The sequence below is a fragment of the Opisthocomus hoazin genome, chromosome W (genome assembly GCF_030867145.1).
Source record: "Opisthocomus hoazin isolate bOpiHoa1 chromosome W, bOpiHoa1.hap1, whole genome shotgun sequence".
NCBI lineage: Eukaryota > Metazoa > Chordata > Aves > Opisthocomiformes > Opisthocomidae > Opisthocomus > Opisthocomus hoazin.
The window spans coordinates 36,711,536-36,781,693 of NC_134453.1; the positions used below are offsets into that span (position 1 = coordinate 36,711,536).

At 51.0% G+C, this 70,158-nt stretch overlaps 1 protein-coding gene and 5 long non-coding RNA genes across 7 annotated transcripts in view; all 6 read right to left on the reverse strand.

The window, feature by feature from the left end:
- Window positions 1-7,443: 7,443 nt before the first annotated feature.
- On the reverse strand, window positions 7,444-10,449 carry LOC142365687 (uncharacterized). Of its 2 annotated transcripts, none has more exons than XR_012766555.1 (2): window positions 9,903-10,449; window positions 7,444-8,342 (listed from the first exon to the last, which is right to left on the reverse strand). It is a non-coding gene; the product is annotated as an uncharacterized LOC142365687 (long non-coding RNA). The 2 variants fall into 2 exon arrangements; XR_012766556.1 differs by having other exon boundaries at window positions 9,706-10,449.
- Window positions 10,450-19,701: 9,252 nt separating this feature from the next.
- On the reverse strand, window positions 19,702-22,160 carry LOC142365694 (uncharacterized). Its single transcript, XR_012766564.1, has 2 exons — window positions 21,976-22,160; window positions 19,702-20,600 (listed from the first exon to the last, which is right to left on the reverse strand). It is a non-coding gene; the product is annotated as an uncharacterized LOC142365694 (long non-coding RNA).
- Window positions 22,161-31,989: 9,829 nt separating this feature from the next.
- On the reverse strand, window positions 31,990-42,049 carry LOC142365504 (uncharacterized). The gene is made up of 3 exons (XM_075446326.1): window positions 41,997-42,049; window positions 34,586-34,954; window positions 31,990-33,341 (listed from the first exon to the last, which is right to left on the reverse strand). The coding sequence occupies exons 1-3, from the start codon at window positions 42,047-42,049 to the stop codon at window positions 33,143-33,145; spliced, it is 621 nt and encodes a 206-aa protein (XP_075302441.1). The 3' UTR covers window positions 31,990-33,142.
- Window positions 42,050-44,398: 2,349 nt separating this feature from the next.
- Window positions 44,399-47,469, reverse strand: LOC142365614 (uncharacterized). The gene is made up of 2 exons (XR_012766505.1): window positions 46,923-47,469; window positions 44,399-45,297 (listed from the first exon to the last, which is right to left on the reverse strand). It is a non-coding gene; the product is annotated as an uncharacterized LOC142365614 (long non-coding RNA).
- A 9,272-nt stretch (window positions 47,470-56,741) lies between these two features.
- Window positions 56,742-59,783, reverse strand: LOC142365696 (uncharacterized). The gene is made up of 2 exons (XR_012766566.1): window positions 59,237-59,783; window positions 56,742-57,640 (listed from the first exon to the last, which is right to left on the reverse strand). It is a non-coding gene; the product is annotated as an uncharacterized LOC142365696 (long non-coding RNA).
- A 9,255-nt stretch (window positions 59,784-69,038) lies between these two features.
- LOC142365660 (uncharacterized) overlaps window positions 69,039-70,158 on the reverse strand; it is a 2,995-nt gene continuing 1,875 nt past the window's right edge. The window contains exon 2 of the long non-coding RNA XR_012766531.1: window positions 69,039-69,937. This is a non-coding gene — a long non-coding RNA (uncharacterized LOC142365660). The remainder of the gene's footprint in view (window positions 69,938-70,158) is intronic.

The following is a 70,158-nucleotide window of genomic DNA, read 5'->3' on the forward strand; positions in this document are numbered from 1 at the left end:
ATCCTGTCTGTTATGTAGGGACACTTCAGGAGAGGGGGGAGGGTTCTTCCTTCTAGCCCAAGCACAGACAAGCGTCCAGCCTCCTTCATCTCGTGAGTTACTTGCGTCAGTCAGCTCGAGGTTGGATTCAGGCTCACCTTCCTCTTGCGCAGCCTTAAGGCTCGTTGCGACGGACCGCTCTTGAGCTCGGAGGAAGTGACCCTCTAATATTAACCAGCCTCCTTGGGCCCCTCTTCCCTCCAGGGCCCTATCCCACAGGACGCCTCCAAGCAGATCCCTGAAGAGGCCAGAGTCGGCTCTCCTCAAGTCCAGGGTTGCGAGCTTGCTTTTTACCCTCCTCTCGGGATCCTGAACTCCGCCATCTCACGGCCGCTGCAGCCAAGGCTGCCTTTGGCCTTCGCATCCCCAACGAGCCCCTCCTTGTTGTTCAGCAGGAGGTCCAGCAGAGCACCTCTCCTCGTGCTTTTTCCCCATACTGCGCGCGTTAGCGTGCAGGCACTTCAGAGAGGCACCCCAGCACGTTGACTCCCTAGAAGGGGCTCTGGGGATTTCTCCATTGATGCCGTGAAAAGCCGGAATTGAAGACTCAATAGTTGGCAGACTGTTAAGCAGGTATTCTTTATTGCGACGCCGGGCACACGGGGGATCTCTCCTCCAAACGTGCGCGCCAAACACCCTGTCATTTCAGGTTAGATACAATCACAATATACAGATTCATTATATTTCCGAGAAATGCTTAGCATATTCATGACTTTTCCAAAAACTAATTAGCATATGTTAATGCCTTTAACGCATGTCTGTTAGCGTCCTCGGGTGGTCTTTGAGGGTCTCAAGGTGAAGGCTTATACTCCTCATCACAGTGTCTGCTGGTTGACCTTTGTTTCTGCGCAAACTCAGGTCTAAGATTACGTATACCGTGTCCTTCCAGGTTGTTTTGCTCCGGTCTTGTCGCCCTCTTGGTGCCTCTTTACCTCTGTAGCTTGGTGCATCTGCCCTCCCAAGGCTGAGCTGTCCAAATAACATTATTTAGGAGTCTCTCTATCTTAGAGCTTTCCTATCCCTCCCCAAAACAGCAAGTCAAGTTTGTCCAAGTAGTGTCGTTTAGGAGCCTCTTTATCTTAGCGCTTTCCTGTCTTCTCAAATCAGCAAGGATCTACTTCAGTTTCATTACAATCACTCTGGTAAGTGGAAATTTTACATTTACAGGTATCACCATGATGGTGCCTTGTAGGCACTTCCTTGCTTACATGCAAGTGCTGGAGGTGACCCCGCTTAAGCCCCCTTTTGTTGATTTTGTGATCCCTTCCCGTCACATCACCCCCTGCCCTTTGCTCATTGACCCTGTCCCTCACTCCCTCGCAGGGCTGCTGGTTACTCTCTCCCTCCCCCTCGTTCTTAGTTTAAAGCCCTCCTAATGAGGTCAGCTAGCCTACTGGCAAAAATACCTTTGCCCCGCTTAGTGAGGTGAATCCCCTCTCCCCCAAGCAGACGCTGATCCGCAGACAGGGTCCCACGGTCATAAGAACCCAAACCCCTGTCGCCAGCACCGGCTCCGCAGCCAATTATTGACCTGCATTATCAGTGCCCTCCTCCTCCTCCTCCTCCTCCTCCTCCTCCTCCCACCCTTTCCCCTCACTGGCAGGACTGAGGAGAACACCACCTGGGCCCCCATGCCCTTGACTACCGCCCTCAGAGCTCTGGGGTCATTGCTAGGGGAAGCCTGCTGTGACGGATGCGCTCCTCCTGTCCAAACTAACTGAACTTTGGTCCAGGCAGATGCTCAACAAGCAGGCCTAACCCAAGTTAGTCCTGTTGTGTGAGGCTGTAGAAAATGTTGTATTTACTCGAAAAAGTTAAGAATTTAGGTTAGAATAAGTTAACTATAGTATAAGGCTAAATGCAACCAGAATGCCACTCGAAAGGCCTGAGATGTTGTTCTCAGCCTTGTCCCTTGTACAGACCCACCCGAGACTGGCTTAAAACCCAGTCAAGCTAATCACACAAAGACAATATTAACAAAAGATGATTAATTATCTGAAACAGGTGTATCGCAGTATAGAAGGAAACTTTTTGTATGAGAAAATTGCTCGCTTTAACTAAACTTTTAATAGAACATCTTGAAGCCTCTCGAAGTCTTTCTCAGAATTGTACCAAACAGAATTCACAGAAGAAGATAAAGGACAGGCGACGACCCCGAGCCGACCCTGAAACCAAACGGGACCTGCAACCAGCGAGGGGGAATTCTGCTAAGAGAGAAGAACAGAGAGAATTGAATAAATGATGTATTTAAGGAACTGGACGGTTGCTTAGAAACTTATGAAGATTCTAGACTTGATGCAATCGGTTTAAGAAATGTATATAAACTGGTCTAAGCGAGTTGAGCTTTGCCACTCACTCAGGTGATGGCCCAACTCCGAGTTGTCAATAAAGCAAACCTAGAGGTACTCACGTCTGGTTTTTCCCTTGTAGAGATGGCACCCCAGATGGGACTCTAGGACACAAGAGGAAGGAGAGCCAGGAAATCCTCCGGACAAGCCCCTTACCAACGCTCACTTGCCGGCAACAATAGGTGAGTTCACCTACGAGACTTGGGCACGGGTGATTCCAGACAAAACTGGGAGTACTCTTGTGTTTAAACTTGCTAAGAGCTTAGCTAAGTCCATTAGAATTTTTGTGAAAATGGGAACTGTACCCAGCGTTGGAAGGGGGACGCCCCTTGCTGAGGTCTTAGAGAATTGGAAGCAAATAACTTTGGCACAAACTTTACAGGAGCGAAGGTTAATTTTGCTGTGCCAGGAGGAATGGCCGTTCCTGACTCGGACTAGAGGAGGAGGACGACCTATGGATATTTGGCCTCCTACAGGAACAACCTTTAAACTCCATAAATTAAAATTTTTAAGGATAATATTGGAAGATTCTGGCAGCCAGGATATTGATTATTGGCATATATGGTATAATTGGGCTTATCGAAGGCGTAAACCACCTAAGACAAAAGTGAGCTCACCTCCCTCCGCCCCAGAGGCCGAGGAGGTTAATTATGAGAGATTTAATTATGTGGCAAAGTAAAATGCCAAGACTGAGAGATGATGCCGAAAAACGTGCACAAATGTCGTCTGGAATAGTTACTGACTATACTCCTAATCGGAATGATGTGAAAACTCTGTTGAGAGAATTATTCCAGATGGATGAAAGAGAAAAGATTTTCCAAAAGGACAGAGAAATTGCTCAAAGAGGGCAAGGGGTAAACCCCTGGCCCACTGAAAATCCTCTTTGCAACCTAACTACTCCAGATGGCATGCAAGCCTACCAGGTTGCTGTCCGGCAATTATTAGATGCCGTGCGGCAGTGTGGTGAAAAGACTGCAAATTGGACAAAAGTTTTAGAGTGCAGACAAAAACCTGATGAACATCCAAGCAATTACTGGACACAGCTAAAAGCAACTTTATTAAAGTATGGGGGGATGACAAGGGAAAATTTTCAGGAACCACTAGCCATTAGTGTTTTTGTGGAACAATCATCCCCAGACATTAATAAATATTTTAAAAAGCACATGCCAGGATGGCAAGGGGAAACCTTAACTGAAATACTTAGTATTGCTACCTTTGTTTGTGACGGAAGAGACGAAGAAAAACAGAAGAGAGAGAGAGTGAGCAACAGAAACAGGAAAGAAAGCGAGAACGACAGGGAAAGGAGAGGGAAATCAGTCTATTGGCGGCTGCTATAACACAAACTTACAACCCCAGGGGAAGAGGTAGGGGTCTCTCAAGAGGAAACCCGAGCGGCAGAGGACGTGGGGGAAAAGCCCCATTTCCCCCATTTCAAAACCAGTCAACTTCTAATACTCTAGAATGTTTTTATTGTGGAAATTCAGGACATCTTCAACAGGAATGTCCGCTTCGCCCAAGAAGTCCTGGACGAGGAGCCACCCCTGCATATCCACCGCGTCCTCATTCGCAGTGAAATATTAGAGACTCCACACTTGCCAGAGAAACGCGAAAATGTCCCTCGAAGGAGTAGAGGTAAATGAGTACGGACGAGTTCCTGCAAAGGTAAATGGGATTTCTGTTCAGTTTTTAGTAGATACGGGAACAACGTTGTCTCTATTAAGCTATGCCATTCCACAAGTTTCAGAAGAAAAGGTAATTCTACGGGGAGTTGTAGGAGAAGAAGTAAAATACCTCTCTACACCCCTTCCTATTATTTTGGCCGGAAAATTGGCGTGGGGGGAAGGTTTGTGATCTCCCCAAATTCACCCGTATCGTTGCTGGGATGTGACCTTTTGCAGGAATTTGGCACTCAGATACTTCTTGCTCCTAGCGGAATCCAATTGGTAATAACGGGATCTGAAATTATACACATCCCCAAGGACGAAGTTTTATCTTCTAGAATTCCTCAAGGACTCGAAGCGGTTCCCCGGGAACTATGGAGTAACTCTAGCGAAGACTCTTTTCAGTGGTGCCCAGCGACAGGACAAGGGGCAATGGGCACAAAATGAAGCACAGGAAGTTTCGTCTGAACATGAGGAAGAACTTCTTCCCTCTGAGGGTGACGGAGCAGTGGAACAGGCTGCCCAGGGAGGTTGTGGAGTCTCCTTCTCTGGAGATATTCAAGACCCGCCTGGACAAGGTCCTATGCAGCCTGCTCTAGGTGACCCTGCTTCGGCAGGGGGGTTGGACTAGATGACCCACAGAGGTCCCTTCCAACCCCTACCATTCTGTGATTCTGTGAAGACGCAGGATTGCTCTTATCTGCAGAACCGGTAATTATTAAAACAAAAGGAGGCTCGCCCCCTTCGATACCACAGTACCCCATTGTTGATGAAGCTATACCGAGTATACATAAACAAACCGAGTCTTTCTTGAGAAAGGGCACACTTAGAGAATGTCAAAGTCCTTATAATACTCCTATTCTACCCGTAAGCAAACATCGATTATTAGATAAAGATGGGGACCCAGAGTATAGATTTGTTCGAGATCTCCGTGCTGTAAATGAACATGTTATTTCCCCACATCCTGTAGTCCCTGACCCCAGTTTAATTCTTACTCGGATACCTGCGTGCGCTCAATATTATACTGTTTTAGATTTAACTGGAGCATTTTTTAGTATTCCTGTTGCTGAAGAGAGTCAATTAATATCTTTGCCTTTACCTGGCAAGGGAAACAACTGACATGGACCCGATTGCCACAAGGGTTCACTAGCTCACCTACAATCTTTCCTCAAATTTTGAGAAATGACTTCAGGGATTTAAAGTTCCCAGGAGGTTCTGTTAACCGAAGTTAGTCCTGTTGTGTGAGGCTATCGGTGAGAACCCAGCACCAAACCCAACAAACCGGTTTGGCTGGAGACTGGGCTGATAAGCGGCCAAAACTGCGTGAACACGGCAGAAAATCTGACTACGACTCAACCACTTTACGCTAGAAATATGTGCGGCCATCAGGGTCCGTCGAGCTCTCCCTCCATAGCAGCTGGCTGCGCGGCGGCGATCTCCCCTTGAGTAGGGACGCCCCCCAAAGGTTACCCCTCGAGGCCGAGAGATCCCTTACCTGACACCAGGCATCGATGGGTTGGTAAGTGACCTTTTTTTGCATGCATCTAACATTTAAGATACGTACAAGTAAGCTTACGCGATCATCTTTGTATCCCATACTAACTTTAAGCGGATGTTTTCACAGGGGCACCACCAGCTTCGCCGAGTTGCTCAGCTTTGGCCTGCGGCGAGTCCAGTGCCTAGCTGGCTGGAACCAGCTGTGTCCAGCCCAGGGCAGACCCTGGCCTCTTCTCACAGAGGTCACCCCTGCAGGCTGCACCTGCAGCGCTGTGTCCAGTTCTGGTCCCCACAATTCAAAAAAAACCCAGAAAAACAACAAACCGAAAAAAGACACAGACAGACTGGAGAGGGTCCCGAGGAGGGCCACAAAGACGATCAAAGGGCTGGAGAACCCGCCCTGTGAGGAAAGGCTGAAGGAGTTGGGTCTTTTCTCCCTTGGAGAAGAGAAGGCTCAGGGGGGACCTCGTCACAGCATGCCAGTACCAGTACTTAAAGGGTGGCTACAAAGAGGCCGGAGGTGCTCTCTTCGCGAGGAGCCACATGGAGAAGACAAGGGGCAACGGGTACAAGTTGCACCAGGAGAGAGGTTTCATCTCGATACAAGAGACATTTTGTCTCAACGCTGGAGGTTTTCAAGATGCGATTGGACAGGGTGCTAGATAATCTCATCTAGGCTCCCTTTGCCACAAAAGGCTGGGCCAGACGATCTTTCGAGGTCCCTGCCCACCTGGGCTGCTCTAGGATGCTACGATTCTTCAGCGGATCACCGTTTAATAACCCTTTGCTCTCTCTGGTTTGGAACAAAGTATCGGCAACGTTGCCAGCGAGGCGAGACATAGATTCCACCAGGCGCCAGAGACCTCCTAAACCTATGACAATCACCCGGTCTCTCTGAATGTATGAGCCATGCCTAGCTGCTTCAGAATTCCCCCGCCCCCAGAAGCGGGAACACCTTCGGGATACCTTAGGGAGTTTACACAGCCAGAACTTCTCCCTGGGAAGATTAAATAAAGGTGAAGGCCTCGCGTTACTTACGCGCCCGCATCACCAAACTTCACCCCATTGCTTGGGGATACAGAAGAGATGAAGACGCCTTCCAGTGGGCGTCTCTGGTGCCTCAGTAACACGGTGTTTCAAGGGCAACGAAGGATCGCCCTGCTTTCCCGTGCCCATCTCCCTTTTTTAAAAGCCATTAAAGAAAGATGAAGTTTGCCGTCTCCCCGCGATGTAGTTTTGGTTTGGCCCTGGCTGGGATGGAGGCGACTTTCCCCATAGCAGCCCTCACAGTGCTGTGCTTTGCAGTTGTAACACACCAATGTTTTGACTAACTGCTGAGCAGTGCTCCCACAGCATGGAGGCTCTCTCTCCAACCACCCCCAAACTCCAGAAAGCTGGGGGTGGGCAAGAGGTTGGGAGGGGACAGAGCCAGGACAGCTGACCCAAACCGACAAAAGAGAGATTCCACTGTGCTATGGAAGCCCCACAGCTGCCATTCAGACCGAGTGTTTTCCCCTACCATATCCCTCCTCACCAGAAAAGGGATAAAGTGCTCCAACAGGAGTTGGATGCTTCTCCAACACACTGCACTGTGCCAAAACCACCCTCGTATGGCACGCCTGTAGCGTCACGTACAGCGTTTTCTAAAGTGTTAGCAGCGGCCTACACTGGCTTTATGTACATTTGTGTACCACTTCCAAAAAGCTAAGCGTTTGCTTCCCACAAGACGCAGGAGACTGCCAAGCGGTTCCAGCGTCACGCTTCAAATGACTGGCCAAATCACTGCCTAGCTACAAAACGCTGTTAACAGACTGAAACATTCCACATACTTACGCTCCGGGGAGACACCATTTTAACTTGCAGAACTATTTCCCTCAGTAAGACGCTCAAGACAGAGGTGATATCCCCATGCTAAATCTTTATTGTGCAACTGCTGCTCAAAAGCCTTTGTTACCTTCCACAGACACACGTCACAAAAAATGAGACATCGACAGTGGCTAGACTGACGGGCAACAGACGAAATCCATTCAGTGGCGGTTCGTACACGTGGGGCAACTCTTGCGGTGCAAAAATCTTAGCCAGGCGGCCAGCCCAACTGACGGCCACCCAGAATACGTAGATGTACGCGACAGACAGGCTGCCCACCCTCGGGCCCTTCATCCACAACCATCCGGAATCCATGTGTCAGGCCCAGGTGAGCAGCACGCTTCTTCCCAGCGGGCATTAAATGCCCAAGAAGCTGGAGAAAGGAAGTACAAAACCGTAAACAAATAAAATAAAAAGCCACACACAAAGAGGGGAGAGGGCAGGAAGGGAAGGAAGGAGAGCAGAGAACCACCCAGAGAAACCAGTTAGCCAATTCCTAGCAATTCAGCCACTGCGCTTCAAACTACCGTCTGTCCGCCTGCAACCGACATTTTCCTCTCTCTCTCAACCATGACAACAGGCATCAGACTGCGCTCCAAAGCGACACCGCATTTTGCACCAGAAGTACATACCCAGGGATGAGCAGTGCTTTATATCCCTACTTTCAGTCAAAAAGCTCAGTTCCGTTACAAGCTAGAGGCAAAAGGTTACAGCGCCAGAAAACCCAAAATAGCCTACCGCGCCCTATCAAGAGGGAAAGAGTCTAGTAAATTAGGAACTAATTACAGGTACAGTTTAGCATACAGAAAGCTTCCCCAGTACTTACAGATTCACCAGAACCTTCTGCTTCAGATAACCTGATAATTGGCTCCTTAGGCATGACTAGGAAAAGCGTCGGAGCTTGGGGTGAAAGATCGCGGAACGCAAGGCACTGGAGGAAGAGCAAACAGTTAAAACGTGATTGGCTTCAGAGAAAGGCAATAGCTTAAGCAAATCAATATGCCCCACTGAACTCGTGCAGAAGCAGGTTACCGGATACCCCAAACGCAAGCCGAAACGTTGACTTTTCTTACGTGATATCAATACTTTCTATACACAAAATACAACGTATTTACAGAGCCCCCTCCAGAAGCGGGATTCAGCATGCAAGATGATGGGGGCAAGGAGACGGGCCAGGACTTCACATTAGCGACCTCCAGTATGTTTTGATTTGGGTTGACCATTTCCTAAGCACTTTTTCCATTCGATGTGGTCCACGCAGAGGCAGGAGACAAAGGGCTTAACTGAATCAGCAAAGAATTCGGCGAAGTGGAAGATCAGCGGCCATTCGATTTCCATGCTACAGGGAACTCCAGTACTGAGCAAAAGCATAATCACAGGAAGCCTGCAAGTGCAGCGTACCAGTCTGTCTTCTACATTGCACATAAACCCTACCTTCAAGAGCAGAAGACATCCCTAACTGTTAACTGTCAGCAGTTTAATAACAAAATGATACGGGATACTAACTTAAAGTTACCATCGTGTAGGTAAGGGCTGCTTCCCCCCCCCCCCAAGTCTGAGCAGCTCGCTCGAGTTCCTAGCACGTCGTGGTGCACCAGCATCAGTGAACCTTGCAAGCATGCTGTTATCACGGCCCCACCTCACCACAGCAACGAGATCTGGGAAGCTTTTGCAGCCTGCAGGATGACCAGTTTCTAGATTTGTTTTTTTTTGTTTTGTTTTTTACGAAAAATAAGAAAAGCTGTAATTCTTTGCTTTAATAATCCAGTTTGGGGCTTCAGAACCAAAGCCTTGCACAGCAGAGCTGTGAAATCTCTATAACGCTATTACGAGGCACATCAGGACATGCATTTCTCCTATGCAGAACTAACTCCTTACGGTCGCTACTCAGACGTCCACTGTTTACACACCCCCCACATCCCCACCCCCCCCCAGCCGAATCCCCGAGGACACTGACTGCGTGTGCTTAATCTACGGTTTCAAGACTATCATCCTACACGAGGCAGGACCGCTCCCATCCCTCGGCAGCAAACTTTGCGCGACTTGCAGTGCCAAAGGGATATCACGCGGCAAACGTCTGCGGCTGCCACCAAGAGCGTTACCGTCAGAGGCCCTCCTCTGCGCACGCGCCACGGTGGGGCTGGGAACCGAGGCGAGCCGGACAGCACCAGCAACCCAGTACGCGCCGCGGCAGCCGGGGGGGGGCACCGAAGAAGCGCGATGTTTTAGGGATGGTGCAGTAGAGAGCGCCACAACCCAGAGAGGCCCCGCCCGTCCCCCGTCCCTCCACCCACCCTGCCGCGCTCCCGGGCACCGCGCAACGGGCCCTCGGCTCAGGGTGCCTGCGAGCGCGGGGGAGGGAAGGGAAGGGAAGGGAAGGGAAGGGAAGGGAAGGGAAGGGAAGGGAAGGGAAGGGAAGGGAAGGGAAGGGAAGGGAAGGGAAGGGAAGGGAAGGGAAGGGGGACCGCGCACAGAGCAAAGCCGCGGCGACCTCCTCGTCCTCGCAGATGACGTTGGCGAGGAAGCGCCTTCCCGAAGACAGTGGCGGCGCCCCAATAATCTCGTCAGCCACGACAACGCCCCTTGTCGCCCCCGCGCTTCCTCCACTCGGCCAGGCCCTCCGCGGCGCCCATTGGGCCGCCAGATCGCCGCCGGCCGATCCCGCGTCTCGATGGGCTGTCTCGTCTGTCGTTTTCGCTTGTCCCCGCCCCCCTGGCGGGGCCGCCCTCGTCGACCTGGTGCTTGCCGGGGCTCAGGGAGTTTGCGTGCTCTCGGGGCGCGGAGGGATCCGACCCGGGGGCGGAGGGAGAAGACGTTGGCCGAGTCCGCGGAGGGATCTGCGCCGTGTAGTGCTGCGACCCTGTGGGCGGGCAACGAGGTCTCACAAGAGGCTGGTGTAGCTAGAAGTACTGCTTACTGTTATTTATTACCGCAGCAAGTCCACCCCAAACGTGCTTGTGGCTTTTTGGCGCTGCTCCCTCCAGTCACATGACTGCTTTTGCCAGGGCAGGGCAGGCCTTAACTTTTCAGAACATTTCGCAGAGCCAACAGAAGGTGCTCTAAATTGTTCCCTGAAAGCCCCACTTCAATTGCAGCCGTTTCTAAGCTGCACGCCTCCCGGGAGAAAATAAAATACAAAGCGTGTGTTCAGCACTGGTGGCTTGAGGGCTGGAGGGCAGATCAAGATAGGACTTGCGCTAAGCTGGGTAGGAGGCTTTTAGAAAAATAGGCAGAGCCCCCAAAGCTGCCCGAGGGTGGTCTGTGGTGCCCTGCACCCCCGGGGAGAGCGAGCAATTCGATTGCTCTACACAACTGTAGTGTAACATACATAAACCCTGCTTTCCTCTATATCGGGCTAAGGATAGCCTTAGCCGCCTTTGCGGCAAGGGCACGTTGTCGGCTCGCGTTCAACTTGGTGTCCACCAGGAGCCCCCCACGTCCTTTTCTGCAAAGCTGCTTTCCAGCCAGTCGGCCTCCAGCATATACTGGTGCATGGGGTTGTTCCTCCCCAGGCGCGGGACTTTGCACTTCCCCTTGCTGAACTGCACGAGGCTCCTGCCTGCCCATTTCTCCAGCCCGTCGAGGTCCCTCTGGATGGCAGCACAACCCCCCGGGGTATCAGCCACTCCTCCCAGTTCTGTATCATCAGCAAACTCGCTGAGGGTACGGTCTGTCTACCCATCATCCAGATCATGGATGTGGGAACAGTGATTGCCAGTGAAAACGGAGGAAAAAAATCGTCTGTCTGTAGATCTCCTGTCTTATTTATCGGAGGGGGGGGGGGGTGTGGTGTGGTGTGTGTGCGTAGTGTGGTGTGTGTCTTTAGTCTTCCTTTTCTGACCAACGCCCCAGTAGAAGCCCTTCCTACGATTCTTCACACCCCTTGCCAAATTCAGCTCCGGCTGTGCCTTAGCTTTCCTCATCCCATCCCCACGCACCCGGGCAGCATCCTTACATTCTTCCCAGGCTGCCTGTCCCCGCTTCCACTGCCTACGCGTTTCCTTCTCGCGCTTCAGCTCGACCAGAAGGTCCTCACTCAGCCACGTTTGTTACCCGTGCTGCGCGCGTTGGCGTTGAGACGCTTCAGTTGGGCTGTCGACCGCATCACCTTTTTGGAGGATCGCGCCCCAGTTCCTTTGCGGCATTTCTCAGGTGTTCCCCTGTTGGTTCCTAACGCATCAGCAGCCCCTGGCTCTTCTCTGTTGCTCAAAACTCCATCCCCTTCCCCCGCCGAGTCTAGTTTAAAGCCCTCCTTGTGAGTCTGGCCAGCTCGTTGGCGAAGCCCCTCTTGCCCCGCTTGGTCAGGTGAATCCCATCAGCTGCCAACAGACCCGGCTTCTCAAAGGTAGATCCATGATCACAGAAGGCAAAACCTTGAGCATGGCACCAGCTACGCGGCCAGGCATTCACCTGTTCAATTCGCCTCCTCCTTCCTGGACCCATTCCTCTGACTGGGAGGATAGAGGAGACCACCACCTCTGCTCCTGATTCTTTTAACGTTGCTCCGAGGGACATATAGTCTCTTTGGAGGGTTCCAAGTTGCCTCGTCACACCCTACACGGAACAGTAGGAGCGGATGATAATCTGTAGGGTTCACCAGGCTCGGCAGCCTCTCAGTGACGCCACGGATGCGAGCTCCTGGTAGGCAGCAGACTTCTCTAGAGAAACTGTCTGGACGGCAAATGGGTGCTTCGGTGCCTCTCAGTAGGGAATCTCCAATTACTAATACCTTACGTGCTTTTCCGGTGGCACTGGTTCGAATGCGGGTCGGTGGTTGGGTCAGCTTTGCATGGCTGGCTTGTCCTGGATCCTGTCCGTTACTCGCGTGCTCTTCAGTCCCCAAGCCCAGAGCATCCTGTCTGTTATGTAGGGACACTTCAGGAGAGGGGGGAGGGTTCTTCCTTCTAGCCCAAGCACAGACAAGCGTCCAGCCTCCTTCATCTCGTGAGTTACTTGCGTCAGCTCGAGGTTGGATTCAGGCTCACCTTCCTCTTGCGCAGCCTTAAGGCTCGTTGCGACGGACCGCTCTTGAGCTCGGAGGAAGTGACCCTCTAATATTAACCAGCTTCCTTGGGCCCCTCTTCCCTCCAGGGCCCTATCCCACAGGACGCCTCCAAGCAGATCCCTGAAGAGGCCAGAGTCGGCTCTCCTCAAGTCCAGGGTTGCGAGCTTGCTTTTTACCCTCCTCTCGGGATCCTGAACTCCGCCATCTCACGGCCGCTGCAGCCAAGGCTGCCTTTGGCCTTTGCATCCCCAACGAGCCCCTCCTTGTTGTTCAGCAGGAGGTCCAGCAGAGCACCTCTCCTCGTGCTTTTTCCCCATACTGCGCGCGTTAGCGTGCAGGCACTTCAGAGAGGCACCCCAGCACGTTGACTCCCTAGAAGGGGCTCTGGGGATTTCTCCATTGATGCCGTGAAAAGCCGGAATTGAAGACTCAATAGTTGGCAGACTGTTAAGCAGGTATTCTTTATTGCAGCGCTGGGCACACGGGGGATCTCTCCTCCAAACGTGCACGCCAAACACCCTGTCATTTCAGGTTAGATACAATCACAATATACAGATTCATTATATTTCCGAGAAATGCTTAGCATATTCATGACTTTTCCAAAAACTAATTAGCATATGTTAATGTCTTTAACGCATGTCTGTTAGCGTCCTCGGGTGGTCTTTGAGGGTCTCAAGATGAAGGCTTATACTCCTCATCACAGTGTCTGCTGGTCGACCTTTGTTTCTGCGCAAACTCAGGTCTAAGATTACGTATACCATGTCCTTCCAGGTTGTTTTGCTCCGGTCTTGTCACCCTCTTGGTGCCTCTTTACCTCTGTAGCTTGGTGCATCTGCCCTCCCAAGGCTGAGCTGTCCAAATAACATTATTTAGGAGTCTCTCTATCTTAGAGCTTTCCTATCCCTCCCCAAAACAGCAAGTCAAGTTTGTCCAAGTAGTGTCGTTTAGGAGCCTCTTTATCTTAGCGCTTTCCTGTCTTCTCAAATCAGCAAGGATCTACTTCAGTTTCATTACAATCACTCTGGTAAGTGGAAATTTTACATTTACAGGTATCACCATGATGGTGCCTTGTAGGCACTTCCTTGCTTACATGCAAGTGCTGGAGGTGACCCCGCTTAAGCCCCCTTTTGTTGATTTTGTGATCCCTTCCCGTCACATCACCCCCTGCCCTTTGCTCATTGACCCTGTCCCTCACTCCCTCGCAGGGCTGCTGGTTACTCTCTCCCTCCCCCTCGTTCTTAGTTTAAAGCCCTCCTAATGAGGTCAGCTAGCCTACTGGCAAAAATACCTTTGCCCCGCTTAGTGAGGTGGATCCCCTCTCCCCCAAGCAGACGCTGATCCGCAGACAGGGTCCCACGGTCATAAGAACCCAAACCCCTGTCGCCAGCACCGGCTCCGCAGCCAATTATTGACCCGCATTATCAGTGCCCTCCTCCTCCTCCTCCTCCTCCTCCTCCTCCCACCCTTTCCCCTCACTGGCAGGACTGAGGAGAACACCACCTGGGCCCCCATGCCCTTGACTACCGCCCTCAGAGCTCTGGGGTCATTGCTAGGGGAAGCCTGCTGTGACGGATGCGCTCCTCCTGTCCAAACTAACTGGACTTTGGTCCAGGCAGATGCTCAACAAGCAGGCCTAACCCAAGTTAGTCCTGTTGTGTGAGGCTGTAGAAAATGTTGTATTTACTCGAAAAAGTTAAGAATTTAGGTTAGAATAAGTTAACTATAGTATAAGGCTAAATGCAACCAGAATGCCACTCGAAAGGCCTGAGATGTTGTTCTCAGCCTTGTCCCTTGTACAGACCCACCCGAGACTGGCTTAAAACCCAGTCAAGCTAATCACACAAAGACAATATTAACAAAAGATGATTAATTATCTGAAACAGGTGTATCGCAGTATAGAAGGAAACTTTTTGTATGAGAAAATTGCTCGCTTTAACTAAACTTTTAATAGAACATCTTGAAGCCTCTCGAAGTCTTTCTCAGAATTGTACCAAACAGAATTCACAGAAGAAGATAAAGGACAGGCGACGACCCCGAGCCGACCCTGAAACCAAACGGGACCTGCAACCAGCGAGGGGGAATTCTGCTAAGAGAGAAGAACAGAGAGAATTGAATAAATGATGTATTTAAGGAACTGGACGGTTGCTTAGAAACTTATGAAGATTCTAGACTTGATGCAATCGGTTTAAGAAATGTATATAAACTGGTCTAAGCGAGTTGAGCTTTGCCACTCACTCAGGTGATGGCCCAACTCCGAGTTGTCAATAGAGCAAACCTAGAGGTACTCACGTCTGGTTTTTCCCTTGTAGAGATGGCACCCCAGATGGGACTCTAGGACACAAGAGGAAGGAGAGCCAGGAAATCCTCCGGACAAGCCCCTTACCAACGCTCACTTGCCGGCAACAATAGGTGAGTTCACCTACGAGACTTGGGCACGGGTGATTCCAGACAAAACTGGGAGTACTCTTGTGTTTAAACTTGCTAAGAGCTTAGCTAAGTCCATTAGAATTTTTGTGAAAATGGGAACTGTACCCAGCGTTGGAAGGGGGACGCCCCTTGCTGAGGTCTTAGAGAATTGGAAGCAAATAACTTTGGCACAAACTTTACAGGAGCGAAGGTTAATTTTGCTGTGCCAGGAGGAATGGCCGTTCCTGACTCGGACTAGAGGAGGAGGACGACCTATGGATATTTGGCCTCCTACAGGAACAACCTTTAAACTCCATAAATTAAAATTTTTAAGGATAATATTGGAAGATTCTGGCAGCCAGGATATTGATTATTGGCATATATGGTATAATTGGGCTTATCGAAGGCGTAAACCACCTAAGACAAAAGTGAGCTCACCTCCCTCCGCCCCAGAGGCCGAGGAGGTTAATTATGAGAGATTTAATTATGTGGCAAAGTAAAATGCCAAGACTGAGAGATGATGCCGAAAAACGTGCACAAATGTCGTCTGGAATAGTTACTGACTATACTCCTAATCGGAATGATGTGAAAACTCTGTTGAGAGAATTATTCCAGATGGATGAAAGAGAAAAGATTTTCCAAAAGGACAGAGAAATTGCTCAAAGAGGGCAAGGGGTAAACCCCTGGCCCACTGAAAATCCTCTTTGCAACCTAACTACTCCAGATGGCATGCAAGCCTACCAGGTTGCTGTCCGGCAATTATTAGATGCCGTGCGGCAGTGTGGTGAAAAGACTGCAAATTGGACAAAAGTTTTAGAGTGCAGACAAAAACCTGATGAACATCCAAGCAATTACTGGACACAGCTAAAAGCAACTTTATTAAAGTATGGGGGGATGACAAGGGAAAATTTTCAGGAACCACTAGCCATTAGTGTTTTTGTGGAACAATCATCCCCAGACATTAATAAATATTTTAAAAAGCACATGCCAGGATGGCAAGGGGAAACCTTAACTGAAATACTTAGTATTGCTACCTTTGTTTGTGACGGAAGAGACGAAGAAAAACAGAAGAGAGAGAGAGTGAGCAACAGAAACAGGAAAGAAAGCGAGAACGACAGGGAAAGGAGAGGGAAATCAGTCTATTGGCGGCTGCTATAACACAAACTTACAACCCCAGGGGAAGAGGTAGGGGTCTGTCAAGAGGAAACCCGAGCGGCAGAGGACGTGGGGGAAAAGCCCCATTTCCCCCATTTCAAAACCAGTCAACTTCTAATACTCTAGAATGTTTTTATTGTGGAAATTCAGGACATCTTCAACAGGAATGTCCGCTTCGCCCAAGAAGTCCTGGACGAGGAGCCACCCCTGCATATCCACCGCGTCCTCATTCGCAGTGAAATATTAGAGACTCCACACTTGCCGGAGAAACGCGAAAATGTCCCTCGAAGGAGTAGAGGTAAATGAGTACGGACGAGTTCCTGCAAAGGTAAATGGGATTTCTGTTCAGTTTTTAGTAGATACGGGAGCAACGTTGTCTCTATTAAGCTATGCCATTCCACAAGTTTCAGAAGAAAAGGTAATTCTACGGGGAGTTGTAGGAGAAGAAGTAAAATACCTCTCTACACCCCTTCCTATTATTTTGGCCGGAAAATTGGCGTGGGGGGAAGGTTTGTGATCTCCCCAAATTCACCCGTATCGTTGCTGGGATGTGACCTTTTGCAGGAATTTGGCACTCAGATACTTCTTGCTCCTAGCGGAATCCAATTGGTAATAACGGGATCTGAAATTATACACATCCCCAAGGACGAAGTTTTATCTTCTAGAATTCCTCAAGGACTCGAAGCGGTTCCCCGGGAACTATGGAGTAACTCTAGCGAAGACTCTTTTCAGTGGTGCCCAGCGACAGGACAAGGGGCAATGGGCACAAAATGAAGCACAGGAAGTTTCGTCTGAACATGAGGAAGAACTTCTTCCCTCTGAGGGTGACGGAGCAGTGGAACAGGCTGCCCAGGGAGGTTGTGGAGTCTCCTTCTCTGGAGATATTCAAGACCCGCCTGGACAAGGTCCTATGCAGCCTGCTCTAGGTGACCCTGCTTCGGCAGGGGGGTTGGACTAGATGACCCACAGAGGTCCCTTCCAACCCCTACCATTCTGTGATTCTGTGAAGACGCAGGATTGCTCTTATCTGCAGAACCGGTAATTATTAAAACAAAAGGAGGCTCGCCCCCTTCGATACCACAGTACCCCATTGTTGATGAAGCTATACCGAGTATACATAAACAAACCGAGTCTTTCTTGAGAAAGGGCACACTTAGAGAATGTCAAAGTCCTTATAATACTCCTATTCTACCCGTAAGCAAACATCGATTATTAGATAAAGATGGGGACCCAGAGTATAGATTTGTTCGAGATCTCCGTGCTGTAAATGAACATGTTATTTCCCCACATCCTGTAGTCCCTGACCCCAGTTTAATTCTTACTCGGATACCTGCGTGCGCTCAATATTATACTGTTTTAGATTTAACTGGAGCATTTTTTAGTATTCCTGTTGCTGAAGAGAGTCAATTAATATCTTTGCCTTTACCTGGCAAGGGAAACAACTGACATGGACCCGATTGCCACAAGGGTTCACTAGCTCACCTACAATCTTTCCTCAAATTTTGAGAAATGACTTCAGGGATTTAAAGTTCCCAGGAGGTTCTGTTAACCGAAGTTAGTCCTGTTGTGTGAGGCTATCGGTGAGAACCCAGCACCAAACCCAACAAACCGGTTTGGCTGGAGACTGGGCTGATAAGCGGCCAAAACTGCGTGAACACGGCAGAAAATCTGACTACGACTCAACCACTTTACGCTAGAAATATGTGCGGCCATCAGGGTCCGTCGAGCTCTCCCTCCATAGCAGCTGGCTGCGCGGCGGCGATCTCCCCTTGAGTAGGGACGCCCCCCAAAGGTTACCCCTCGAGGCCGAGAGATCCCTTACCTGACACCAGGCATCGATGGGTTGGTAAGTGACCTTTTTTTGCATGCATCTAACATTTAAGATACGTACAAGTAAGCTTACGCGATCATCTTTGTATCCCATACTAACTTTAAGCGGATGTTTTCACAGGGGCACCACCAGCTTCGCCGAGTTGCTCAGCTTTGGCCTGCGGCGAGTCCAGTGCCTAGCTGGCTGGAACCAGCTGTGTCCAGCCCAGGGCAGACCCTGGCCTCTTCTCACAGAGGTCACCCCTGCAGGCTGCACCTGCAGCGCTGTGTCCAGTTCTGGTCCCCACAATTCAAAAAAAACCCAGAAAAACAACAAACCGAAAAAAGACACAGACAGACTGGAGAGGGTCCCGAGGAGGGCCACAAAGACGATCAAAGGGCTGGAGAACCCGCCCTGTGAGGAAAGGCTGAAGGAGTTGGGTCTTTTCTCCCTTGGAGAAGAGAAGGCTCAGGGGGGACCTCGTCACAGCATGCCAGTACCAGTACTTAAAGGGTGGCTACAAAGAGGCCGGAGGTGCTCTCTTCGCGAGGAGCCACATGGAGAAGACAAGGGGCAACGGGTACAAGTTGCACCAGGAGAGAGGTTTCATCTCGATACAAGACAGACATTTTGTCTCAACGCTGGAGGTTTTCAAGATGCGATTGGACAGGGTGCTAGATAATCTCATCTAGGCTCCCTTTGCCACAAAAGGCTGGGCCAGACGATCTTTCGAGGTCCCTGCCCACCTGGGCTGCTCCAGGATGCTACGATTCTTCAGCGGATCACCGTTTAATAACCCTTTGCTCTCTCTGGTTTGGAACAAAGTATCGGCAACATTGCCAGCGAGGCGAGACATAGATTCCACCAGGCGCCAGAGACCTCCTAAACCTATGGCAATCACCCGGTCTCTCTGAATGTATGAGCCATGCCTAGCTGCTTCAGAATTCCCCCGCCCCCAGAAGCGGGAACACCTTCGGGATACCTTAGGGAGTTTACACAGCCAGAACTTCTCCCCGGGAAGATTAAATAAAGGTGAAGGCCTCGCGTTACTTACGCGCCCGCATCACCAAACTTCACCCCATTGCTTGGGGATACAGAAGAGATGAAGACGCCTTCCAGTGGGCGTCTCTGGTGCCTCAGTAACACGGTGTTTCAAGGGCAACGAAGGATCGCCCTGCTTTCCCGTGCCCATCTCCCTTTTTTAAAAGCCATTAAAGAAAGATGAAGTTTGCCGTCTCCCCGCGATGTAGTTTTGGTTTGGCCCTGGCTGGGATGGAGGCGACTTTCCCCATAGCAGCCCTCACAGTGCTGTGCTTTGCAGTTGTAACACACCAATGTTTTGACTAACTGCTGAGCAGTGCTCCCACAGCATGGAGGCTCTCTCTCCAACCACCCCCAAACTCCAGAAAGCTGGGGGTGGGCAAGAGGTTGGGAGGGGACAGAGCCAGGACAGCTGACCCAAACCGACAAAAGAGAGATTCCACTGTGCTATGGAAGCCCCACAGCTGCCATTCAGACCGAGTGTTTTCCCCTACCATATCCCTCCTCACCAGAAAAGGGATAAAGTGCTCCAACAGGAGTTGGATGCTTCTCCAACACACTGCACTGTGCCAAAACCACCCTCGTATGGCACGCCTGTAGCGTCACGTACAGCGTTTTCTAAAGTGTTAGCAGCGGCCTACACTGGCTTTATGTACATTTGTGTACCACTTCCAAAAAGCTAAGCGTTTGCTTCCCACAAGACGCAGGAGACTGCCAAGCGGTTCCAGCGTCACGCTTCAAATGACTGGCCAAATCACTGCCTATCTACAGAACGCTGTTAACAGACTGAAACATTCCACATACTTACGCTCCGGGGAGACACCATTTTAACTTGCAGAACTATTTCCCTCAGTAAGACGCTCAAGACAGAGGTGATATCCCCATGCTAAATCTTTATTGTGCAACTGCTGCTCAAAAGCCTTTGTTACCTTCCACAGACACACGTCACAAAAAATGAGACATCGACAGTAGCTAGATTGACGGGCAACAGACGAAATCCATTCAGTGGCGGTTCGTACACGTGGGGCAACTCTTGCGGTGCAAAAATCTTAGCCAGGCGGCCAGCCCAACTGACGGCCACCCAGAATACGTAGATGTACGCGACAGACAGGCTGCCCACCCTCGGGCCCTTCATCCACAACCATCCGGAATCCATGTGTCAGGCCCAGGTGAGCAGCACGCTTCTTCCCAGCGGGCATTAAATGCCCAAGAAGCTGGAGAAAGGAAGTACAAAACCGTAAACAAATAAAATAAAAAGCCACACACAAAGAGGGGAGAGGGCAGGAAGGGAAGGAAGGAGAGCAGAGAACCACCCAGAGAAACCAGTTAGCCAATTCCTAGCAATTCAGCCACTGCGCTTCAAACTACCGTCTGTCCGCCTGCAACCGACATTTTCCTCTCTCTCTCAACCATGACAACAGGCATCAGACTGCGCTCCAAAGCGACACCGCATTTTGCACCAGAAGTACATACCCAGGGATGAGCAGTGCTTTATATCCCTACTTTCAGTCAAAAAGCTCAGTTCCGTTACAAGCTAGAGGCAAAAGGTTACAGCGCCAGAAAACCCAAAATAGCCTACCGCGCCCTATCAAGAGGGAAAGAGTCTAGTAAATTAGGAACTAATTACAGGTACAGTTTAGCATACAGAAAGCTTCCCCAGTACTTACAGATTCACCAGAACCTTCTGCTTCAGATAACCTGATAATTGGCTCCTTAGGCATGACTAGGAAAAGCGTCGGAGCTTGGGGTGAAAGATCGCGGAACGCAAGGCACTGGAGGAAGAGCAAACAGTTAAAACGTGATTGGCTTCAGAGAAAGGCAATAGCTTAAGCAAATCAATATGCCCCACTGAACTCGTGCAGAAGCAGGTTACCGGATACCCCAAACGCAAGCCGAAACGTTGACTTTTCTTACGTGATATCAATACTTTCTATACACAAAATACAACGTATTTACAGAGCCCCCTCCAGAAGCGGGATTCAGCATGCAAGATGATGGGGGCAAGGAGACGGGCCAGGACTTCACATTAGCGACCTCCAGTATGTTTTGATTTGGGTTGACCATTTCCTAAGCACTTTTTCCATTCGATGTGGTCCACGCAGAGGCAGGAGACAAAGGGCTTAACTGAATCAGCAAAGAATTCGGCGAAGTGGAAGATCAGCAGCCATTTGTTTTCCATGCTACAGAGAACTCCAGTACTGAGCAAAAGCATAATCACAGGAAGCCTGCAAGTGCAGCGTACCAGTCTGTCTTCTACATTGCACATAAACCCTACCTTCAAGAGCAGAAGACATCCCTAACTGTTAACTGTCAGCAGTTTAATAACAAAATGATACGGGATACTAACTTAAAGTTACCATCGTGTAGGTAAGGGCTGCTTTCCCCCCCCCCCCCCCCAAGTCTGAGCAGCTCGCTCGAGTTCCTAGCACGTCGTGGTGCACCAGCATCCGTGAACCTTGCAAGCATGCTGTTATCACGGCCCCACCTCACCACAGCAACGAGATCTGGGAAGCTTTTGCAGCCTGCAGGATGACCGGTTTCTAGATTTGTTTTTTGTTTTGTTTTTCACGAAAAATAAGAAAAGCTGTAATTCTTTGCTTTAATAATCCAGTTCGGGGCTTCAGAACCAAAGCCTTGCACAGCAGAGCTGTGAAATCTCTATAACGCTATTACGAGGCACATCAGGACATGCATTTCTCCTATGCAGAACTAACTCCTTACGGTCGCTACTCAGACGTCCACTGTTTACACACACCCCACATCCCCACCCCCCCCCCCCAGCCGAATCCCCGAGGACACTGACTGCGTGTGCTTAATCTACGGTTTCAAGACTATCATCCTACACGAGGCAGGACCGCTCCCATCCCTCGGCAGCAAACTTTGCACGACTTGCAGTGCCAAAGGGATATCACGCGGCAAACGTCTGCGGCTGCCACCAAGAGCGTTACCGTCAGAGGCCCTCCTCTGCGCACGCGCGCACGCGCCACGGTGGGGCTGGGAACCGAGGCGAGCCGGACAGCACCAGCAACCCAGTACGCGCCGCGGCAGCCGGGGGGGGCACCGAAGAAGCGCGATGTTTTAGGGATGGTGCAGTAGAGAGCGCCACAACCCAGAGAGGCCCCGCCCGTCCCCCGTCCCTCCACCCACCCTGCCGCGCTCCCGGGCACCGCGCAACGGGCCCTCGGCTCAGGGTGCCTGCGAGCGCGGGGGAGAGAAGGGAAGGGAAGGGAAGGGAAGGGAAGGGAAGGGAAGGGAAGGGAAGGGAAGGGAAGGGAAGGGAAGGGAAGGGAAGGGAAGGGAAGGGAAGGGAAGGGAAGGGAAGGGAAGGGGGACCGCGCACAGAGCAAAGCCGCGGCAACCTCCTCGTCCTCGCAGATGACGTTGGCGGGGAAGCGCCTTCCCGAAGACAGTGGCGGCGCCCCAATAATCTCGTCAGCCACGACAACGCCCCTTGTCGCCCCCGCGCTTCCTCCACTCGGCCAGGCCCTCCGCGGCGCCCATTGGGCCGCCAGATCGCCGCCGGCCGATCCCGCGTCTCGATGGGCTGTCTCGTCTGTCGTTTTCGCTTGTCCCCGCCCCCCTGGCGGGGCCGCCCTCGTCGACCTGGTGCTTGCCGGGGCTCAGGGAGTTTGCGTGCTCTCGGGGCGCGGAGGGATCCGACCCGGGGGCGGAGGGAGAAGACGTTGGCCGAGTCCGCGGAGGGATCTGCGCCGTGTAGTGCTGCGACCCTGTGGGCGGGCAACGAGGTCTCACAAGAGGCTGGTGTAGCTAGAAGTACTGCTTACTGTTATTTATTACCGCAGCAAGTCCACCCCAAACGTGCTTGTGGCTTTTTGGCGCTGCTCCCTCCAGTCACATGACTGCTTTTGCCAGGGCAGGGCAGGCCTTAACTTTTCAGAACATTTCGCAGAGCCAACAGAAGGTGCTCTAAATTGTTCCCTGAAAGCCCCACTTCAATTGCAGCCGTTTCTAAGCTGCACGCCTCCCGGGAGAAAATAAAATACAAAGCGTGTGTTCAGCACTGGTGGCTTGAGGGCTGGAGGGCAGATCAAGATAGGACTTGCGCTAAGCTGGGTAGGAGGCTTTTAGAAAAATAGGCAGAGCCCCCAAAGCTGCCCGAGGGTGGTCTGTGGTGCCCTGCACCCCCGGGGAGAGCGAGCAATTCGATTGCTCTACACAACTGTAGTGTAACATACATAAACCCTGCTTTCCTCTATATCGGGCTAAGGATAGCCTTAGCCGCCTTTGCGGCAAGGGCACGTTGTCGGCTCGCGTTCAACTTGGTGTCCACCAGGAGCCCCCCACGTCCTTTTCTGCAAAGCTGCTTTCCAGCCAGTCGGCCTCCAGCATATACTGGTGCATGGGGTTGTTCCTCCCCAGGCGCGGGACTTTGCACTTCCCCTTGTTGAACTGCACGAGGCTCCTGCCTGCCCATTTCTCCAGCCCGTCGAGGTCCCTCTGGATGGCAGCACAACCCCCCGGGGTATCAGCCACTCCTCCCAGTTCTGTATCATCAGCAAACTCGCTGAGGGTACGGTCTGTCTACCCATCATCCAGATCATGGATGTGGGAACAGTGATTGCCAGTGAAAACGGAGGAAAAAAATCGTCTGTCTGTAGATCTCCTGTCTTATTTATCGGAGGGGGGGGGTGTGGTGTGGTGTGGTGTGTGTGCGTAGTGTGGTGTGTGTCTTTAGTCTTCCTTTTCTGACCAACGCCCCAGTAGAAGCCCTTCCTACGATTCTTCACACCCCTTGCCAAATTCAGCTCCGGCTGTGCCTTAGCTTTCCTGATCCCATCCCCACGCACCCGGGCAGCATCCTTATATTCTTCCCAGGCTGCCTGTCCCCGCTTCCACTGCCTACGCGTTTCCTTCTCGCGCTTCAGCTCGACCAGAAGGTCCTCACTCAGCCACGTTTGTTACCCGTGCTGCGCGCGTTGGCGTTGAGACGCTTCAGTTGGGCTGTCGACCGCATCACCTTTTTGGAGGATCGCGCCCCAGTTCCTTTGCGGCATTTCTCAGGTGTTCCCCTGTTGGTTCCTAACGCATCAGCAGCCCCTGGCTCTTCTCTGTTGCTCAAAACTCCATCCCCTTCCCCCGCCGAGTCTAGTTTAAAGCCCTCCTTGTGAGTCTGGCCAGCTCGTTGGCGAAGCCCCTCTTGCCCCGCTTGGTCAGGTGAATCCCATCAGCTGCCAACAGACCCGGCTTCTCAAAGGTAGATCCATGATCACAGAAGGCAAAACCTTGAGCATGGCACCAGCTACGCGGCCAGGCATTCACCTGTTCAATTCGCCTCCTCCTTCCTGGACCCATTCCTCTGACTGGGAGGATAGAGGAGACCACCACCTCTGCTCCTGATTCTTTTAACGTTGCTCCGAGGGACATATAGTCTCTTTGGAGGGTTCCAAGTTGCCTCGTCACACCCTACACGGAACAGTAGGAGCGGATGATAATCTGTAGGGTTCACCAGGCTCGGCAGCCTCTCAGTGACGCCACGGATGCGAGCTCCTGGTAGGCAGCAGACTTCTCCAGAGAAACCGTCTGGACGGCAAATGGGTGCTTCGGTGCCTCTCAGTAGGGAATCTCCAATTACTAATACCTTACGTGCTTTTCCGGTGGCACTGGTTCGAATGCGGGTCGGTGGTTGGGTCAGCTTTGCATGGCTGGCTTGTCCTGGATCCTGTCCGTTACTCGCGTGCTCTTCAGTCCCCAAGCCCAGAGCATCCTGTCTGTTATGTAGGGACACTTCAGGAGAGGGGGGAGGGTTCTTCCTTCTAGCCCAAGCACAGACAAGCGTCCAGCCTCCTTCATCTCGTGAGTTACTTGCGTCAGTCAGCTCGAGGTTGGATTCAGGCTCACCTTCCTCTTGCGCAGCCTTAAGGCTCGTTGCGACGGACCGCTCTTGAGCTCGGAGGAAGTGACCCTCTAATATTAACCAGCCTCCTTGGGCCCCTCTTCCCTCCAGGGCCCTATCCCACAGGACGCCTCCAAGCAGATCCCTGAAGAGGCCAGAGTCGGCTCTCCTCAAGTCCAGGGTTGCGAGCTTGCTTTTTACCCTCCTCTCGGGATCCTGAACTCCGCCATCTCACGGCCGCTGCAGCCAAGGCTGCCTTTGGCCTTCGCATCCCCAACGAGCCCCTCCTTGTTGTTCAGCAGGAGGTCCAGCAGAGCACCTCTCCTCGTGCTTTTTCCCCATACTGCGCGCGTTAGCGTGCAGGCACTTCAGAGAGGCACCCCAGCACGTTGACTCCCTAGAAGGGGCTCTGGGGATTTCTCCATTGATGCCGTGAAAAGCCGGAATTGAAGACTCAATAGTTGGCAGACTGTTAAGCAGGTATTCTTTATTGCGACGCCGGGCACACGGGGGATCTCTCCTCCAAACGTGCGCGCCAAACACCCTGTCATTTCAGGTTAGATACAATCACAATATACAGATTCATTATATTTCCGAGAAATGCTTAGCATATTCATGACTTTTCCAAAAACTAATTAGCATATGTTAATGTCTTTAACGCATGTCTGTTAGCGTCCTCGGGTGGTCTTTGAGGGTCTCAAGGTGAAGGCTTATACTCCTCATCACAGTGTCTGCTGGTTGACCTTTGTTTCTGCGCAAACTCAGGTCTAAGATTACGTATACCGTGTCCTTCCAGGTTGTTTTGCTCCGGTCTTGTCGCCCTCTTGGTGCCTCTTTACCTCTGTAGCTTGGTGCATCTGCCCTCCCAAGGCTGAGCTGTCCAAATAACATTATTTAGGAGTCTCTCTATCTTAGAGCTTTCCTATCCCTCCCCAAAACAGCAAGTCAAGTTTGTCCAAGTAGTGTCGTTTAGGAGCCTCTTTATCTTAGCGCTTTCCTGTCTTCTCAAATCAGCAAGGATCTACTTCAGTTTCATTACAATCACTCTGGTAAGTGGAAATTTTACATTTACAGGTATCACCATGATGGTGCCTTGTAGGCACTTCCTTGCTTACATGCAAGTGCTGGAGGTGACCCCGCTTAAGCCCCCTTTTGTTGATTTTGTGATCCCTTCCCGTCACATCACCCCCTGCCCTTTGCTCATTGACCCTGTCCCTCACTCCCTCGCAGGGCTGCTGGTTACTCTCTCCCTCCCCCTCGTTCTTAGTTTAAAGCCCTCCTAATGAGGTCAGCTAGCCTACTGGCAAAAATACCTTTGCCCCGCTTAGTGAGGTGGATCCCCTCTCCCCCAAGCAGACGCTGATCCGCAGACAGGGTCCCACGGTCATAAGAACCCAAACCCCTGTCGCCAGCACCGGCTCCGCAGCCAATTATTGACCCGCATTATCAGTGCCCTCCTCCTCCTCCTCCTCCTCCTCCTCCCACCCTTTCCCCTCACTGGCAGGACTGAGGAGAACACCACCTGGGCCCCCATGCCCTTGACTACCGCCCTCAGAGCTCTGGGGTCATTGCTAGGGGAAGCCTGCTGTGACGGATGCGCTCCTCCTGTCCAAACTAACTGAACTTTGGTCCAGGCAGATGCTCAACAAGCAGGCCTAACCCAAGTTAGTCCTGTTGTGTGAGGCTGTAGAAAATGTTGTATTTACTCGAAAAAGTTAAGAATTTAGGTTAGAATAAGTTAACTATAGTATAAGGCTAAATGCAACCAGAATGCCACTCGAAAGGCCTGAGATGTTGTTCTCAGCCTTGTCCCTTGTACAGACCCACCCGAGACTGGCTTAAAACCCAGTCAAGCTAATCACACAAAGACAATATTAACAAAAGATGATTAATTATCTGAAACAGGTGTATCGCAGTATAGAAGGAAACTTTTTGTATGAGAAAATTGCTCGCTTTAACTAAACTTTTAATAGAACATCTTGAAGCCTCTCGAAGTCTTTCTCAGAATTGTACCAAACAGAATTCACAGAAGAAGATAAAGGACAGGCGACGACCCCGAGCCGACCCTGAAACCAAACGGGACCTGCAACCAGCGAGGGGGAATTCTGCTAAGAGAGAAGAACAGAGAGAATTGAATAAATGATGTATTTAAGGAACTGGACGGTTGCTTAGAAACTTATGAAGATTCTAGACTTGATGCAATCGGTTTAAGAAATGTATATAAACTGGTCTAAGCGAGTTGAGCTTTGCCACTCACTCAGGTGATGGCCCAACTCCGAGTTGTCAATAAAGCAAACCTAGAGGTACTCACGTCTGGTTTTTCCCTTGTAGAGATGGCACCCCAGATGGGACTCTAGGACACAAGAGGAAGGAGAGCCAGGAAATCCTCCGGACAAGCCCCTTACCAACGCTCACTTGCCGGCAACAATAGGTGAGTTCACCTACGAGACTTGGGCACGGGTGATTCCAGACAAAACTGGGAGTACTCTTGTGTTTAAACTTGCTAAGAGCTTAGCTAAGTCCATTAGAATTTTTGTGAAAATGGGAACTGTACCCAGCGTTGGAAGGGGGACGCCCCTTGCTGAGGTCTTAGAGAATTGGAAGCAAATAACTTTGGCACAAACTTTACAGGAGCGAAGGTTAATTTTGCTGTGCCAGGAGGAATGGCCGTTCCTGACTCGGACTAGAGGAGGAAGACGACCTATGGATATTTGGCCTCCTACAGGAACAACCTTTAAACTCCATAAATTAAAATTTTTAAGGATAATATTGGAAGATTCTGGCAGCCAGGATATTGATTATTGGCATATATGGTATAATTGGGCTTATCGAAGGCGTAAACCACCTAAGACAAAAGTGAGCTCACCTCCCTCCGCCCCAGAGGCCGAGGAGGTTAATTATGAGAGATTTAATTATGTGGCAAAGTAAAATGCCAAGACTGAGAGATGATGCCGAAAAACGTGCACAAATGTCGTCTGGAATAGTTACTGACTATACTCCTAATCGGAATGATGTGAAAACTCTGTTGAGAGAATTATTCCAGATGGATGAAAGAGAAAAGATTTTCCAAAAGGACAGAGAAATTGCTCAAAGAGGGCAAGGGGTAAACCCCTGGCCCACTGAAAATCCTCTTTGCGACCTAACTACTCCAGATGGCATGCAAGCCTACCAGGTTGCTGTCCGGCAATTATTAGATGCCGTGCGGCAGTGTGGTGAAAAGACTGCAAATTGGACAAAAGTTTTAGAGTGCAGACAAAAACCTGATGAACATCCAAGCAATTACTGGACACAGCTAAAAGCAACTTTATTAAAGTATGGGGGGATGACAAGGGAAAATTTTCAGGAACCACTAGCCATTAGTGTTTTTGTGGAACAATCATCCCCAGACATTAATAAATATTTTAAAAAGCACATGCCAGGATGGCAAGGGGAAACCTTAACTGAAATACTTAGTATTGCTACCTTTGTTTGTGACGGAAGAGACGAAGAAAAACAGAAGAGAGAGAGAGTGAGCAACAGAAACAGGAAAGAAAGCGAGAACGACAGGGAAAGGAGAGGGAAATCAGTCTATTGGCGGCTGCTATAACACAAACTTACAACCCCAGGGGAAGAGGTAGGGGTCTCTCAAGAGGAAACCCGAGCGGCAGAGGACGTGGGGGAAAAGCCCCATTTCCCCCATTTCAAAACCAGTCAACTTCTAATACTCTAGAATGTTTTTATTGTGGAAATTCAGGACATCTTCAACAGGAATGTCCGCTTCGCCCAAGAAGTCCTGGACGAGGAGCCACCCCTGCATATCCACCGCGTCCTCATTCGCAGTGAAATATTAGAGACTCCACACTTGCCGGAGAAACGCGAAAATGTCCCTCGAAGGAGTAGAGGTAAATGAGTACGGACGAGTTCCTGCAAAGGTAAATGGGATTTCTGTTCAGTTTTTAGTAGATACGGGAGCAACGTTGTCTCTATTAAGCTATGCCATTCCACAAGTTTCAGAAGAAAAGGTAATTCTACGGGGAGTTGTAGGAGAAGAAGTAAAATACCTCTCTACACCCCTTCCTATTATTTTGGCCGGAAAATTGGCGTGGGGGGAAGGTTTGTGATCTCCCCAAATTCACCCGTATCGTTGCTGGGATGTGACCTTTTGCAGGAATTTGGCACTCAGATACTTCTTGCTCCTAGCGGAATCCAATTGGTAATAACGGGATCTGAAATTATACACATCCCCAAGGACGAAGTTTTATCTTCTAGAATTCCTCAAGGACTCGAAGCGGTTCCCCGGGAACTATGGAGTAACTCTAGCGAAGACTCTTTTCAGTGGTGCCCAGCGACAGGACAAGGGGCAATGGGCACAAAATGAAGCACAGGAAGTTTCGTCTGAACATGAGGAAGAACTTCTTCCCTCTGAGGGTGACGGAGCAGTGGAACAGGCTGCCCAGGGAGGTTGTGGAGTCTCCTTCTCTGGAGATATTCAAGACCCGCCTGGACAAGGTCCTATGCAGCCTGCTCTAGGTGACCCTGCTTCGGCAGGGGGGTTGGACTAGATGACCCACAGAGGTCCCTTCCAACCCCTACCATTCTGTGATTCTGTGAAGACGCAGGATTGCTCTTATCTGCAGAACCGGTAATTATTAAAACAAAAGGAGGCTCGCCCCCTTCGATACCACAGTACCCCATTGTTGATGAAGCTATACCGAGTATACATAAACAAACCGAGTCTTTCTTGAGAAAGGGCACACTTAGAGAATGTCAAAGTCCTTATAATACTCCTATTCTACCCGTAAGCAAACATCGATTATTAGATAAAGATGGGGACCCAGAGTATAGATTTGTTCGAGATCTCTGTGCTGTAAATGAACATGTTATTTCCCCACATCCTGTAGTCCCTGACCCCAGTTTAATTCTTACTCGGATACCTGCGTGCGCTCAATATTATACTGTTTTAGATTTAACTGGAGCATTTTTTAGTATTCCTGTTGCTGAAGAGAGTCAATTAATATCTTTGCCTTTACCTGGCAAGGGAAACAACTGACATGGACCCGATTGCCACAAGGGTTCACTAGCTCACCTACAATCTTTCCTCAAATTTTGAGAAATGACTTCAGGGATTTAAAGTTCCCAGGAGGTTCTGTTAACCGAAGTTAGTCCTGTTGTGTGAGGCTATCGGTGAGAACCCAGCACCAAACCCAACAAACCGGTTTGGCTGGAGACTGGGCTGATAAGCGGCCAAAACTGCGTGAACACGGCAGAAAATCTGACTACGACTCAACCACTTTACGCTAGAAATATGTGCGGCCATCAGGGTCCGTCGAGCTCTCCCTCCATAGCAGCTGGCTGCGCGGCGGCGATCTCCCCTTGAGTAGGGACGCCCCCCAAAGGTTACCCCTCGAGGCCGAGAGATCCCTTACCTGACACCAGGCATCGATGGGTTGGTAAGTGACCTTTTTTTGCATGCATCTAACATTTAAGATACGTACAAGTAAGCTTACGCGATCATCTTTGTATCTCATACTAACTTTAAGCGGATGTTTTCACAGGGGCGCCACCAGCTTCGCCGAGTTGCTCAGCTTTGGCCTGCGGCGAGTCCAGTGCCTAGCTGGCTGGAACCAGCTGTGTCCAGCCCAGGGCAGACCCTGGCCTCTTCTCACAGAGGTCACCCCTGCAGGCTGCACCTGCAGCGCTGTGTCCAGTTCTGGTCCCCACAATTCAAAAAAAACCCAGAAAAACAACAAACCGAAAAAAGACACAGACAGACTGGAGAGGGTCCCGAGGAGGGCCACAAAGACGATCAAAGGGCTGGAGAACCCGCCCTGTGAGGAAAGGCTGAAGGAGTTGGGTCTTTTCTCCCTTGGAGAAGAGAAGGCTCAGGGGGGACCTCGTCACAGCATGCCAGTACCAGTACTTAAAGGGTGGCTACAAAGAGGCCGGAGGTGCTCTCTTCGCGAGGAGCCACATGGAGAAGACAAGGGGCAACGGGTACAAGTTGCACCAGGAGAGAGGTTTCATCTCGATACAAGACAGACATTTTGTCTCAACGCTGGAGGTTTTCAAGATGCGATTGGACAGGGTGCTAGATAATCTCATCTAGGCTCCCTTTGCCACAAAAGGCTGGGCCAGACGATCTTTCGAGGTCCCTGCCCACCTGGGCTGCTCTAGGATGCTACGATTCTTCAGCGGATCACCGTTTAATAACCCTTTGCTCTCTCTGGTTTGGAACAAAGTATCGGCAACGTTGCCAGCGAGGCGAGACATAGATTCCACCAGGCGCCAGAGACCTCCTAAACCTACGGCAATCACCCGGTCTCTCTGAATGTATGAGCCATGCCTAGCTGCTTCAGAATTCCCCCGCCCCCAGAAGCGGGAACACCTTCGGGATACCTTAGGGAGTTTACACAGCCAGAACTTCTCCCCGGGAAGATTAAATAAAGGTGAAGGCCTCGCGTTACTTACGCGCCCGCATCACCAAACTTCACCCCATTGCTTGGGGATACAGAAGAGATGAAGACGCCTTCCAGTGGGCGTCTCTGGTGCCTCAGTAACACGGTGTTTCAAGGGCAACGAAGGATCGCCCTGCTTTCCCGTGCCCATCTCCCTTTTTTAAAAGCCATTAAAGAAAGATGAAGTTTGCCGTCTCCCCGCGATGTAGTTTTGGTTTGGCCCTGGCTGGGATGGAGGCGACTTTCCCCATAGCAGCCCTCACAGTGCTGTGCTTTGCAGTTGTAACACACCAATGTTTTGACTAACTGCTGAGCAGTGCTCCCACAGCATGGAGGCTCTCTCTCCAACCACCCCCAAACTCCAGAAAGCTGGGGGTGGGCAAGAGGTTGGGAGGGGACAGAGCCAGGACAGCTGACCCAAACCGACAAAAGAGAGATTCCACTGTGCTATGGAAGCCCCACAGCTGCCATTCAGACCGAGTGTTTTCCCCTACCATATCCCTCCTCACCAGAAAAGGGATAAAGTGCTCCAACAGGAGTTGGATGCTTCTCCAACACACTGCACTGTGCCAAAACCACCCTCGTATGGCACGCCTGTAGCGTCACGTACAGCGTTTTCTAAAGTGTTAGCAGCGGCCTACACTGGCTTTATGTACATTTGTGTACCACTTCCAAAAAGCTAAGCGTTTGCTTCCCACAAGACGCAGGAGACTGCCAAGCGGTTCCAGCGTCACGCTTCAAATGACTGGCCAAATCACTGCCTAGCTACAAAACGCTGTTAACAGACTGAAACATTCCACATACTTACGCTCCGGGGAGACACCATTTTAACTTGCAGAACTATTTCCCTCAGTAAGACGCTCAAGACAGAGGTGATATCCCCATGCTAAATCTTTATTGTGCAACTGCTGCTCAAAAGCCTTTGTTACCTTCCACAGACACACGTCACAAAAAATGAGACATCGACAGTGGCTAGACTGACGGGCAACAGACGAAATCCATTCAGTGGCGGTTCGTACACGTGGGGCAACTCTTGCGGTGCAAAAATCTTAGCCAGGCGGCCAGCCCAACTGACGGCCACCCAGAATACATAGATGTACGCGACAGACAGGCTGCCCACCCTCGGGCCCTTCATCCACAACCATCCGGAATCCATGTGTCAGGCCCAGGTGAGCAGCACGCTTCTTCCCAGCGGGCATTAAATGCCCAAGAAGCTGGAGAAAGGAAGTACAAAACCGTAAACAAATAAAATAAAAAGCCACACACAAAGAGGGGAGAGGGCAGGAAGGGAAGGAAGGAGAGCAGAGAACCACCCAGAGAAACCAGTTAGCCAATTCCTAGCAATTCAGCCACTGCGCTTCAAACTACCGTCTGTCCGCCTGCAACCGACATTTTCCTCTCTCTCTCAACCATGACAACAGGCATCAGACTGCGCTCCAAAGCGACACCGCATTTTGCACCAGAAGTACATACCCAGGGATGAGCAGTGCTTTATATCCCTACTTTCAGTCAAAAAGCTCAGTTCCGTTACAAGCTAGAGGCAAAAGGTTACAGCGCCAGAAAACCCAAAATAGCCTACCACGCCCTATCAAGAGGGAAAGAGTCTAGTAAATTAGGAACTAATTACAGGTACAGTTTAGCATACAGAAAGCTTCCCCAGTACTTACAGATTCACCAGAACCTTCTGCTTCAGATAACCTGATAATTGGCTCCTTAGGCATGACTAGGAAAAGCGTCGGAGCTTGGGGTGAAAGATCGCGGAACGCAAGGCACTGGAGGAAGAGCAAACAGTTAAAACGTGATTGGCTTCAGAGAAAGGCAATAGCTTAAGCAAATCAATATGCCCCACTGAACTCGTGCAGAAGCAGGTTACCGGATACCCCAAACGCAAGCCGAAACGTTGACTTTTCTTACGTGATATCAATACTTTCTATACACAAAATACAACGTATTTACAGAGCCCCCTCCAGAAGCGGGATTCAGCATGCAAGATGATGGGGGCAAGGAGACGGGCCAGGACTTCACATTAGCGACCTCCAGTATGTTTTGATTTGGGTTGACCATTTCCTAAGCACTTTTTCCATTCGATGTGGTCCACGCAGAGGCAGGAGACAAAGGGCTTAACTGAATCAGCAAAGAATTCGGCGAAGTGGAAGATCAGCGGCCATTCGATTTCCATGCTACAGGGAACTCCAGTACTGAGCAAAAGCATAATCACAGGAAGCCTGCAAGTGCAGCATACCAGTCTGTCTTCTACATTGCACATAAACCCTACCTTCAAGAGCAGAAGACATCCCTAACTGTTAACTGTCAGCAGTTTAATAACAAAATGATACGGGATACTAACTTAAAGTTACCATCATGTAGGTAAGGGCTGCTTCCCCCCCCCCCCAAGTCTGAGCAGCTCGCTCGAGTTCCTAGCACGTCGTGGTGCACCAGCATCCGTGAACCTTGCAAGCATGCTGTTATCACGGCCCCACCTCACCACAGCAACGAGATCTGGGAAGCTTTTGCAGCCTGCAGGATGACCAGTTTCTAGATTTGTTTTTTTTTGTTTGTTTTTCACGAAAAATAAGAAAAGCTGTAATTCTTTGCTTTAATAATCCAGTTTGGGGCTTCAGAACCAAAGCCTTGCACAGCAGAGCTGTGAAATCTCTATAACGCTATTACGAGGCACATCAGGACCTGCATTTCTCCTATGCAGAACTAACTCCTTACGGTCGCTACTCAGACGTCCACTGTTTACACACCCCCCACATCCCCACCCCCCCCCAGCCGAATCCCCGAGGACACTGACTGCGTGTGCTTAATCTACGGTTTCAAGACTATCATCCTACACGAGGCAGGACCGCTCCCATCCCTCGGCAGCAAACTTTGCACGACTTGCAGTGCCAAAGGGATATCACGCGGCAAACGTCTGCGGCTGCCACCAAGAGCGTTACCGTCAGAGGCCCTCCTCTGCGCACGCGCCACGGTGGGCTGGGAACCGAGGCGAGCCGGACAGCACCAGCAACCCAGTACGCGCCGCGGCAGCCGGGGGGGGCACCGAAGAAGCGCGATGTTTTAGGGATGGTGCAGTAGAGAGCGCCACAACCCAGAGAGGCCCCGCCCGTCCCCCGTCCCTCCACCCACCCTGCCGCGCTCCCGGGCACCGCGCAACGGGCCCTCGGCTCAGGGTGCCTGCGAGCGCGGGGAAGGGAAGGGAAGGGAAGGGAAGGGAAGGGAAGGGAAGGGAAGGGAAGGGAAGGGAAGGGAAGGGAAGGGAAGGGAAGGGAAGGGAAGGGAAGGGAAGGGAAGGGAAGGGAAGGGAAGGGAAGGGAAGGGAAGGGAAGGGAAGGGAAGGGAAGGGAAGGGAAGGGAAGGGAAGGGAAGGGAAGGGAAGGGAAGGGAAGGGAAGGGAAGGGAAGGGAAGGGAAGGGAAGGGAAGGGAAGGGAAGGGGGACCGCGCACAGAGCAAAGCCGCGGCTACCTCCTCGTCCTCGTAGATGACGTTGGCGGGGAAGCGCCTTCCCGAAGACAGTGGCGGCGCCCCAATAATCTCGTCAGCCACGACAACGCCCCTTGTCGCCCCCGCGCTTCCTCCACTCGGCCAGGCCCTCCGCGGCGCCCATTGGGCCGCCAGATCGCCGCCGGCCGATCCCGCGTCTCGATGGGCTGTCTCGTCTGTCGTTTTCGCTTGTCCCCGCCCCCCTGGCGGGGCCGCCCTCGTCGACCTGGTGCTTGCCGGGGCTCAGGGAGTTTGCGTGCTCTCGGGGCGCGGAGGGATCCGACCCGGGGGCGGAGGGAGAAGACGTTGGCCGAGTCCGCGGAGGGATCTGCGCCGTGTAGTGCTGCGACCCTGTGGGCGGGCAACGAGGTCTCACAAGAGGCTGGTGTAGCTAGAAGTATTGCTTATTGTTATTTATTACCGCAGCAAGTCCACCCCAAACGTGCTTGTGGCTTTTTGGCGCTGCTCCCTCCAGTCACATGACTGCTTTTGCCAGGGCAGGGCAGGCCTTAACTTTTCAGAACATTTCGCAGAGCCAACAGAAGGTGCTCTAAATTGTTCCCTGAAAGCCCCACTTCAATTGCAGCCGTTTCTAAGCTGCACGCCTCCCGGGAGAAAATAAAATACAAAGCGTGTGTTCAGCACTGGTGGCTTGAGGGCTGGAGGGCAGATCAAGATAGGACTTGCGCTAAGCTGGGTAGGAGGCTTTTAGAAAAATAGGCAGAGCCCCCAAAGCTGCCCGAGGGTGGTCTGTGGTGCCCTGCACCCCCGGGGAGAGCGAGCAATTCGATTGCTCTACACAACTGTAGTGTAACATACATAAACCCTGCTTTCCTCTATATCGGGCTAAGGATAGCCTTAGCCTTCTTTGCGGCAAGGGCACGTTGTCGGCTCGCGTTCAACTTGGTGTCCACCAGGAGCCCCCCACGTCCTTTTCTGCAAAGCTGCTTTCCAGCCAGTCGGCCTCCAGCATATACTGGTGCATGGGGTTGTTCCTCCCCAGGCGCGGGACTTTGCACTTCCCCTTGCTGAACTGCACGAGGCTCCTGCCTGCCCATTTCTCCAGCCCGTCGAGGTCCCTCTGGATGGCAGCACAACCCCCCGGGGTATCAGCCACTCCTCCCAGTTCTGTATCATCAGCAAACTCGCTGAGGGTATGGTCTGTCTACCCATCATCCAGATCATGGATGTGGGAACAGTGATTGCCAGTGAAAACGGAGGAAAAAAATCGTCTGTCTGTAGATCTCCTGTCTTATTTATCGGGGGGGGGGTGTGTGGTGTGGTGTGGTGTGTGTGCGTAGTGTGGTGTGTGTCTTTAGTCTTCCTTTTCTGACCAACGCCCCAGTAGAAGCCCTTCCTACGATTCTTCACACCCCTTGCCAAATTCAGCTCCGGCTGTGCCTTAGCTTTCCTGATCCCATCCCCACGCACCCGGGCAGCATCCTTATATTCTTCCCAGGCTGCCTGTCCCCGCTTCCACTGCCTACGCGTTTCCTTCTCGCGCTTCAGCTCGACCAGAAGGTCCTCACTCAGCCACGTTTGTTACCCGTGCTGCGCGCGTTGGCGTTGAGACGCTTCAGTTGGGCTGTCGACCGCATCACCTTTTTGGAGGATCGCGCCCCAGTTCCTTTGCGGCATTTCTCAGGTGTTCCCCTGTTGGTTCCTAACGCATCAGCAGCCCCTGGCTCTTCTCTGTTGCTCAAAACTCCATCCCCTTCCCCCGCCGAGTCTAGTTTAAAGCCCTCCTTGTGAGTCTGGTCAGCTCGTTGGCGAAGCCCCTCTTGCCCCGCTTGGTCAGGTGAATCCCATCAGCTGCCAACAGACCCGGCTTCTCAAAGGTAGATCCATGATCACAGAAGGCAAAACCTTGAGCATGGCACCAGCTACGCGGCCAGGCATTCACCTGTTCAATTCGCCTCCTCCTTCCTGGACCCATTCCTCTGACTGGGAGGATAGAGGAGACCACCACCTCTGCTCCTGATTCTTTTAACGTTGCTCCGAGGGACATATAGTCTCTTTGGAGGGTTCCAAGTTGCCTCGTCACACCCTACACGGAACAGTAGGAGCGGATGATAATCTGTAGGGTTCACCAGGCTCGGCAGCCTCTCAGTGACGCCACGGATGCGAGCTCCTGGTAGGCAGCAGACTTCTCTAGAGAAACCGTCTGGACAGCAAATGGGTGCTTCGGTGCCTCTCAGTAGGGAATCTCCAATTACTAATACCTTACGTGCTTTTCCGGTGGCACTGGTTCGAATGCGGGTCGGTGGTTGGGTCAGCTTTGCATGGCTGGCTTGTCCTGGATCCTGTCCGTTACTCGCGTGCTCTTCAGTCCCCAAGCCCAGAGCATCCTGTCTGTTATGTAGGGACACTTCAGGAGAGGGGGGAGGGTTCTTCCTTCTAGCCCAAGCACAGACAAGCGTCCAGCCTCCTTCATCTCGTGAGTTACTTGCGTCAGTCAGCTCGAGGTTGGATTCAGGCTCACCTTCCTCTTGCGCAGCCTTAAGGCTCGTTGCGACGGACCGCTCTTGAGCTCGGAGGAAGTGACCCTCTAATATTAACCAGCTTCCTTGGGCCCCTCTTCCCTCCAGGGCCCTATCCCACAGGACGCCTCCAAGCAGATCCCTGAAGAGGCCAGAGTCGGCTCTCCTCAAGTCCAGGGTTGCGAGCTTGCTTTTTACCCTCCTCTCGGGATCCTGAACTCCGCCATCTCACGGCCGCTGCAGCCAAGGCTGCCTTTGGCCTTCGCATCCCCAACGAGCCCCTCCTTGTTGTTCAGCAGGAGGTCCAGCAGAGCACCTCTCCTCGTGCTTTTTCCCCATACTGCGCGCGTTAGCGTGCAGGCACTTCAGAGAGGCACCCCAGCACGTTGACTCCCTAGAAGGGGCTCTGGGGATTTCTCCATTGATGCCGTGAAAAGCCGGAATTGAAGACTCAATAGTTGGCAGACTGTTAAGCAGGTATTCTTTATTGCGACGCCGGGCACACGGGGGATCTCTCCTCCAAACGTGCGCGCCAAACACCCTGTCATTTCAGGTTAGATACAATCACAATATACAGATTCATTATATTTCCGAGAAATGCTTAGCATATTCATGACTTTTCCAAAAACTAATTAGCATATGTTAATGTCTTTAACGCATGTCTGTTAGCGTCCTCGGGTGGTCTTTGAGGGTCTCAAGATGAAGGCTTATACTCCTCATCACAGTGTCTGCTGGTCGACCTTTGTTTCTGCGCAAACTCAGGTCTAAGATTACGTATACCATGTCCTTCCAGGTTGTTTTGCTCCGGTCTTGTCACCCTCTTGGTGCCTCTTTACCTCTGTAGCTTGGTGCATCTGCCCTCCCAAGGCTGAGCTGTCCAAATAACATTATTTAGGAGTCTCTCTATCTTAGAGCTTTCCTATCCCTCCCCAAAACAGCAAGTCAAGTTTGTCCAAGTAGTGTCGTTTAGGAGCCTCTTTATCTTAGCGCTTTCCTGTCTTCTCAAATCAGCAAGGATCTACTTCAGTTTCATTACAATCACTCTGGTAAGTGGAAATTTTACATTTACAGGTATCACCATGATGGTGCCTTGTAGGCACTTCCTTGCTTACATGCAAGTGCTGGAGGTGACCCCGCTTAAGCCCCCTTTTGTTGATTTTGTGATCCCTTCCCGTCACATCACCCCCTGCCCTTTGCTCATTGACCCTGTCCCTCACTCCCTCGCAGGGCTGCTGGTTACTCTCTCCCTCCCCCTCGTTCTTAGTTTAAAGCCCTCCTAATGAGGTCAGCTAGCCTACTGGCAAAAATACCTTTGCCCCGCTTAGTGAGGTGGATCCCCTCTCCCCCAAGCAGACGCTGATCCGCAGACAGGGTCCCACGGTCATAAGAACCCAAACCCCTGTCGCCAGCACCGGCTCCGCAGCCAATTATTGACCCGCATTATCAGTGCCCTCCTCCTCCTCCTCCTCCTCCTCCTCCTCCTCCTCCCACCCTTTCCCCTCACTGGCAGGACTGAGGAGAACACCACCTGGGCCCCCATGCCCTTGACTACCGCCCTCAGAGCTCTGGGGTCATTGCTAGGGGAAGCCTGCTGTGACGGATGCGCTCCTCCTGTCCAAACTAACTGAACTTTGGTCCAGGCAGATGCTCAACAAGCAGGCCTAACCCAAGTTAGTCCTGTTGTGTGAGGCTGTAGAAAATGTTGTATTTACTCGAAAAAGTTAAGAATTTAGGTTAGAATAAGTTAACTATAGTATAAGGCTAAATGCAACCAGAATGCCACTCGAAAGGCCTGAGATGTTGTTCTCAGCCTTGTCCCTTGTACAGACCCACCCGAGACTGGCTTAAAACCCAGTCAAGCTAATCACACAAAGACAATATTAACAAAAGATGATTAATTATCTGAAACAGGTGTATCGCAGTATAGAAGGAAACTTTTTGTATGAGAAAATTGCTCGCTTTAACTAAACTTTTAATAGAACATCTTGAAGCCTCTCGAAGTCTTTCTCAGAATTGTACCAAACAGAATTCACAGAAGAAGATAAAGGACAGGCGACGACCCCGAGCCGACCCTGAAACCAAACGGGACCTGCAACCAGCGAGGGGGAATTCTGCTAAGAGAGAAGAACAGAGAGAATTGAATAAATGATGTATTTAAGGAACTGGACGGTTGCTTAGAAACTTATGAAGATTCTAGACTTGATGCAATCGGTTTAAGAAATGTATATAAACTGGTCTAAGCGAGTTGAGCTTTGCCACTCACTCAGGTGATGGCCCAACTCCGAGTTGTCAATAAAGCAAACCTAGAGGTACTCACGTCTGGTTTTTCCCTTGTAGAGATGGCACCCCAGATGGGACTCTAGGACACAAGAGGAAGGAGAGCCAGGAAATCCTCCGGACAAGCCCCTTACCAACGCTCACTTGCCGGCAACAATAGGTGAGTTCACCTACGAGACTTGGGCACGGGTGATTCCAGACAAAACTGGGAGTACTCTTGTGTTTAAACTTGCTAAGAGCTTAGCTAAGTCCATTAGAATTTTTGTGAAAATGGGAACTGTACCCAGCGTTGGAAGGGGGACGCCCCTTGCTGAGGTCTTAGAGAATTGGAAGCAAATAACTTTGGCACAAACTTTACAGGAGCGAAGGTTAATTTTGCTGTGCCAGGAGGAATGGCCGTTCCTGACTCGGACTAGAGGAGGAGGACGACCTATGGATATTTGGCCTCCTACAGGAACAACCTTTAAACTCCATAAATTAAAATTTTTAAGGATAATATTGGAAGATTCTGGCAGCCAGGATATTGATTATTGGCATATATGGTATAATTGGGCTTATCGAAGGCGTAAACCACCTAAGACAAAAGTGAGCTCTCCTCCCTCCGCCCCAGAGGCCGAGGAGGTTAATTATGAGAGATTTAATTATGTGGCAAAGTAAAATGCCAAGACTGAGAGATGATGCCGAAAAACGTGCACAAATGTCGTCTGGAATAGTTACTGACTATACTCCTAATCGGAATGATGTGAAAACTCTGTTGAGAGAATTATTCCAGATGGATGAAAGAGAAAAGATTTTCCAAAAGGACAGAGAAATTGCTCAAAGAGGGCAAGGGGTAAACCCCTGGCCCACTGAAAATCCTCTTTGCGACCTAACTACTCCAGATGGCATGCAAGCCTACCAGGTTGCTGTCCGGCAATTATTAGATGCCGTGCGGCAGTGTGGTGAAAAGACTGCAAATTGGACAAAAGTTTTAGAGTGCAGACAAAAACCTGATGAACATCCAAGCGATTACTGGACACAGCTAAAAGCAACTTTATTAAAGTATGGGGGGATGACAAGGGAAAATTTTCAGGAACCACTAGCCATTAGTGTTTTTGTGGAACAATCATCCCCAGACATTAATAAATATTTTAAAAAGCACATGCCAGGATGGCAAGGGGAAACCTTAACTGAAATACTTAGTATTGCTACCTTTGTTTGTGACGGAAGAGACGAAGAAAAACAGAAGAGAGAGAGAGAGTGAGAAACAGAAACAGGAAAGAAAGCGAGAACGACAGGGAAAGGAGAGGGAAATCAGTCTATTGGCAGCTGCTATAACACAAACTTACAACCCCAGGGGAAGAGGTAGGGGTCTCTCAAGAGGAAACCCGAGGGGCAGAGGACGTGGGGGAAGAGCCCCATTTCCCCCATTTCAAAACCAGTCAACTTCTAATACTCTAGAATGTTTTTATTGTGGAAATTTAGGACATCTTCAACGGGAATGTCCGCTTCGCCCAAGAAGTCCTGGACGAGGAGCCACCCCTGCATATCCACCGCGTCCTCATTCGCAGTGAAATATTAGAGACTCCACACTTGCCGGAGAAACGCGAAAATGTCCCTCGAAGGAGTAGAGGTAAATGAGTACGGACGAGTTCCTGCAAAGGTAAATGGGATTTCTGTTCAGTTTTTAGTAGATACGGGAGCAACGTTGTCTCTATTAAGCTATGCCATTCCACAAGTTTCAGAAGAAAAGGTAATTCTACGGGGAGTTGTAGGAGAAGAAGTAAAATACCTCTCTACACCCCTTCCTATTATTTTGGCCGGAAAATTGGCGTGGGGGGAAGGTTTGTGATCTCCCCAAATTCACCCGTATCGTTGCTGGGATGTGACCTTTTGCAGGAATTTGGCACTCAGATACTTCTTGCTCCTAGCGGAATCCAATTGGTAATAACGGGATCTGAAATTATACACATCCCCAAGGACGAAGTTTTATCTTCTAGAATTCCTCAAGGACTCGAAGCGGTTCCCCGGGAACTATGGAGTAACTCTAGCGAAGACTCTTTTCAGTGGTGCCCAGCGACAGGACAAGGGGCAATGGGCACAAAATGAAGCATAGGAAGTTCCGTCTGAACATGAGGAAGAACTTCTTCCCTCTGAGGGTGACGGAGCAGTGGAACAGGCTGCCCAGGGAGGTTGTGGAATCTCCTCCTCTGGAGATATTCAAGACCCGCCTGGACAAGGTCCTATGCAGCCTGCTCTAGGTGACCCTGCTTCGGCAGGGGGGTTGGACTAGATGACCCACAGAGGTCCCTTCCAACCCCTACCATTCTGTGATTCTGTGAAGACGCAGGATTGCTCTTATCTGCAGAACCGGTAATTATTAAAACAAAAGGAGGCTCGCCCCCTTCGATACCACAGTACCCCATTGTTGATGAAGCTATACCGAGTATACATAAACAAACCGAGTCTTTCTTGAGAAAGGGCACACTTAGAGAATGTCAAAGTCCTTATAATACTCCTATTCTACCCGTAAGCAAACATCGATTATTAGATAAAGACGGGGACCCAGAGTATAGATTTGTTCGAGATCTCTGTGCTGTAAATGAACATGTTATTTCCCCACATCCTGTAGTCCCTGACCCCAGTTTAATTCTTACTCGGATACCTGCGTGCGCTCAATATTATACTGTTTTAGATTTAACTGGAGCATTTTTTAGTATTCCTGTTGCTGAAGAGAGTCAATTAATATCTTTGCCTTTACCTGGCAAGGGAAACAACTGACATGGACCTGATTGCCACAAGGGTTCACTAGCTCACCTACAATCTTTCCTCAAATTTTGAGAAATGACTTCAGGGATTTAAAGTTCCCAGGAGGTTCTGTTAACCGAAGTTAGTCCTGTTGTGTGAGGCTATCAGTGAGAACCCAGCACCAAACCCAACAAACCGGTTTGGCTGGAGACTGGGCTGATAAGCGGCCAAAACTGCGTGAACACGGCAGAAAATCTGACTACGACTCAACCACTTTACGCTAGAAATATGTGCGGCCATCAGGGTCCGTCGAGCTCTCCCTCCATAGCAGCTGGCTGCGCGGCGGCGATCTCCCCTTGAGTAGGGACGCCCCCCAAAGGTTACCCCTCGAGGCCGAGAGATCCCTTACCTGACACCAGGCATCGATGGGTTGGTAAGTGACCTTTTTTTGCATGCATCTAACATTTAAGATACGTACAAGTAAGCTTACGCGATCATCTTTGTATCCCATACTAACTTTAAGCGGATGTTTTCACAGGGGCACCACCAGCTTCGCCGAGTTGCTCAGCTTTGGCCTGCGGCGAGTCCGGTGCCTAGCTGGCTGGAACCAGCTGTGTCCAGCCCAGGGCAGACCCTGGCCTCTTCTCACAGAGGTCACCCCTGCAGGCTGCACCTGCAGCGCTGTGTCCAGTTCTGGTCCCCACAATTCAAAAAAAACCCAGAAAAACAACAAACCGAAAAAAGACACAGACAGACTGGAGAGGGTCCCGAGGAGGGCCACAAAGACGATCAAAGGGCTGGAGAACCCGCCCTGTGAGGAAAGGCTGAAGGAGTTGGGTCTTTTCTCCCTTGGAGAAGAGAAGGCTCAGGGGGGACCTCGTCACAGCATGCCAGTACCAGTACTTAAAGGGTGGCTACAAAGAGGCCGGAGGTGCTCTCTTCGCGAGGAGCCACATGGAGAAGACAAGGGGCAACGGGTACAAGTTGCACCAGGAGAGAGGTTTCATCTCGATACAAGACAGACATTTTGTCTCAACGCTGGAGGTTTTCAAGATGCGATTGGACAGGGTGCTAGATAATCTCATCTAGGCTCCCTTTGCCACAAAAGGCTGGGCCAGACGATCTTTCGAGGTCCCTGCCCACCTGGGCTGCTCCAGGATGCTACAGTTCTTCAGCAGATCACCGTTTAATAACCCTTTGCTCTCTCTGGTTTGGAACAAAGTATCGGCAACGTTGCCAGCGAGGCGAGACATAGATTCCACCAGGCGCCAGAGACCTCCTAAACCTACGGCAATCACCCGGTCTCTCTGAATGTATGAGCCATGCCTAGCTGCTTCAGAATTCCCCCGCCCCCAGAAGCGGGAACACCTTCGGGATACCTTAGGGAGTTTACACAGCCAGAACTTCTCCCCGGGAAGATTAAATAAAGGTGAAGGCCTCGCGTTACTTACACGCCCGCATCACCAAACTTCACCCCATTGCTTGGGGATACAGAAGAGATGAAGACGCCTTCCAGTGGGCGTCTCTGGTGCCTCAGTAACACGGTGTTTCAAGGGCAACGAAGGATCGCCCTGCTTTCCCGTGCCCATCTCCCTTTTTTAAAAGCCATTAAAGAAAGATGAAGTTTGCCGTCTCCCCGCGATGTAGTTTTGGTTTGGCCCTGGCTGGGATGGAGGCGACTTTCCCCATAGCAGCCCTCACAGTGCTGTGCTTTGCAGTTGTAACACACCAATGTTTTGACTAACTGCTGAGCAGTGCTCCCACAGCATGGAGGCTCTCTCTCCAACCACCCCCAAACTCCAGAAAGCTGGGGGTGGGCAAGAGGTTGGGAGGGGACAGAGCCAGGACAGCTGACCCAAACCGACAAAAGAGAGATTCCACTGTGCTATGGAAGCCCCACAGCTGCCATTCAGACCGAGTGTTTTCCCCTACCATATCCCTCCTCACCAGAAAAGGGATAAAGTGCTCCAACAGGAGTTGGATGCTTCTCCAACACACTGCACTGTGCCAAAACCACCCTCGTATGGCACGCCTGTAGCGTCACGTACAGCGTTTTCTAAAGTGTTAGCAGCGGCCTACACTGGCTTTATGTACATTTGTGTACCACTTCCAAAAAGCTAAGCGTTTGCTTCCCACAAGACGCAGGAGACTGCCAAGCGGTTCCAGCGTCACGCTTCAAATGACTGGCCAAATCACTGCCTAGCTACAGAACGCTGTTAACAGACTGAAACATTCCACATACTTACGCTCCGGGGAGACACCATTTTAACTTGCAGAACTATTTCCCTCAGTAAGACGCTCAAGACAGAGGTGATATCCCCATGCTAAATCTTTATTGTGCAACTGCTGCTCAAAAGCCTTTGTTACCTTCCACAGACACACGTCACAAAAAATGAGACATCGACAGTAGCTAGATTGACGGGCAACAGACGAAATCCATTCAGTGGCGGTTCGTACACGTGGGGCAACTCTTGCGGTGCAAAAATCTTAGCCAGGCGGCCAGCCCAACTGACGGCCACCCAGAATACGTAGATGTACGCGACAGACAGGCTGCCCACCCTCGGGCCCTTCATCCACAACCATCCGGAATCCATGTGTCAGGCCCAGGTGAGCAGCACGCTTCTTCCCAGCGGGCATTAAATGCCCAAGAAGCTGGAGAAAGGAAGTACAAAACCGTAAACAAATAAAATAAAAAGCCACACACAAAGAGGGGAGAGGGCAGGAAGGGAAGGAAGGAGAGCAGAGAACCACCCAGAGAAACCAGTTAGCCAATTCCTAGCAATTCAGCCACTGCGCTTCAAACTACCGTCTGTCCGCCTGCAACCGACATTTTCCTCTCTCTCTCAACCATGACAACAGGCATCAGACTGCGCTCCAAAGCGACACCGCATTTTGCACCAGAAGTACATACCCAGGGATGAGCAGTGCTTTATATCCCTACTTTCAGTCAAAAAGCTCAGTTCCGTTACAAGCTAGAGGCAAAAGGTTACAGCGCCAGAAAACCCAAAATAGCCTACCGCGCCCTATCAAGAGGGAAAGAGTCTAGTAAATTAGGAACTAATTACAGGTACAGTTTAGCATACAGAAAGCTTCCCCAGTACTTACAGATTCACCAGAACCTTCTGCTTCAGATAACCTGATAATTGGCTCCTTAGGCATGACTAGGAAAAGCGTCGGAGCTTGGGGTGAAAGATCACGGAACGCAAGGCACTGGAGGAAGAGCAAACAGTTAAAACGTGATTGGCTTCAGAGAAAGGCAATAGCTTAAGCAAATCAATATGCCCCACTGAACTCGTGCAGAAGCAGGTTACCGGATACCCCAAACGCAAGCCGAAACGTTGACTTTTCTTACGTGATATCAATACTTTCTATACACAAAATACAACGTATTTACAGAGCCCCCTCCAGAAGCGGGATTCAGCATGCAAGATGATGGGGGCAAGGAGACGGGCCAGGACTTCACATTAGCGACCTCCAGTATGTTTTGATTTGGGTTGACCATTTCCTAAGCACTTTTTCCATTCGATGTGGTCCACGCAGAGGCAGGAGACAAAGGGCTTAACTGAATCAGCAAAGAATTCGGCGAAGTGGAAGATCAGCGGCCATTCGATTTCCATGCTACAGGGAACTCCAGTACTGAGCAAAAGCATAATCACAGGAAGCCTGCAAGTGCAGCATACCAGTCTGTCTTCTACATTGCACATAAACCCTACCTTCAAGAGCAGAAGACATCCCTAACTGTTAACTGTCAGCAGTTTAATAACAAAATGATACGGGATACTAACTTAAAGTTACCATCATGTAGGTAAGGGCTGCTTCCCCCCCCCCCCCAAGTCTGAGCAGCTCGCTCGAGTTCCTAGCACGTCGTGGTGCACCAGCATCCGTGAACCTTGCAAGCATGCTGTTATCACGGCCCCACCTCACCACAGCAACGAGATCTGGGAAGCTTTTGCAGCCTGCAGGATGACCAGTTTCTAGATTTGTTTTTTTTTGTTTGTTTTTCACGAAAAATAAGAAAAGCTGTAATTCTTTGCTTTAATAATCCAGTTTGGGGCTTCAGAACCAAAGCCTTGCACAGCAGAGCTGTGAAATCTCTATAATGCTATTACGAGGCACATCAGGACCTGCATTTCTCCTATGCAGAACTAACTCCTTACGGTCGCTACTCAGACGTCCACTGTTTACACACCCCCCACATCCCCACCCCCCCCCCAGCCGAATCCCCGAGGACACTGACTGCGTGTGCTTAATCTACGGTTTCAAGACTATCATCCTACACGAGGCAGGACCGCTCCCATCCCTCGGCAGCAAACTTTGCACGACTTGCAGTGCCAAAGGGATATCACGCGGCAAACGTCTGCGGCTGCCACCAAGAGCGTTACCGTCAGAGGCCCTCCTCTGCGCACGCGCCACGGTGGGGCTGGGAACCGAGGCGAGCCGGACAGCACCAGCAACCCAGTACGCGCCGCGGCAGCCGGGGGGGGCACCGAAGAAGCGCGATGTTTTAGGGATGGTGCAGTAGAGAGCGCCACAACCCAGAGAGGCCCCGCCCGTCCCCCGTCCCTCCACCCACCCTGCCGCGCTCCCGGGCACCGCGCAACGGGCCCTCGGCTCAGGGTGCCTGCGAGCGCGGGGGAGGGAAGGGAAGGGAAGGGAAGGGAAGGGAAGGGAAGGGAAGGGAAGGGAAGGGAAGGGAAGGGAAGGGAAGGGAAGGGAAGGGAAGGGAAGGGAAGGGAAGGGAAGGGAAGGGAAGGGAAGGGAAGGGAAGGGAAGGGAAGGGAAGGGAAGGGAAGGGAAGGGAAGGGGGACCGCGCACAGAGCAAAGCCGCGGCGACCTCCTCGTCCTCGTAGATGACGTTGGCGAGGAAGCGCCTTCCCGAAGACAGTGGCGGCGCCCCAATAATCTCGTCAGCCACGACAACGCCCCTTGTCGCCCCCGCGCTTCCTCCACTCGGCCAGGCCCTCCGCGGCGCCCATTGGGCCGCCAGATCGCCGCCGGCCGATCCCGCGTCTCGATGGGCTGTCTCGTCTGTCGTTTTCGCTTGTCCCCGCCCCCCTGGCGGGGCCGCCCTCGTCGACCTGGTGCTTGCCGGGGCTCAGGGAGTTTGCGTGCTCTCGGGGCGCGGAGGGATCCGACCCGGGGGCGGAGGGAGAAGACGTTGGCCGAGTCCGCGGAGGGATCTGCGCCGTGTAGTGCTGCGACCCTGTGGGCGGGCAACGAGGTCTCACAAGAGGCTGGTGTAGCTAGAAGTACTGCTTACTGTTATTTATTACCGCAGCAAGTCCACCCCAAACGTGCTTGTGGCTTTTTGGCGCTGCTCCCTCCAGTCACATGACTGCTTTTGCCAGGGCAGGGCAGGCCTTAACTTTTCAGAACATTTCGCAGAGCCAACAGAAGGTGCTCTAAATTGTTCCCTGAAAGCCCCACTTCAATTGCAGCCGTTTCTAAGCTGCACGCCTCCCGGGAGAAAATAAAATACAAAGCGTGTGTTCAGCACTGGTGGCTTGAGGGCTGGAGGGCAGATCAAGATAGGACTTGCGCTAAGCTGGGTAGGAGGCTTTTAGAAAAATAGGCAGAGCCCCCAAAGCTGCCCGAGGGTGGTCTGTGGTGCCCTGCACCCCCGGGGAGAGCGAGCAATTCGATTGCTCTACACAACTGTAGTGTAACATACATAAACCCTGCTTTCCTCTATATCGGGCTAAGGATAGCCTTAGCCGCCTTTGCGGCAAGGGCACGTTGTCGGCTCGCGTTCAACTTGGTGTCCACCAGGAGCCCCCCACGTCCTTTTCTGCAAAGCTGCTTTCCAGCCAGTCGGCCTCCAGCATATACTGGTGCATGGGGTTGTTCCTCCCCAGGCGCGGGACTTTGCACTTCCCCTTGCTGAACTGCACGAGGCTCCTGCCTGCCCATTTCTCCAGCCCGTCGAGGTCCCTCTGGATGGCAGCACAACCCCCCGGGGTATCAGCCACTCCTCCCAGTTCTGTATCATCAGCAAACTCGCTGAGGGTATGGTCTGTCTACCCATCATCCAGATCATGGATGTGGGAACAGTGATTGCCAGTGAAAACGGAGGAAAAAAATCGTCTGTCTGTAGATCTCCTGTCTTATTTATCGGGGGGGGGGTGTGTGGTGTGGTGTGGTGTGTGTGCGTAGTGTGGTGTGTGTCTTTAGTCTTCCTTTTCTGACCAACGCCCCAGTAGAAGCCCTTCCTACGATTCTTCACACCCCTTGCCAAATTCAGCTCCGGCTGTGCCTTAGCTTTCCTGATCCCATCCCCACGCACCCGGGCAGCATCCTTATATTCTTCCCAGGCTGCCTGTCCCCGCTTCCACTGCCTACGCGTTTCCTTCTCGCGCTTCAGCTCGACCAGAAGGTCCTCACTCAGCCACGTTTGTTACCCGTGCTGCGCGCGTTGGCGTTGAGACGCTTCAGTTGGGCTGTCGACCGCATCACCTTTTTGGAGGATCGCGCCCCAGTTCCTTTGCGGCATTTCTCAGGTGTTCCCCTGTTGGTTCCTAACGCATCAGCAGCCCCTGGCTCTTCTCTGTTGCTCAAAACTCCATCCCCTTCCCCCGCCGAGTCTAGTTTAAAGCCCTCCTTGTGAGTCTGGTCAGCTCGTTGGCGAAGCCCCTCTTGCCCCGCTTGGTCAGGTGAATCCCATCAGCTGCCAACAGACCCGGCTTCTCAAAGGTAGATCCATGATCACAGAAGGCAAAACCTTGAGCATGGCACCAGCTACGCGGCCAGGCATTCACCTGTTCAATTCGCCTCCTCCTTCCTGGACCCATTCCTCTGACTGGGAGGATAGAGGAGACCACCACCTCTGCTCCTGATTCTTTTAACGTTGCTCCGAGGGACATATAGTCTCTTTGGAGGGTTCCAAGTTGCCTCGTCACACCCTACACGGAACAGTAGGAGCGGATGATAATCTGTAGGGTTCACCAGGCTCGGCAGCCTCTCAGTGACGCCACGGATGCGAGCTCCTGGTAGGCAGCAGACTTCTCTAGAGAAACCGTCTGGACAGCAAATGGGTGCTTCGGTGCCTCTCAGTAGGGAATCTCCAATTACTAATACCTTACGTGCTTTTCCGGTGGCACTGGTTCGAATGCGGGTCGGTGGTTGGGTCAGCTTTGCATGGCTGGCTTGTCCTGGATCCTGTCCGTTACTCGCGTGCTCTTCAGTCCCCAAGCCCAGAGCATCCTGTCTGTTATGTAGGGACACTTCAGGAGAGGGGGGAGGGTTCTTCCTTCTAGCCCAAGCACAGACAAGCGTCCAGCCTCCTTCATCTCGTGAGTTACTTGCGTCAGTCAGCTCGAGGTTGGATTCAGGCTCACCTTCCTCTTGCGCAGCCTTAAGGCTCGTTGCGACGGACCGCTCTTGAGCTCGGAGGAAGTGACCCTCTAATATTAACCAGCTTCCTTGGGCCCCTCTTCCCTCCAGGGCCCTATCCCACAGGACGCCTCCAAGCAGATCCCTGAAGAGGCCAGAGTCGGCTCTCCTCAAGTCCAGGGTTGCGAGCTTGCTTTTTACCCTCCTCTCGGGATCCTGAACTCCGCCATCTCACGGCCGCTGCAGCCAAGGCTGCCTTTGGCCTTTGCATCCCCAACGAGCCCCTCCTTGTTGTTCAGCAGGAGGTCCAGCAGAGCACCTCTCCTCGTGCTTTTTCCCCATACTGCGCGCGTTAGCGTGCAGGCACTTCAGAGAGGCACCCCAGCACGTTGACTCCCTAGAAGGGGCTCTGGGGATTTCTCCATTGATGCCGTGAAAAGCCGGAATTGAAGACTCAATAGTTGGCAGACTGTTAAGCAGGTATTCTTTATTGCAGCGCTGGGCACACGGGGGATCTCTCCTCCAAACGTGCACGCCAAACACCCTGTCATTTCAGGTTAGATACAATCACAATATACAGATTCATTATATTTCCGAGAAATGCTTAGCATATTCATGACTTTTCCAAAAACTAATTAGCATATGTTAATGTCTTTAACGCATGTCTGTTAGCGTCCTCGGGTGGTCTTTGAGGGTCTCAAGATGAAGGCTTATACTCCTCATCACAGTGTCTGCTGGTCGACCTTTGTTTCTGCGCAAACTCAGGTCTAAGATTACGTATACCATGTCCTTCCAGGTTGTTTTGCTCCGGTCTTGTCACCCTCTTGGTGCCTCTTTACCTCTGTAGCTTGGTGCATCTGCCCTCCCAAGGCTGAGCTGTCCAAATAACATTATTTAGGAGTCTCTCTATCTTAGAGCTTTCCTATCCCTCCCCAAAACAGCAAGTCAAGTTTGTCCAAGTAGTGTCGTTTAGGAGCCTCTTTATCTTAGCGCTTTCCTGTCTTCTCAAATCAGCAAGGATCTACTTCAGTTTCATTACAATCACTCTGGTAAGTGGAAATTTTACATTTACAGGTATCACCATGATGGTGCCTTGTAGGCACTTCCTTGCTTACATGCAAGTGCTGGAGGTGACCCCGCTTAAGCCCCCTTTTGTTGATTTTGTGATCCCTTCCCGTCACATCACCCCCTGCCCTTTGCTCATTGACCCTGTCCCTCACTCCCTCGCAGGGCTGCTGGTTACTCTCTCCCTCCCCCTCGTTCTTAGTTTAAAGCCCTCCTAATGAGGTCAGCTAGCCTACTGGCAAAAATACCTTTGCCCCGCTTAGTGAGGTGGATCCCCTCTCCCCCAAGCAGACGCTGATCCGCAGACAGGGTCCCACGGTCATAAGAACCCAAACCCCTGTCGCCAGCACCGGCTCCGCAGCCAATTATTGACCCGCATTATCAGTGCCCTCCTCCTCCTCCTCCTCCTCCTCCTCCTCCTCCTCCTCCTCCCACCCTTTCCCCTCACTGGCAGGACTGAGGAGAACACCACCTGGGCCCCCATGCCCTTGACTACCGCCCTCAGAGCTCTGGGGTCATTGCTAGGGGAAGCCTGCTGTGACGGATGCGCTCCTCCTGTCCAAACTAACTGAACTTTGGTCCAGGCAGATGCTCAACAAGCAGGCCTAACCCAAGTTAGTCCTGTTGTGTGAGGCTGTAGAAAATGTTGTATTTACTCGAAAAAGTTAAGAATTTAGGTTAGAATAAGTTAACTATAGTATAAGGCTAAATGCAACCAGAATGCCACTCGAAAGGCCTGAGATGTTGTTCTCAGCCTTGTCCCTTGTACAGACCCACCCGAGACTGGCTTAAAACCCAGTCAAGCTAATCACACAAAGACAATATTAACAAAAGATGATTAATTATCTGAAACAGGTGTATCGCAGTATAGAAGGAAACTTTTTGTATGAGAAAATTGCTCGCTTTAACTAAACTTTTAATAGAACATCTTGAAGCCTCTCGAAGTCTTTCTCAGAATTGTACCAAACAGAATTCACAGAAGAAGATAAAGGACAGGCGACGACCCCGAGCCGACCCTGAAACCAAACGGGACCTGCAACCAGCGAGGGGGAATTCTGCTAAGAGAGAAGAACAGAGAGAATTGAATAAATGATGTATTTAAGGAACTGGACGGTTGCTTAGAAACTTATGAAGATTCTAGACTTGATGCAATCGGTTTAAGAAATGTATATAAACTGGTCTAAGCGAGTTGAGCTTTGCCACTCACTCAGGTGATGGCCCAACTCCGAGTTGTCAATAAAGCAAACCTAGAGGTACTCACGTCTGGTTTTTCCCTTGTAGAGATGGCACCCCAGATGGGACTCTAGGACACAAGAGGAAGGAGAGCCAGGAAATCCTCCGGACAAGCCCCTTACCAACGCTCACTTGCCGGCAACAATAGGTGAGTTCACCTACGAGACTTGGGCACGGGTGATTCCAGACAAAACTGGGAGTACTCTTGTGTTTAAACTTGCTAAGAGCTTAGCTAAGTCCATTAGAATTTTTGTGAAAATGGGAACTGTACCCAGCGTTGGAAGGGGGACGCCCCTTGCTGAGGTCTTAGAGAATTGGAAGCAAATAACTTTGGCACAAACTTTACAGGAGCGAAGGTTAATTTTGCTGTGCCAGGAGGAATGGCCGTTCCTGACTCGGACTAGAGGAGGAGGACGACCTATGGATATTTGGCCTCCTACAGGAACAACCTTTAAACTCCATAAATTAAAATTTTTAAGGATAATATTGGAAGATTCTGGCAGCCAGGATATTGATTATTGGCATATATGGTATAATTGGGCTTATCGAAGGCGTAAACCACCTAAGACAAAAGTGAGCTCTCCTCCCTCCGCCCCAGAGGCCGAGGAGGTTAATTATGAGAGATTTAATTATGTGGCAAAGTAAAATGCCAAGACTGAGAGATGATGCCGAAAAACGTGCACAAATGTCGTCTGGAATAGTTACTGACTATACTCCTAATCGGAATGATGTGAAAACTCTGTTGAGAGAATTATTCCAGATGGATGAAAGAGAAAAGATTTTCCAAAAGGACAGAGAAATTGCTCAAAGAGGGCAAGGGGTAAACCCCTGGCCCACTGAAAATCCTCTTTGCGACCTAACTACTCCAGATGGCATGCAAGCCTACCAGGTTGCTGTCCGGCAATTATTAGATGCCGTGCGGCAGTGTGGTGAAAAGACTGCAAATTGGACAAAAGTTTTAGAGTGCAGACAAAAACCTGATGAACATCCAAGCGATTACTGGACACAGCTAAAAGCAACTTTATTAAAGTATGGGGGGATGACAAGGGAAAATTTTCAGGAACCACTAGCCATTAGTGTTTTTGTGGAACAATCATCCCCAGACATTAATAAATATTTTAAAAAGCACATGCCAGGATGGCAAGGGGAAACCTTAACTGAAATACTTAGTATTGCTACCTTTGTTTGTGACGGAAGAGACGAAGAAAAACAGAAGAGAGAGAGAGAGTGAGAAACAGAAACAGGAAAGAAAGCGAGAACGACAGGGAAAGGAGAGGGAAATCAGTCTATTGGCAGCTGCTATAACACAAACTTACAACCCCAGGGGAAGAGGTAGGGGTCTCTCAAGAGGAAACCCGAGGGGCAGAGGACGTGGGGGAAGAGCCCCATTTCCCCCATTTCAAAACCAGTCAACTTCTAATACTCTAGAATGTTTTTATTGTGGAAATTTAGGACATCTTCAACGGGAATGTCCGCTTCGCCCAAGAAGTCCTGGACGAGGAGCCACCCCTGCATATCCACCGCGTCCTCATTCGCAGTGAAATATTAGAGACTCCACACTTGCCGGAGAAACGCGAAAATGTCCCTCGAAGGAGTAGAGGTAAATGAGTACGGACGAGTTCCTGCAAAGGTAAATGGGATTTCTGTTCAGTTTTTAGTAGATACGGGAGCAACGTTGTCTCTATTAAGCTATGCCATTCCACAAGTTTCAGAAGAAAAGGTAATTCTACGGGGAGTTGTAGGAGAAGAAGTAAAATACCTCTCTACACCCCTTCCTATTATTTTGGCCGGAAAATTGGCGTGGGGGGAAGGTTTGTGATCTCCCCAAATTCACCCGTATCGTTGCTGGGATGTGACCTTTTGCAGGAATTTGGCACTCAGATACTTCTTGCTCCTAGCGGAATCCAATTGGTAATAACGGGATCTGAAATTATACACATCCCCAAGGACGAAGTTTTATCTTCTAGAATTCCTCAAGGACTCGAAGCGGTTCCCCGGGAACTATGGAGTAACTCTAGCGAAGACTCTTTTCAGTGGTGCCCAGCGACAGGACAAGGGGCAATGGGCACAAAATGAAGCATAGGAAGTTCCGTCTGAACATGAGGAAGAACTTCTTCCCTCTGAGGGTGACGGAGCAGTGGAACAGGCTGCCCAGGGAGGTTGTGGAATCTCCTCCTCTGGAGATATTCAAGACCCGCCTGGACAAGGTCCTATGCAGCCTGCTCTAGGTGACCCTGCTTCGGCAGGGGGGTTGGACTAGATGACCCACAGAGGTCCCTTCCAACCCCTACCATTCTGTGATTCTGTGAAGACGCAGGATTGCTCTTATCTGCAGAACCGGTAATTATTAAAACAAAAGGAGGCTCGCCCCCTTCGATACCACAGTACCCCATTGTTGATGAAGCTATACCGAGTATACATAAACAAACCGAGTCTTTCTTGAGAAAGGGCACACTTAGAGAATGTCAAAGTCCTTATAATACTCCTATTCTACCCGTAAGCAAACATCGATTATTAGATAAAGACGGGGACCCAGAGTATAGATTTGTTCGAGATCTCTGTGCTGTAAATGAACATGTTATTTCCCCACATCCTGTAGTCCCTGACCCCAGTTTAATTCTTACTCGGATACCTGCGTGCGCTCAATATTATACTGTTTTAGATTTAACTGGAGCATTTTTTAGTATTCCTGTTGCTGAAGAGAGTCAATTAATATCTTTGCCTTTACCTGGCAAGGGAAACAACTGACATGGACCCGATTGCCACAAGGGTTCACTAGCTCACCTACAATCTTTCCTCAAATTTTGAGAAATGACTTCAGGGATTTAAAGTTCCCAGGAGGTTCTGTTAACCGAAGTTAGTCCTGTTGTGTGAGGCTATCAGTGAGAACCCAGCACCAAACCCAACAAACCGGTTTGGCTGGAGACTGGGCTGATAAGCGGCCAAAACTGCGTGAACACGGCAGAAAATCTGACTACGACTCAACCACTTTACGCTAGAAATATGTGCGGCCATCAGGGTCCGTCGAGCTCTCCCTCCATAGCAGCTGGCTGCGCGGCGGCGATCTCCCCTTGAGTAGGGACGCCCCCCAAAGGTTACCCCTCGAGGCCGAGAGATCCCTTACCTGACACCAGGCATCGATGGGTTGGTAAGTGACCTTTTTTTGCATGCATCTAACATTTAAGATACGTACAAGTAAGCTTACGCGATCATCTTTGTATCCCATACTAACTTTAAGCGGATGTTTTCACAGGGGCACCACCAGCTTCGCCGAGTTGCTCAGCTTTGGCCTGCGGCGAGTCCGGTGCCTAGCTGGCTGGAACCAGCTGTGTCCAGCCCAGGGCAGACCCTGGCCTCTTCTCACAGAGGTCACCCCTGCAGGCTGCACCTGCAGCGCTGTGTCCAGTTCTGGTCCCCACAATTCAAAAAAAACCCAGAAAAACAACAAACCGAAAAAAGACACAGACAGACTGGAGAGGGTCCCGAGGAGGGCCACAAAGACGATCAAAGGGCTGGAGAACCCGCCCTGTGAGGAAAGGCTGAAGGAGTTGGGTCTTTTCTCCCTTGGAGAAGAGAAGGCTCAGGGGGGACCTCGTCACAGCATGCCAGTACCAGTACTTAAAGGGTGGCTACAAAGAGGCCGGAGGTGCTCTCTTCGCGAGGAGCCACATGGAGAAGACAAGGGGCAACGGGTACAAGTTGCACCAGGAGAGAGGTTTCATCTCGATACAAGACAGACATTTTGTCTCAACGCTGGAGGTTTTCAAGATGCGATTGGACAGGGTGCTAGATAATCTCATCTAGGCTCCCTTTGCCACAAAAGGCTGGGCCAGACGATCTTTCGAGGTCCCTGCCCACCTGGGCTGCTCCAGGATGCTACAGTTCTTCAGCAGATCACCGTTTAATAACCCTTTGCTCTCTCTGGTTTGGAACAAAGTATCGGCAACGTTGCCAGCGAGGCGAGACATAGATTCCACCAGGCGCCAGAGACCTCCTAAACCTACGGCAATCACCCGGTCTCTCTGAATGTATGAGCCATGCCTAGCTGCTTCAGAATTCCCCCGCCCCCAGAAGCGGGAACACCTTCGGGATACCTTAGGGAGTTTACACAGCCAGAACTTCTCCCCGGGAAGATTAAATAAAGGTGAAGGCCTCGCGTTACTTACACGCCCGCATCACCAAACTTCACCCCATTGCTTGGGGATACAGAAGAGATGAAGACGCCTTCCAGTGGGCGTCTCTGGTGCCTCAGTAACACGGTGTTTCAAGGGCAACGAAGGATCGCCCTGCTTTCCCGTGCCCATCTCCCTTTTTTAAAAGCCATTAAAGAAAGATGAAGTTTGCCGTCTCCCCGCGATGTAGTTTTGGTTTGGCCCTGGCTGGGATGGAGGCGACTTTCCCCATAGCAGCCCTCACAGTGCTGTGCTTTGCAGTTGTAACACACCAATGTTTTGACTAACTGCTGAGCAGTGCTCCCACAGCATGGAGGCTCTCTCTCCAACCACCCCCAAACTCCAGAAAGCTGGGGGTGGGCAAGAGGTTGGGAGGGGACAGAGCCAGGACAGCTGACCCAAACCGACAAAAGAGAGATTCCACTGTGCTATGGAAGCCCCACAGCTGCCATTCAGACCGAGTGTTTTCCCCTACCATATCCCTCCTCACCAGAAAAGGGATAAAGTGCTCCAACAGGAGTTGGATGCTTCTCCAACACACTGCACTGTGCCAAAACCACCCTCGTATGGCACGCCTGTAGCGTCACGTACAGCGTTTTCTAAAGTGTTAGCAGCGGCCTACACTGGCTTTATGTACATTTGTGTACCACTTCCAAAAAGCTAAGCGTTTGCTTCCCACAAGACGCAGGAGACTGCCAAGCGGTTCCAGCGTCACGCTTCAAATGACTGGCCAAATCACTGCCTAGCTACAGAACGCTGTTAACAGACTGAAACATTCCACATACTTACGCTCCGGGGAGACACCATTTTAACTTGCAGAACTATTTCCCTCAGTAAGACGCTCAAGACAGAGGTGATATCCCCATGCTAAATCTTTATTGTGCAACTGCTGCTCAAAAGCCTTTGTTACCTTCCACAGACACACGTCACAAAAAATGAGACATCGACAGTAGCTAGATTGACGGGCAACAGACGAAATCCATTCAGTGGCGGTTCGTACACGTGGGGCAACTCTTGCGGTGCAAAAATCTTAGCCAGGCGGCCAGCCCAACTGACGGCCACCCAGAATACGTAGATGTACGCGACAGACAGGCTGCCCACCCTCGGGCCCTTCATCCACAACCATCCGGAATCCATGTGTCAGGCCCAGGTGAGCAGCACGCTTCTTCCCAGCGGGCATTAAATGCCCAAGAAGCTGGAGAAAGGAAGTACAAAACCGTAAACAAATAAAATAAAAAGCCACACACAAAGAGGGGAGAGGGCAGGAAGGGAAGGAAGGAGAGCAGAGAACCACCCAGAGAAACCAGTTAGCCAATTCCTAGCAATTCAGCCACTGCGCTTCAAACTACCGTCTGTCCGCCTGCAACCGACATTTTCCTCTCTCTCTCAACCATGACAACAGGCATCAGACTGCGCTCCAAAGCGACACCGCATTTTGCACCAGAAGTACATACCCAGGGATGAGCAGTGCTTTATATCCCTACTTTCAGTCAAAAAGCTCAGTTCCGTTACAAGCTAGAGGCAAAAGGTTACAGCGCCAGAAAACCCAAAATAGCCTACCGCGCCCTATCAAGAGGGAAAGAGTCTAGTAAATTAGGAACTAATTACAGGTACAGTTTAGCATACAGAAAGCTTCCCCAGTACTTACAGATTCACCAGAACCTTCTGCTTCAGATAACCTGATAATTGGCTCCTTAGGCATGACTAGGAAAAGCGTCGGAGCTTGGGGTGAAAGATCACGGAACGCAAGGCACTGGAGGAAGAGCAAACAGTTACAACATAATTGGCTTCAGAGAAAGGCAATAGCTTAAGCAAATCAATATGCCCCACTGAACTCGTGCAGAAGCAGGTTACCGGATACCCCAAACGCAAGCCGAAACGTTGACTTTTCTTACGTGATATCAATACTTTCTATACACAAAATACAACGTATTTACAGAGCCCCCTCCAGAAGCGGGATTCAGCATGCAAGATGATGGGGGCAAGGAGACGGGCCAGGACTTCACATTAGCGACCTCCAGTATGTTTTGATTTGGGTTGACCATTTCCTAAGCACTTTTTCCATTCGATGTGGTCCACGCAGAGGCAGGAGACAAAGGGCTTAACTGAATCAGCAAAGAATTCGGCGAAGTGGAAGATCAGCGGCCATTCGATTTCCATGCTACAGGGAACTCCAGTACTGAGCAAAAGCATAATCACAGGAAGCCTGCAAGTGCAGCATACCAGTCTGTCTTCTACATTGCACATAAACCCTACCTTCAAGAGCAGAAGACATCCCTAACTGTTAACTGTCAGCAGTTTAATAACAAAATGATACGGGATACTAACTTAAAGTTACCATCATGTAGGTAAGGGCTGCTTCCCCCCCCCCCCCAAGTCTGAGCAGCTCGCTCGAGTTCCTAGCACGTCGTGGTGCACCAGCATCCGTGAACCTTGCAAGCATGCTGTTATCACGGCCCCACCTCACCACAGCAACGAGATCTGGGAAGCTTTTGCAGCCTGCAGGATGACCAGTTTCTAGATTTGTTTTTTTTTGTTTGTTTTTTCACGAAAAATAAGAAAAGCTGTAATTCTTTGCTTTAATAATCCAGTTTGGGGCTTCAGAACCAAAGCCTTGCACAGCAGAGCTGTGAAATCTCTATAATGCTATTACGAGGCACATCAGGACCTGCATTTCTCCTATGCAGAACTAACTCCTTACGGTCGCTACTCAGACGTCCACTGTTTACACACCCCCCACATCCCCACCCCCCCCCCAGCCGAATCCCCGAGGACACTGACTGCGTGTGCTTAATCTACGGTTTCAAGACTATCATCCTACACGAGGCAGGACCGCTCCCATCCCTCGGCAGCAAACTTTGCACGACTTGCAGTGCCAAAGGGATATCACGCGGCAAACGTCTGCGGCTGCCACCAAGAGCGTTACCGTCAGAGGCCCTCCTCTGCGCACGCGCCACGGTGGGGCTGGGAACCGAGGCGAGCCGGACAGCACCAGCAACCCAGTACGCGCCGCGGCAGCCGGGGGGGGCACCGAAGAAGCGCGATGTTTTAGGGATGGTGCAGTAGAGAGCGCCACAACCCAGAGAGGCCCCGCCCGTCCCCCGTCCCTCCACCCACCCTGCCGCGCTCCCGGGCACCGCGCAACGGGCCCTCGGCTCAGGGTGCCTGCGAGCGCGGGGGAGGGAAGGGAAGGGAAGGGAAGGGAAGGGAAGGGAAGGGAAGGGAAGGGAAGGGAAGGGAAGGGAAGGGAAGGGAAGGGAAGGGAAGGGAAGGGAAGGGAAGGGAAGGGAAGGGAAGGGAAGGGAAGGGAAGGGAAGGGGGACCGCGCACAGAGCAAAGCCGCGGCTACCTCCTCGTCCTCGTAGATGACGTTGGCGAGGAAGCGCCTTCCCGAAGACAGTGGCGGCGCCCCAATAATCTCGTCAGCCACGACAACGCCCCTTGTCGCCCCCGCGCTTCCTCCACTCGGCCAGGCCCTCCGCGGCGCCCATTGGGCCGCCAGATCGCCGCCGGCCGATCCCGCGTCTCGATGGGCTGTCTCGTCTGTCGTTTTCGCTTGTCCCCGCCCCCCTGGCGGGGCCGCCCTCGTCGACCTGGTGCTTGCCGGGGCTCAGGGAGTTTGCGTGCTCTCGGGGCGCGGAGGGATCCGACCCGGGGGCGGAGGGAGAAGACGTTGGCCGAGTCCGCGGAGGGATCTGCGCCGTGTAGTGCTGCGACCCTGTGGGCGGGCAACGAGGTCTCACAAGAGGCTGGTGTAGCTAGAAGTACTGCTTACTGTTATTTATTACCGCAGCAAGTCCACCCCAAACGTGCTTGTGGCTTTTTGGCGCTGCTCCCTCCAGTCACATGACTGCTTTTGCCAGGGCAGGGCAGGCCTTAACTTTTCAGAACATTTCGCAGAGCCAACAGAAGGTGCTCTAAATTGTTCCCTGAAAGCCCCACTTCAATTGCAGCCGTTTCTAAGCTGCACGCCTCCCGGGAGAAAATAAAATACAAAGCGTGTGTTCAGCACTGGTGGCTTGAGGGCTGGAGGGCAGATCAAGATAGGACTTGCGCTAAGCTGGGTAGGAGGCTTTTAGAAAAATAGGCAGAGCCCCCAAAGCTGCCCGAGGGTGGTCTGTGGTGCCCTGCACCCCCGGGGAGAGCGAGCAATTCGATTGCTCTACACAACTGTAGTGTAACATACATAAACCCTGCTTTCCTCTATATCGGGCTAAGGATAGCCTTAGCCGCCTTTGCGGCAAGGGCACGTTGTCGGCTCGCGTTCAACTTGGTGTCCACCAGGAGCCCCCCACGTCCTTTTCTGCAAAGCTGCTTTCCAGCCAGTCGGCCTCCAGCATATACTGGTGCATGGGGTTGTTCCTCCCCAGGCGCGGGACTTTGCACTTCCCCTTGCTGAACTGCACGAGGCTCCTGCCTGCCCATTTCTCCAGCCCGTCGAGGTCCCTCTGGATGGCAGCACAACCCCCCGGGGTATCAGCCACTCCTCCCAGTTCTGTATCATCAGCAAACTCGCTGAGGGTATGGTCTGTCTACCCATCATCCAGATCATGGATGTGGGAACAGTGATTGCCAGTGAAAACGGAGGAAAAAAATCGTCTGTCTGTAGATCTCCTGTCTTATTTATCGGGGGGGGGGTGTGTGGTGTGGTGTGGTGTGTGTGCGTAGTGTGGTGTGTGTCTTTAGTCTTCCTTTTCTGACCAACGCCCCAGTAGAAGCCCTTCCTACGATTCTTCACACCCCTTGCCAAATTCAGCTCCGGCTGTGCCTTAGCTTTCCTGATCCCATCCCCACGCACCCGGGCAGCATCCTTATATTCTTCCCAGGCTGCCTGTCCCCGCTTCCACTGCCTACGCGTTTCCTTCTCGCGCTTCAGCTCGACCAGAAGGTCCTCACTCAGCCACGTTTGTTACCCGTGCTGCGCGCGTTGGCGTTGAGACGCTTCAGTTGGGCTGTCGACCGCATCACCTTTTTGGAGGATCGCGCCCCAGTTCCTTTGCGGCATTTCTCAGGTGTTCCCCTGTTGGTTCCTAACGCATCAGCAGCCCCTGGCTCTTCTCTGTTGCTCAAAACTCCATCCCCTTCCCCCGCCGAGTCTAGTTTAAAGCCCTCCTTGTGAGTCTGGTCAGCTCGTTGGCGAAGCCCCTCTTGCCCCGCTTGGTCAGGTGAATCCCATCAGCTGCCAACAGACCCGGCTTCTCAAAGGTAGATCCATGATCACAGAAGGCAAAACCTTGAGCATGGCACCAGCTACGCGGCCAGGCATTCACCTGTTCAATTCGCCTCCTCCTTCCTGGACCCATTCCTCTGACTGGGAGGATAGAGGAGACCACCACCTCTGCTCCTGATTCTTTTAACGTTGCTCCGAGGGACATATAGTCTCTTTGGAGGGTTCCAAGTTGCCTCGTCACACCCTACACGGAACAGTAGGAGCGGATGATAATCTGTAGGGTTCACCAGGCTCGGCAGCCTCTCAGTGACGCCACGGATGCGAGCTCCTGGTAGGCAGCAGACTTCTCTAGAGAAACCGTCTGGACAGCAAATGGGTGCTTCGGTGCCTCTCAGTAGGGAATCTCCAATTACTAATACCTTACGTGCTTTTCCGGTGGCACTGGTTCGAATGCGGGTCGGTGGTTGGGTCAGCTTTGCATGGCTGGCTTGTCCTGGATCCTGTCCGTTACTCGCGTGCTCTTCAGTCCCCAAGCCCAGAGCATCCTGTCTGTTATGTAGGGACACTTCAGGAGAGGGGGGAGGGTTCTTCCTTCTAGCCCAAGCACAGACAAGCGTCCAGCCTCCTTCATCTCGTGAGTTACTTGCGTCAGTCAGCTCGAGGTTGGATTCAGGCTCACCTTCCTCTTGCGCAGCCTTAAGGCTCGTTGCGACGGACCGCTCTTGAGCTCGGAGGAAGTGACCCTCTAATATTAACCAGCTTCCTTGGGCCCCTCTTCCCTCCAGGGCCCTATCCCACAGGACGCCTCCAAGCAGATCCCTGAAGAGGCCAGAGTCGGCTCTCCTCAAGTCCAGGGTTGCGAGCTTGCTTTTTACCCTCCTCTCGGGATCCTGAACTCCGCCATCTCACGGCCGCTGCAGCCAAGGCTGCCTTTGGCCTTTGCATCCCCAACGAGCCCCTCCTTGTTGTTCAGCAGGAGGTCCAGCAGAGCACCTCTCCTCGTGCTTTTTCCCCATACTGCGCGCGTTAGCGTGCAGGCACTTCAGAGAGGCACCCCAGCACGTTGACTCCCTAGAAGGGGCTCTGGGGATTTCTCCATTGATGCCGTGAAAAGCCGGAATTGAAGACTCAATAGTTGGCAGACTGTTAAGCAGGTATTCTTTATTGCAGCGCTGGGCACACGGGGGATCTCTCCTCCAAACGTGCACGCCAAACACCCTGTCATTTCAGGTTAGATACAATCACAATATACAGATTCATTATATTTCCGAGAAATGCTTAGCATATTCATGACTTTTCCAAAAACTAATTAGCATATGTTAATGTCTTTAACGCATGTCTGTTAGCGTCCTCGGGTGGTCTTTGAGGGTCTCAAGGTGAAGGCTTATACTCCTCATCACAGTGTCTGCTGGTCGACCTTTGTTTCTGCGCAAACTCAGGTCTAAGATTACGTATACCATGTCCTTCCAGGTTGTTTTGCTCCGGTCTTGTCACCCTCTTGGTGCCTCTTTACCTCTGTAGCTTGGTGCATCTGCCCTCCCAAGGCTGAGCTGTCCAAATAACATTATTTAGGAGTCTCTCTATCTTAGAGCTTTCCTATCCCTCCCCAAAACAGCAAGTCAAGTTTGTCCAAGTAGTGTCGTTTAGGAGCCTCTTTATCTTAGCGCTTTCCTGTCTTCTCAAATCAGCAAGGATCTACTTCAGTTTCATTACAATCACTCTGGTAAGTGGAAATTTTACATTTACAGGTATCACCATGATGGTGCCTTGTAGGCACTTCCTTGCTTACATGCAAGTGCTGGAGGTGACCCCGCTTAAGCCCCCTTTTGTTGATTTTGTGATCCCTTCCCGTCACATCACCCCCTGCCCTTTGCTCATTGACCCTGTCCCTCACTCCCTCGCAGGGCTGCTGGTTACTCTCTCCCTCCCCCTCGTTCTTAGTTTAAAGCCCTCCTAATGAGGTCAGCTAGCCTACTGGCAAAAATACCTTTGCCCCGCTTAGTGAGGTGGATCCCCTCTCCCCCAAGCAGACGCTGATCCGCAGACAGGGTCCCACGGTCATAAGAACCCAAACCCCTGTCGCCAGCACCGGCTCCGCAGCCAATTATTGACCCGCATTATCAGTGCCCTCCTCCTCCTCCTCCTCCTCCTCCCACCCTTTCCCCTCACTGGCAGGACTGAGGAGAACACCACCTGGGCCCCCATGCCCTTGACTACCGCCCTCAGAGCTCTGGGGTCATTGCTAGGGGAAGCCTGCTGTGACGGATGCGCTCCTCCTGTCCAAACTAACTGAACTTTGGTCCAGGCAGATGCTCAACAAGCAGGCCTAACCCAAGTTAGTCCTGTTGTGTGAGGCTGTAGAAAATGTTGTATTTACTCGAAAAAGTTAAGAATTTAGGTTAGAATAAGTTAACTATAGTATAAGGCTAAATGCAACCAGAATGCCACTCGAAAGGCCTGAGATGTTGTTCTCAGCCTTGTCCCTTGTACAGACCCACCCGAGACTGGCTTAAAACCCAGTCAAGCTAATCACACAAAGACAATATTAACAAAAGATGATTAATTATCTGAAACAGGTGTATCGCAGTATAGAAGGAAACTTTTTGTATGAGAAAATTGCTCGCTTTAACTAAACTTTTAATAGAACATCTTGAAGCCTCTCGAAGTCTTTCTCAGAATTGTACCAAACAGAATTCACAGAAGAAGATAAAGGACAGGCGACGACCCCGAGCCGACCCTGAAACCAAACGGGACCTGCAACCAGCGAGGGGGAATTCTGCTAAGAGAGAAGAACAGAGAGAATTGAATAAATGATGTATTTAAGGAACTGGACGGTTGCTTAGAAACTTATGAAGATTCTAGACTTGATGCAATCGGTTTAAGAAATGTATATAAACTGGTCTAAGCGAGTTGAGCTTTGCCACTCACTCAGGTGATGGCCCAACTCCGAGTTGTCAATAAAGCAAACCTAGAGGTACTCACGTCTGGTTTTTCCCTTGTAGAGATGGCACCCCAGATGGGACTCTAGGACACAAGAGGAAGGAGAGCCAGGAAATCCTCCGGACAAGCCCCTTACCAACGCTCACTTGCCGGCAACAATAGGTGAGTTCACCTACGAGACTTGGGCACGGGTGATTCCAGACAAAACTGGGAGTACTCTTGTGTTTAAACTTGCTAAGAGCTTAGCTAAGTCCATTAGAATTTTTGTGAAAATGGGAACTGTACCCAGCGTTGGAAGGGGGACGCCCCTTGCTGAGGTCTTAGAGAATTGGAAGCAAATAACTTTGGCACAAACTTTACAGGAGCGAAGGTTAATTTTGCTGTGCCAGGAGGAATGGCCGTTCCTGACTCGGACTAGAGGAGGAGGACGACCTATGGATATTTGGCCTCCTACAGGAACAACCTTTAAACTCCATAAATTAAAATTTTTAAGGATAATATTGGAAGATTCTGGCAGCCAGGATATTGATTATTGGCATATATGGTATAATTGGGCTTATCGAAGGCGTAAACCACCTAAGACAAAAGTGAGCTCTCCTCCCTCCGCCCCAGAGGCCGAGGAGGTTAATTATGAGAGATTTAATTATGTGGCAAAGTAAAATGCCAAGACTGAGAGATGATGCCGAAAAACGTGCACAAATGTCGTCTGGAATAGTTACTGACTATACTCCTAATCGGAATGATGTGAAAACTCTGTTGAGAGAATTATTCCAGATGGATGAAAGAGAAAAGATTTTCCAAAAGGACAGAGAAATTGCTCAAAGAGGGCAAGGGGTAAACCCCTGGCCCACTGAAAATCCTCTTTGCGACCTAACTACTCCAGATGGCATGCAAGCCTACCAGGTTGCTGTCCGGCAATTATTAGATGCCGTGCGGCAGTGTGGTGAAAAGACTGCAAATTGGACAAAAGTTTTAGAGTGCAGACAAAAACCTGATGAACATCCAAGCGATTACTGGACACAGCTAAAAGCAACTTTATTAAAGTATGGGGGGATGACAAGGGAAAATTTTCAGGAACCACTAGCCATTAGTGTTTTTGTGGAACAATCATCCCCAGACATTAATAAATATTTTAAAAAGCACATGCCAGGATGGCAAGGGGAAACCTTAACTGAAATACTTAGTATTGCTACCTTTGTTTGTGACGGAAGAGACGAAGAAAAACAGAAGAGAGAGAGAGAGTGAGAAACAGAAACAGGAAAGAAAGCGAGAACGACAGGGAAAGGAGAGGGAAATCAGTCTATTGGCAGCTGCTATAACACAAACTTACAACCCCAGGGGAAGAGGTAGGGGTCTCTCAAGAGGAAACCCGAGGGGCAGAGGACGTGGGGGAAGAGCCCCATTTCCCCCATTTCAAAACCAGTCAACTTCTAATACTCTAGAATGTTTTTATTGTGGAAATTTAGGACATCTTCAACGGGAATGTCCGCTTCGCCCAAGAAGTCCTGGACGAGGAGCCACCCCTGCATATCCACCGCGTCCTCATTCGCAGTGAAATATTAGAGACTCCACACTTGCCGGAGAAACGCGAAAATGTCCCTCGAAGGAGTAGAGGTAAATGAGTACGGACGAGTTCCTGCAAAGGTAAATGGGATTTCTGTTCAGTTTTTAGTAGATACGGGAGCAACGTTGTCTCTATTAAGCTATGCCATTCCACAAGTTTCAGAAGAAAAGGTAATTCTACGGGGAGTTGTAGGAGAAGAAGTAAAATACCTCTCTACACCCCTTCCTATTATTTTGGCCGGAAAATTGGCGTGGGGGGAAGGTTTGTGATCTCCCCAAATTCACCCGTATCGTTGCTGGGATGTGACCTTTTGCAGGAATTTGGCACTCAGATACTTCTTGCTCCTAGCGGAATCCAATTGGTAATAACGGGATCTGAAATTATACACATCCCCAAGGACGAAGTTTTATCTTCTAGAATTCCTCAAGGACTCGAAGCGGTTCCCCGGGAACTATGGAGTAACTCTAGCGAAGACTCTTTTCAGTGGTGCCCAGCGACAGGACAAGGGGCAATGGGCACAAAATGAAGCATAGGAAGTTCCGTCTGAACATGAGGAAGAACTTCTTCCCTCTGAGGGTGACGGAGCAGTGGAACAGGCTGCCCAGGGAGGTTGTGGAATCTCCTCCTCTGGAGATATTCAAGACCCGCCTGGACAAGGTCCTATGCAGCCTGCTCTAGGTGACCCTGCTTCGGCAGGGGGGTTGGACTAGATGACCCACAGAGGTCCCTTCCAACCCCTACCATTCTGTGATTCTGTGAAGACGCAGGATTGCTCTTATCTGCAGAACCGGTAATTATTAAAACAAAAGGAGGCTCGCCCCCTTCGATACCACAGTACCCCATTGTTGATGAAGCTATACCGAGTATACATAAACAAACCGAGTCTTTCTTGAGAAAGGGCACACTTAGAGAATGTCAAAGTCCTTATAATACTCCTATTCTACCCGTAAGCAAACATCGATTATTAGATAAAGACGGGGACCCAGAGTATAGATTTGTTCGAGATCTCTGTGCTGTAAATGAACATGTTATTTCCCCACATCCTGTAGTCCCTGACCCCAGTTTAATTCTTACTCGGATACCTGCGTGCGCTCAATATTATACTGTTTTAGATTTAACTGGAGCATTTTTTAGTATTCCTGTTGCTGAAGAGAGTCAATTAATATCTTTGCCTTTACCTGGCAAGGGAAACAACTGACATGGACCCGATTGCCACAAGGGTTCACTAGCTCACCTACAATCTTTCCTCAAATTTTGAGAAATGACTTCAGGGATTTAAAGTTCCCAGGAGGTTCTGTTAACCGAAGTTAGTCCTGTTGTGTGAGGCTATCAGTGAGAACCCAGCACCAAACCCAACAAACCGGTTTGGCTGGAGACTGGGCTGATAAGCGGCCAAAACTGCGTGAACACGGCAGAAAATCTGACTACGACTCAACCACTTTACGCTAGAAATATGTGCGGCCATCAGGGTCCGTCGAGCTCTCCCTCCATAGCAGCTGGCTGCGCGGCCGGCGATCTCCCCTTGAGTAGGGACGCCCCCCAAAGGTTACCCCTCGAGGCCGAGAGATCCCTTACCTGACACCAGGCATCGATGGGTTGGTAAGTGACCTTTTTTTGCATGCATCTAACATTTAAGATACGTACAAGTAAGCTTACGCGATCATCTTTGTATCCCATACTAACTTTAAGCGGATGTTTTCACAGGGGCACCACCAGCTTCGCCGAGTTGCTCAGCTTTGGCCTGCGGCGAGTCCGGTGCCTAGCTGGCTGGAACCAGCTGTGTCCAGCCCAGGGCAGACCCTGGCCTCTTCTCACAGAGGTCACCCCTGCAGGCTGCACCTGCAGCGCTGTGTCCAGTTCTGGTCCCCACAATTCAAAAAAAACCCAGAAAAACAACAAACCGAAAAAAGACACAGACAGACTGGAGAGGGTCCCGAGGAGGGCCACAAAGACGATCAAAGGGCTGGAGAACCCGCCCTGTGAGGAAAGGCTGAAGGAGTTGGGTCTTTTCTCCCTTGGAGAAGAGAAGGCTCAGGGGGGACCTCGTCACAGCATGCCAGTACCAGTACTTAAAGGGTGGCTACAAAGAGGCCGGAGGTGCTCTCTTCGCGAGGAGCCACATGGAGAAGACAAGGGGCAACGGGTACAAGTTGCACCAGGAGAGAGGTTTCATCTCGATACAAGACAGACATTTTGTCTCAACGCTGGAGGTTTTCAAGATGCGATTGGACAGGGTGCTAGATAATCTCATCTAGGCTCCCTTTGCCACAAAAGGCTGGGCCAGACGATCTTTCGAGGTCCCTGCCCACCTGGGCTGCTCCAGGATGCTACAGTTCTTCAGCAGATCACCGTTTAATAACCCTTTGCTCTCTCTGGTTTGGAACAAAGTATCGGCAACGTTGCCAGCGAGGCGAGACATAGATTCCACCAGGCGCCAGAGACCTCCTAAACCTACGGCAATCACCCGGTCTCTCTGAATGTATGAGCCATGCCTAGCTGCTTCAGAATTCCCCCGCCCCCAGAAGCGGGAACACCTTCGGGATACCTTAGGGAGTTTACACAGCCAGAACTTCTCCCCGGGAAGATTAAATAAAGGTGAAGGCCTCGCGTTACTTACACGCCCGCATCACCAAACTTCACCCCATTGCTTGGGGATACAGAAGAGATGAAGACGCCTTCCAGTGGGCGTCTCTGGTGCCTCAGTAACACGGTGTTTCAAGGGCAACGAAGGATCGCCCTGCTTTCCCGTGCCCATCTCCCTTTTTTAAAAGCCATTAAAGAAAGATGAAGTTTGCCGTCTCCCCGCGATGTAGTTTTGGTTTGGCCCTGGCTGGGATGGAGGCGACTTTCCCCATAGCAGCCCTCACAGTGCTGTGCTTTGCAGTTGTAACACACCAATGTTTTGACTAACTGCTGAGCAGTGCTCCCACAGCATGGAGGCTCTCTCTCCAACCACCCCCAAACTCCAGAAAGCTGGGGGTGGGCAAGAGGTTGGGAGGGGACAGAGCCAGGACAGCTGACCCAAACCGACAAAAGAGAGATTCCACTGTGCTATGGAAGCCCCACAGCTGCCATTCAGACCGAGTGTTTTCCCCTACCATATCCCTCCTCACCAGAAAAGGGATAAAGTGCTCCAACAGGAGTTGGATGCTTCTCCAACACACTGCACTGTGCCAAAACCACCCTCGTATGGCACGCCTGTAGCGTCACGTACAGCGTTTTCTAAAGTGTTAGCAGCGGCCTACACTGGCTTTATGTACATTTGTGTACCACTTCCAAAAAGCTAAGCGTTTGCTTCCCACAAGACGCAGGAGACTGCCAAGCGGTTCCAGCGTCACGCTTCAAATGACTGGCCAAATCACTGCCTAGCTACAGAACGCTGTTAACAGACTGAAACATTCCACATACTTACGCTCCGGGGAGACACCATTTTAACTTGCAGAACTATTTCCCTCAGTAAGACGCTCAAGACAGAGGTGATATCCCCATGCTAAATCTTTATTGTGCAACTGCTGCTCAAAAGCCTTTGTTACCTTCCACAGACACACGTCACAAAAAATGAGACATCGACAGTAGCTAGATTGACGGGCAACAGACGAAATCCATTCAGTGGCGGTTCGTACACGTGGGGCAACTCTTGCGGTGCAAAAATCTTAGCCAGGCGGCCAGCCCAACTGACGGCCACCCAGAATACGTAGATGTACGCGACAGACAGGCTGCCCACCCTCGGGCCCTTCATCCACAACCATCCGGAATCCATGTGTCAGGCCCAGGTGAGCAGCACGCTTCTTCCCAGCGGGCATTAAATGCCCAAGAAGCTGGAGAAAGGAAGTACAAAACCGTAAACAAATAAAATAAAAAGCCACACACAAAGAGGGGAGAGGGCAGGAAGGGAAGGAAGGAGAGCAGAGAACCACCCAGAGAAACCAGTTAGCCAATTCCTAGCAATTCAGCCACTGCGCTTCAAACTACCGTCTGTCCGCCTGCAACCGACATTTTCCTCTCTCTCTCAACCATGACAACAGGCATCAGACTGCGCTCCAAAGCGACACCGCATTTTGCACCAGAAGTACATACCCAGGGATGAGCAGTGCTTTATATCCCTACTTTCAGTCAAAAAGCTCAGTTCCGTTACAAGCTAGAGGCAAAAGGTTACAGCGCCAGAAAACCCAAAATAGCCTACCGCGCCCTATCAAGAGGGAAAGAGTCTAGTAAATTAGGAACTAATTACAGGTACAGTTTAGCATACAGAAAGCTTCCCCAGTACTTACAGATTCACCAGAACCTTCTGCTTCAGATAACCTGATAATTGGCTCCTTAGGCATGACTAGGAAAAGCGTCGGAGCTTGGGGTGAAAGATCACGGAACGCAAGGCACTGGAGGAAGAGCAAACAGTTACAACATAATTGGCTTCAGAGAAAGGCAATAGCTTAAGCAAATCAATATGCCCCACTGAACTCGTGCAGAAGCAGGTTACCGGATACCCCAAACGCAAGCCGAAACGTTGACTTTTCTTACGTGATATCAATACTTTCTATACACAAAATACAACGTATTTACAGAGCCCCCTCCAGAAGCGGGATTCAGCATGCAAGAT

Bases quoted from the DNA above. Each gene is read 5' to 3' on its own strand.
- LOC142365504 (XM_075446326.1), bottom strand. From the start codon at position 42,049: ATGCTCCAGTTAAATCTAAAACAGTATAATATTGAGCGCACGCAGGTA. The intron at 34,955-41,996 runs GTAAGAATTAAA...GCCCGCCCACAG, and splicing joins GAGCGCACGCAGGTATCCGA to GGTCGCAGCACTACACGGCG. The intron at 33,342-34,585 runs GTAGCCGCGGCT...CTGCACTTGCAG, and splicing joins TCATCTACGAGGACGAGGAG to GCTTCCTGTGATTATGCTTT.